At 38.7% G+C, this 71,709-nt stretch overlaps 5 protein-coding genes and 4 non-coding genes across 12 annotated transcripts in view; 8 read left to right on the forward strand and 1 right to left on the reverse strand.

The window, feature by feature from the left end:
• The first annotated feature begins 5,579 nt into the window (after positions 1-5,579).
• march9 (membrane-associated ring finger (C3HC4) 9) lies at positions 5,580-21,845 on the forward strand. Its single transcript, XM_038721551.1, has 4 exons — positions 5,580-7,416; positions 18,038-18,193; positions 19,681-19,873; positions 20,509-21,845. The coding sequence occupies exons 1-4, from the start codon at positions 7,084-7,086 to the stop codon at positions 20,838-20,840; spliced, it is 1,014 nt and encodes a 337-aa protein (XP_038577479.1). The 5' UTR covers positions 5,580-7,083; the 3' UTR covers positions 20,841-21,845.
• Positions 21,846-24,236: 2,391 nt separating this feature from the next.
• LOC119906010 (natural resistance-associated macrophage protein 2-like) lies at positions 24,237-49,122 on the forward strand. The gene is made up of 16 exons (XM_038723474.1): positions 24,237-24,565; positions 25,740-25,829; positions 26,646-26,794; positions 27,484-27,606; positions 30,311-30,430; positions 32,505-32,611; positions 34,280-34,350; positions 34,462-34,529; positions 37,402-37,557; positions 37,648-37,806; positions 37,907-37,993; positions 39,035-39,154; positions 39,401-39,550; positions 47,460-47,533; positions 47,631-47,784; positions 48,277-49,122. The coding sequence occupies exons 1-16, from the start codon at positions 24,544-24,546 to the stop codon at positions 48,382-48,384; spliced, it is 1,758 nt and encodes a 585-aa protein (XP_038579402.1). The 5' UTR covers positions 24,237-24,543; the 3' UTR covers positions 48,385-49,122.
• On the forward strand, positions 41,458-41,530 carry trnak-cuu. The gene has a single exon. It is a non-coding gene; the product is annotated as a tRNA-Lys (tRNA).
• Positions 42,512-42,584, forward strand: trnak-cuu. The gene has a single exon. It is a non-coding gene; the product is annotated as a tRNA-Lys (tRNA).
• Positions 43,809-43,881, forward strand: trnak-cuu. Its single transcript has one exon. It is a non-coding gene; the product is annotated as a tRNA-Lys (tRNA).
• On the forward strand, positions 44,860-44,932 carry trnak-cuu. Its single transcript has one exon. It is a non-coding gene; the product is annotated as a tRNA-Lys (tRNA).
• Positions 49,123-53,279: 4,157 nt separating the features above from the next.
• ctdsp2 (CTD (carboxy-terminal domain, RNA polymerase II, polypeptide A) small phosphatase 2) lies at positions 53,280-62,849 on the forward strand. Its single transcript, XM_038721846.1, has 7 exons — positions 53,280-53,943; positions 56,555-56,718; positions 58,015-58,116; positions 58,544-58,600; positions 59,233-59,325; positions 60,047-60,232; positions 61,032-62,849. The coding sequence occupies exons 1-7, from the start codon at positions 53,883-53,885 to the stop codon at positions 61,155-61,157; spliced, it is 789 nt and encodes a 262-aa protein (XP_038577774.1). The 5' UTR covers positions 53,280-53,882; the 3' UTR covers positions 61,158-62,849.
• A 1,078-nt stretch (positions 62,850-63,927) lies between these two features.
• tegt (testis enhanced gene transcript (BAX inhibitor 1)) lies at positions 63,928-70,724 on the forward strand. Its single transcript, XM_038721847.1, has 10 exons — positions 63,928-64,082; positions 65,162-65,271; positions 65,362-65,470; positions 66,755-66,875; positions 66,987-67,035; positions 67,244-67,341; positions 67,506-67,585; positions 67,682-67,782; positions 68,074-68,149; positions 69,780-70,724. Exons 2-10 carry the CDS (start codon positions 65,216-65,218, stop codon positions 69,801-69,803), a joined length of 714 nt encoding a protein of 237 aa, XP_038577775.1. The 5' UTR covers positions 63,928-64,082; positions 65,162-65,215; the 3' UTR covers positions 69,804-70,724.
• A 781-nt stretch (positions 70,725-71,505) lies between these two features.
• The window catches only part of nckap5l (NCK-associated protein 5-like), a 31,435-nt gene continuing 31,231 nt past the window's right edge, over positions 71,506-71,709 (reverse strand). For all 4 annotated transcript variants that reach the window (XM_038721844.1, XM_038721842.1, XM_038721845.1 and 1 more), the window contains exon 13: positions 71,506-71,709. This exon is cut by the window's right edge and continues 1,093 nt beyond it. The gene's annotated coding sequence lies outside the window, so the exon portion shown is untranslated.

Raw genomic sequence — 71,709 nt, forward strand, 5'->3', positions numbered from 1 at the left:
CCTATCCTGTCAGCGTGCTCTCCTGAGGGCCCAATGCCAGTCCCCACCCTGTGATGCATGTCCATATGCTGGGTGTATTCGCACAAACAGGGATGGCCATCTGTCCTCTTACAGATATAGCATGGACTCTGCAAGCGCATGAAAGCAGGATTTTAAAACATTTGGTCCATTATATCACAGCGCTATGATGAGTGGGTTTTACAAGGGCTTGTCCTATAGGCAGAACTAATTATGTATAGCTTCTCAGCATGGGGGCCGGATAAGGCAGTATTCAGATCAGCAGGGACCAATAAATAGTTTCTTTAAATAGCCCTATTATAAGTAAGGGAAGAAGGATCTAGATCATTCTGATACTTTATGGTAAAAATACACAGATACACTGTAAGTAAAAGTAATTCAAAAGCTACCTAGGTAGTTTACATTACATACCTCGCAGCTGTATTGGAATATTTATTTTGCTTTTTCAAAATTGAACATGGAATAGTAAAAAACAAAATAAAAATTATTAAAATAAACAATATAAACCATAAGGAAATCATAGTGGTACAATAACTAGGAGTGCAGTCAATCGCATTCAGAGGAATGTTTTTCAATTAAAGTTACCACATCCTGTTATTTACTGTAGTGGTGTTGAAATATTTTATGTATAAAGCTGTTTAATTCGATTACAAATGTCTAAAATTCCTCTACAATTACAAGTATGTCACTATGGATTATCAAGTTTCACAAATGAACTCAAGTACATATTTAGCAACATTGTGTGGATGATTACTGCATTTTTAACATTCACAATACTGTATATATAATGTAGTTTTATTTTGAAGCAATCATCTGGATGCGGAGAAACTACTTAGGAGTTCAGAGACATTATACAGTAGTGGAAAAAGTACTCAGGCGCTTTGCTTAATTAAAAGTATCAGGATGTTAACAGTCTCCACTACAAGTAAGTCAAATTCTACTTATGTAAAAGTACATAGGTATTATCAGTAAAACGTACTAAGTAAAATAATCCAATGTTCCCTGTGCCTGTATGTTAATATATATGACATTATTAGATTGTTAACACTGATGAATCAATGTGTTACTAGCATTTGTAGCTGCTTGAGACGGAGTTGTTGTTAAATGCTTTATATACAGTTATATACAGCTAGTTCAGTTCAGTGGTTCCTAACATAGGGGTCAGACCCCTCCAAAGGGTCTCAAGATCTCTGCTAAACTGAAATTTTCAGGTTCCTTTAATTTGTTCCACTTGATGGAAATGGTATGATATGGATGGACATTTATTACGGCAACTCACACCCTAGGATCCATTATCCAATATATTTGAAATCTTGATCAACCAATTATCCGGTGACAATTGTATAACTATAATAATTATACTAGGTTGACTGTTTATGTTGTTTGCATCATGCCTTTGTTAATTTTGACTCTGATGAAGAGACAGTAGTATTAATGTGCTTCAGTCCCTGTTTCTCCCATCATTTATAGCTACTTTAATAATGCATTGTATTTTATAAACCCTTTACACACATTTTTATTAGGTAAAATCTTAATCTCAAAGGTACAAAAAATATGATCATCATATATTTAATATAATTATTAAATATGAGGATCATATTTTTTGTATGTCAAATCAAAACAAATAGTAATAATAGCTGTCAGATAAATTTAGTAGTCCAGTATTTCCCTGTGAACTGTAGCAGCATTTAAGTATAAAGTAACATACACTATAGAAGTACCTTGAAATTGTAGCCACTTAAGTAGGATATACTTGTACTTAAATGTGTTTTCCACCGTTGGACATTCCCATTTGTGCCAATCATCTGTTCCCACATGGAAACTGGTAATGTGTTTTTTATTTCACAATAGCTGCATCCTACATCAACAACGGGAGTTTCCTCTAAAAGACAACAAGATTGAGCAGGATTGCTGAGGACTGACCCGTGTGGTTTTAATGGGTCTGTAGCTGGATCTAGATTCTTCTCACAGCTCTGCGAGGACAAACAGGAAGGCAAATCATTCTCATCAGCGAGGGGAGACAAACAGGTCAATATAGCCTATCAATAATGAAACAGAGCAGGGATGCATGTTAGTCCACAGATGGAAAAGCAGAACAGGTGATGCAGGGAGTTAATCATGGCATTCAAGTCTTAAAGTGGTATTTCATAATTTTTTCCACTACATCCACATGAGATTTTCATGTTTGTCTATCATTTCAATATTGTAAAACCTGGGCCCTATTTTCACATATTTTGGTGTCAGAATGACTAGTATGTACAAACATTTTTGGAATCACTGACAGGTTCAGACTATGACACAAGGTGTCTGACAACATCGTGGAAAGGAACCCAACGAGTGACTCCCCGTAACATCCTTTGTTTTTTAAGAGAAACACAAGTCTCGCTCAAGGACAATTTTTGCCCTGAAATCTCGTGAGAAGCGAGATGTTGCGTGAAACGTGGAAACAAGGGAGAGGAACAGCTAGCAAGACCTTATTTCATAACGTTACTCCAACACAACAAACTCCTCTCTCCAACTCTGACTCACGTTTTCACCATTGTCTTCCTCCTATTCAAAAGAATGGAGTTAGAACATGACGGGTGGTGTGTGATAAGGGTTATTTGAGCTCATCTGACAGTGTTGCGCAGGTAGTTGATGAGGAAAATTAAGAAAATGCTTTTAAAAGCAATTAGAAGAAATGGAGTAAGAAAAGGGAACAGCGAGGGAAAGGATGAGGTGAGAAATTCAGGTTTACAGTACATTAAACAGAAATGTGTCTTCATATAATAAATTTGTCCTTTTGATACCGACATCATTACAGACTTTTTTTTTTAAATGATCACCTCATTAGCATTTACCACCAACCCTCCCCCCACACACACACAGAATCATCATAAAATAACCCTCCCACACAGTGTACCATCATGTAGGCTAATCATACATTACGTACACTTGCAGAACAGATTATTCAGAAGGTGTGTTTTAATGCTAATGTTGTGTTGGTCAAATTATGTGTGTTAGTCTTAAAAGATAAACAAATTTAGTTACAGTTTAATGTCTTTAATTGCCACCGCTTTGCATATGTGAGCAGAATAAGCTTGTTGCCTTGCTGTCTATAAACAATTAGGCCCCCTGCTTAGTCATCACAAACAATGGAGCAGAGCCCATACATACAGCACAGTATAGTGTATGTGCATATATTGCATATACATGGCATTGCATCTCAAGTCAAGATTTATGGTTAAAATAGTGGATGAAAAATCAATGAAGATCAATGTGATTTTGTGGGAAGTGTTGCTATGGAGGAGAATGCAGTGTGTGAGAAACAGAAAGAAAGAGAGGCCATAGGGCAGCGTATTCTCTCTAAACTGCAGATTAAAGTGACCTCTGGACCTGTGCTTCTGACGTCTCCCTAATTACCCGTCTTGATAAAGGGCTCTGAGACACTTTCCTTCTCTGCTGTTTACAGCTTCGTTTACTGACACGGTGATGCTTGTGGAGTGCATGCTGAACTTTTGTGCACTGTGCTGATGGATTTTGGACAGGAAAAGTATCCGTCTCTGCACAGCTTGAGTAATGGCCGGAAGACGAGGCATGACCCGCCCTCGCCCTTTGCAATAATATAATGTAAAAAAGTGCACTTACAGCAGACATTTTAGAGCAACCGTCATGGGATTTATTGCAGAACTGTTGCACGTACCGCTTGAATGTACCCCTCAGTGTCTATATTTTATTATACTGTATTACAACAAAAAAACTTAAAGCATCAAAGGTAAAAGTACTAGTACTGTACACAAATGGCTCATGTGAGTGTTATATTATTATATATTAAATTGTTGAATTATCAATAATGATGTGTTAATGTGTAAATAGCATTTTACTGTTGTGTTGGTCGACTTGGAGCTGATTTTAACTACTTCATACACTTGGATTGTTAAACCTGTCACAATGAGTTGTATTTTATAATCTGATAGCATGTTTGGAACAGTACACAGTAACTACTCCTGCTAATTAATGTAATCAAGTAATCAAAGTCAAAAGTACAGTATTTTTCTCTGAAATGTAGGCTATCGCACATTTAAAATGTGTCAATCTTACTGTGTGGAACTCATATAGGATAATTTTCATGTCAGGTAACACGAGGCCAGGCATTGATATGGGACTAAATCTGAGCTGGTGGCCTGCTGTGACTTTAATAATGACATTGATGAAACAACTGTGCTGAAGGTCCAAAAGTAACAAAATCTGCCTAATAGCAACTCTAAAGCTCACTAATTAATACATTATTATACATAATACATATAAGTAAGTGTCCGTACTGTTTCCCTCCCATAAAACCACAACTTGTCGTTTTTAATTTTGTTTTTTGTACAGATTAAACAACAAGATATAACATGTTAATTAATGAGCTTTACAGGTGCTGGAAGGTGGATTTTGTTATCTTTAGAGCCAGTCTAGCTGTTTTCCCTTCCAGTCTTTTGCTAAGCTAACCCTCTCCTGGCTGTTTATATTTACCTTAGCCTACGGATATGGAGAGTGGTATCGATCTAACTATTATCTAACTCTCAGCAAGAATAGAAACACCTGTCGGTATAAAGCATTACAAGTCAACAGCACCACAAACTGCATCCTCAAAAATCATCATTGCCTACAGTTGAATGAACAAGCTTAATAACCTTTATGAAATGAGGATTTATTGCAGGACGTTTGTCCACTGCATTAGTTTCAACCAGGTGTACCCAAGTGGCAACCTCTGGGTCTGAAAAGCCTTAAACCTGAATTATTTGTAATGGGGTGACTCCACTGGTTGCAAAAAGAAGTCTGTTTGCATTAAAGACAAAATTACCCTACTTCTCACTTGATTTATTACCCCAGTCAACACTTTCCTAACAAGTTTATGGTCTCAGCCATTAGTTTCAAACTGGATTATGGTGACAACATTGATATATGTCTGTATTTATTTATTTATTTATTTTTTTATTTTTTTTTATTTAACTTTTGCTAATCTACGAGTCTCGCAATTGCCCCATTGGGATAATAAGTGTTTTGAAATTTATAATTTGAAATTGAAACCTTCTTCAGCACAGCATTATGTAAATTTTGTAAATGAATGTGCTTTAGGGCGTGTCTACCTTGTGATTGACAACAACAGCGACCTGTCAAGTAGGATGGAGGTGAATCTTAGGCTGTGAACTCTGTACATTTAATGAGCTGTAAACTTGTTTTTGAGTATTTTTCTTCTAAGAACTTTGACTCTTTCACAGCCTGTTTTCAGTTCATGAAAGTTAAGTGTAAAAATTTAGTCGCCTAAAAATGTCTTGATCGTTTGGTTAAAAGACACCTTAAGGAGTCAGCTGTTAATTCTGGGGGGGAAGTAAATTTTTTTAATATCACAGTTAAGGTGAATTATGGATGCACCATGATAACTTAGCTCTACCCGGTCACTTCTGGTTCCAAAATGCAAATCTCAAGGCTTCAAAACAAGTCCACAAACCAATGCGTGACTGGCAACTGGATGTTTTGTGTTTTTACATTGTTGTACCACCACTGCTTGGAGCCACGAACTGATAGGCTACCTGTCTCTCTCTCTCTCTCTCTCTCACACACACACACACACACACATTAACAGAGAGGTCCAGTTCGTACTTCGCGGGCTCCCAGTTCATGTGGCCGCAGCGCGCACGTCAGCAGCAGGGAGATCAGCACCTGGACAGCGGCGGCTGGTCAATAATAAAGCAGCCAGAGCTCCTTCCCTGCCCAGCTGCTGGGAGCACGGGGAGAGGCACATCACCCATCGGAGACGGATGGATGAGTAAAGAAATATAGCGACTTGTTTACAGGATGACTGTCAGGTATTTTTTTCTTCTTCTCCCCTTCCGGAAGTAGCTGCTGCGTTGGTTCAATCTCCAAGCCGACCATTTCGAGGAGGAAAATCAGCGCCAGCAGTATCATCACCACCATCTATGATCCAATAATCAATGCCATTACTGCTGTGAAATTGCTCTCGGATGCGAAGACATCTCCATGCGTCTTCCCCCCCTTTCCGCCCCTCTTTAATTAGATAAATCAGAGGGTGCCTTTTGTATCATTCTGCCTCTCTTTGACATTTCAACGCGCCGTATTTTTGGCTTGCAAATGAAATGCTGATGGACATCGAGCGAAGATGGGAAAACATGGGGCTTTCGGGTGTTTTTGTGCTATGTTTCCAGCTAGGCGTCCTCAGTAAAAAATGCAAATGAAAAGGATTGTGTTTTTGATCTCGACGTGGATTGTCGGGCTGAATGGCACGGATTCTTCGTGGATCAACCAGAGGCTTTACAAAAAGGAGATGAAATAGAGAGAGAGAGAGAGAAGACGGGGAAAATGGACCATGATCTGACGCTTGGGATGCTACAGTGAGGGACAATGAAAAAAACAACAGACATATTATAATCACATCCGAATCAAACTTCCATTTCATCTTCCGCATCCTTTTTTCTTTTTGGATTATGATTCTTGACAAGAGTCCCAGATGTGACTGTATGGGTGGCATGTCGTTGTATTTTACATCCCATCTTCTATTTCCTGGCTCTGTGTTGCTCTCTCTTCCACTCGTCCACTCTCTCGCAGTCTTCTGCTTTGGGTAGCAAAAACATGTAGGCTATTTTTTGCTGCAAGCCCAGTGCATCTAAAAAAAAAAAAGGTGTCTTTGAGAGGAACGGTGAAGAAAAATGGACTGGAATAAAAAAAAAAAAACCCGTACAAGTTGTAATGTTTTCTGGGGTGCGATGGAAGATGCATATAGACAGCGTTTGTTGAGTTGTTTTGAGTAATGAATATTGAAAGAGTGTGTCGGCCGGCTGAAAGGGAAAATCTTTCATCCGCATTGGCTTAGACACACATGCCATCAGTGGGGCGAGAGCCTTTATTTCTCTGGATCTCCAATTAATAGGTGTTACTGAAAATGCTACAATAAAGATGAACATATCAGGTGTATGAATAATAATAACAATAATAATATTAATAATAATAGAGGGAGAGGAGAAAGGACAAAAACACTTAATTTATTTATTCCAGTCTGGCGGGTTCTGTATGTAGCCAAACATGTTCAAGTATCGGATCCGCATGTTTTTTAACGAACTGAAAGTCCTGGTGTTTATGCGATCCGATTCGAGACAGTCCGGCTCAGACACAGATAGACGGTCCACCACCATGCGAGGTCTGGGGATGGGCGGCTGCGGTTGGCCGCCTTTCGTCGACTGCCATTCCCGGGATGACGAGGAGGAGTACTACGGCAGCGACCCGCGGCCCCGGAGCCTGGCGTTTGAGGACAAGGAGCCCAAGCTGCAAGTGGGCCTGGACGCCGTGTCTCTGGCCAGCACCGCCAGCAGCCTGCGGACCCCCCAGTGCCGGATCTGTTTCCAAGGCCCAGAGCAGGTAGACATGCAGCAGTGATGCCACGTCCTGTGTGGATGGCAGACAGACAGACAGCCTGTTTGTTTCACATTTGTGTGCTTTTAAATGTGCTGCACATGCAGAGCCTTTTCTGCATGCATGAATTGTTCCAGGTCAGCTGAATTTTTATGTTATTTTTATTTTGAGGCAATCACACTGGGTTCACGTGTTGTAATCTGCCATTTTGATTTTTTTTTTTGTTATACAGCAAATCACAAAGAGCCTCTGATTCATTGGAGCTACTACAACCATCCTGTCCTACATCTCTCACTCTCTTTCTTTCTTTCTTTCTTTCTTTCTTTCTCCCACCCACCTACCCCTCAACTGCCTCCTTTGAAACAAGGATGAAACCTAGATTGTAATTATTTATAGTCAAATCAGTTTTATTTATGTAGACCAATATCACAAATCTGCCTCATAGGGCTTTACAGTGAGCTCAGTGTAGGACCCTTTATCCCTACACCCACAATTTAGAGGCAAATATTAGTCCCTTTTTGTTCTGAAAAGATGACTGCTTAGTAATCTGGTTATTTAAATAACACTGTTTTCATAGCTAAGCTAATCAGTGGTGGAGAGACAGCAGTTCCCACACATCTGAAATACGGCCAGCATAGCAACAAAGAAAGTTAGCCAATTAGGTCTGCAGGATGACAAATAGAGTGAGAGGGACTGAATATGCATGAGTCACAATCATTTTGTAAATGTAAATCAATTTGTCCCCCGTCTGATGTGTCACAGAACAGGATGATCATCTATTGATCTTGTGATGATCAGTGTTCCTGGCCAGACAATGGTGTCGACTGTGATGATAAATGACAAGTTAAATGAATTTGTCACCCTTATATTTTTTTGTTAATGTTGTTCTATTTCTATTCTTTTGTTCTCTCTCGGGTGCTTGGTTCTTCCGGAGCCCAAACAAAACAATAAGTGGTGCATCTCTTTGGTCTGTGGCCAAATGTTGATATCACCAGATGTGCAGAAACGTGTGCCGCTGGCTCAGCAGGTAGTCCTGAAGCTTGAGATAATTAGAAACACTGTAAATCCTGTAGGAGCACAGATGGATATTACCATTTAGTCACTTCCCTAAGATAGGCGTATAGTGTTATTACAGCCCATGTGCTAATTTATCTCATCTGCCGTGGAGTTTCTATTGTGAGACATAGTAATACTGGAGAGCCACCGGATAGAGTATAAATCAGTTAAGGTTTGTTTTGGATACAAAGTCATTTGATGTTACAGACAGGGATCGACCCCAGGTTGCTGTCTTGCCCACTCAAACATCTTCCTGTAATAAAAGGTTGATGTTTTGGGCTCTCCGGTAAGGTGACTCATCGTGCAACATGGCTCTGAGCTGACTCTTTCAGCTACAGACAAAGAGCAAGCAAACAAAGCACTAAGGGAGAACCCTGAGACTACACTACTACATCAGCTCCTCACTCTGATATTAGTTTATTTTTTGCCTCCACAGCACTTAATCTTTGAGTGTGTGCAAAGGTAAAAAAGTGAGTGCCTTATGCCTCCCTGGGTGTTTGCCATTTTATTGTTATTTCATTATTTAAGCAGGTCACAACAGGGGCTGGGATCATGTAGCTGTCAGCGGGCCAATTACCTACAGACATAATCATCTTGCTCTGTGGGCTGCATTGAGTATGAATCCTTATTAACTGTCTGTCAAAGGCGTCAGTGTGTGCCATGGTACAGTAGCCGGGCCACTGATTCCACTTAACACTGTCTGGATTCACAGAAGCCGCGCCAGAGCCTGCTGGAGGGGCCGGCAGTGTTAGGTTTGAGGCGTTGGGGTTGGTGGAGGTGGTGGTGATCACCCCTGCCTGCCCTTTTCACTTGTAGTGCCCAGCAGCGTGTTTCCACAGTGACACGCAGTCTGGAGCTCAGGGGGCACTTTCACGCTGAAATTTTTTTTGTCTAAAGGTTACAGCTGAGGAGGAACACCATTTTCTTAGTCATAGAAGTGACACACCGAATTAACACCTTCATGCTCTGTGAAGTGGCCTTGAGGGACAAACCCACGCCAGATCATATGGGCAGGGAGAGTGTGTGTGTGTGTGTGTTTGTGTGTGGTGTGCAGCATTTATTTTGTTTTTAGCATTTATGTTTGTTAGAACAGCTCCGACTTGTCGTTAAAGTATACATATATTTTTCTTATCGTCAACAAATCCTATGAAAACACCAAAAGCAACAAATTGATCCTACTAACAAGTATTGTATTCAAAATCTGATATATCTTACTCCTCTGTGTCATAGAGCTCTGTTGTTTTCAAAAAACAACACGTTCTCATACCTAAACAACAAAATGGGTTGATTATCAAGAGTCCCAAAACGAGATATAAGACCGTTTTCCAAAATGTCATAGATGTCTGTTGGAAGGTACAATGACCTGAACGATTGTTCCTCAAAAAAACATGTAAGAGCCTTGGCAAGTACCAGTCCGGCAACAGGCGTACAGGACCTTACGTAAGTCACATGATGTTTAACATGTGGTAAACATTGGTTGGGTTTAGGAAAAGATCATGTTTTGGGGTTAAAATAAGTAGTCTACATTATGTAAGTCATGTGAATTTAACTTAAAATATGTCAACTACTACATGGACTTTGTCGCTCTTTATACTAAGTCACCTGTCTGCCACTAGAGGTCGCGGCCTAATAAAAAACGTAACCGTTAACATAAACTATATAAATTATAAATGACTAGGTTTAGAAAAACATTATGCTTTGGGTTAAAGTTAAAGTTCTTTGTTAAGATTAGGGAGCCTTTGTTGACTGTCAGTAGGAAACAGGAAATGAACAGCGATCTCCTGTCTGGTGTTTTGTTAACCCATATATCCGCCCCCCACTTCCTCCCTCTGTTGACTTTATCGCTTTTTTAAAAACATCCCCTAACTTCCCCCTTTGCTCCCGTCTCAATCACTACAACCCCTGGAGGGCTTTTTTTTTTTTAAGTCTTTTTTGGGCATTGGACAGTCTTACATGCTTATTTTGACTCAATTCCTCGCACACTGTTAATACTGTTACTGTAAATACCAACTAAAGCACCACATGTATATTAATCAGCTGAAAATAGTCCATAAAATAAGCAATTTCCTCCCTTTTGAGTAACATCTGCTGAAAACTGCAGTGCCCAGCTGTTTAAGAAAAATATTTAGCCTTTTTTAAAAATTCTATTTTTTAAAAATTTAAATAAAAAAAATGTATATGTGAGTGTTTTTAAAATATTCTCTCTCTAATCTCTTCAGTTGGTCTTTTCATAGGACTTGTTGACAATAGCAAAAAATATAGAAAAACTCCATCCTTATCCTTTAAAAATTAGTAAAAGTGTAATGTTGGTTTACAGTTGACTTCTCTGTTTGCTCAAACACAGTATCTCTACATGTTCTAGTTTTGTTTGAGCATGAGTACATCCTGCTAGTCCAGATGTGACCTTCTATTTCTTTTTCTGTGCGTTGCCTTCAGGTACAGGGACTGGGAAAGACACATTACACACACACACAAACAAAAATAACAACAAATATGTTTTACTCTTATTTTTGTTTAGTTAATTGTAGTTGGATTTGATCTCTTTCAGTAAGGTAGATTTCCTAGCTTTTAATTTGCCTCGAGGTTATTACTATAAAACTTTATCTTATTTAAAAAAACAAAACTTATTAACTCATTATTACTGTCTGTAATAAGAATACAACTCTGATTATTTCTAATGTTTTTATTTTATGGCTTTTTGCATCGAGAATATCGACTTCATTTATAAAACATTCGCTACAGCTCAAAAGCAGTAAAACTCAAAAGAAGGCTAATTTCCTGTAGGTTGCTTTTGAGACACAAAGTTTTAACTTAAAAGCAATGATATGTTCTGTTATTAGTGAACTTCTGCGCATCAAAAACATCTTTCATACCTTCAGTTTGGTTTTCCCAAAACTAAATTCCCTCATGTACGTTTTGTGATTGTGAGCAAGATGATCAATATTGTTAACATCAAACAACGCTCCCTCAGAGTTTGAATCTTGAGCCTTACTTCGGGATAAAATCAGCAGACACTTTGAAGACTTGTGAATGCAAACCACATAAGTTTTTATGTGTCTAAAATAAGGTCTCTTATTCATCATTAATGGAGCAGCTCTAGAAAGTGCTCCTCTGGATTTTTATCTTATAGATGAGACATAAATTTAGAGATTAAGATATATAGTTTATCACACGTATCACATTTTCAGCTTAAACAGTTTCTGTTTGAGGTCTTTGTTTTTATTTTGTTCTACTTGATTATGACATTGACATTCTCAGACAAGCCTGAATATTTTCCTTGTACACACACTTCTCAGCCTGACATTTTAGAAATATTTGCTTTCATATGGTTTTTATTTAGTTTCTCATATACTTCTGACCTTCCGTGTGTTATCTTTATAATGTCAGCAGGCAAGTTATTTTAAAGTTTATGAGTGGCATGTGGCTCATCAGCCAAATCCAATCTTTTATGCGGCGGGACACTTGAAGTCTTTTATTATAAGTGGGAAGGTCAAACGAGCCAGATGGGGGAACGACAGAGTGCAGACAGACAGAAAAAAACGTCTGAAGCATTGTTTGTGTCAACGCGGTTCTCCGGTGCATAAAACCTACGTCAATTAAACTGGTAATTTTCTGGCAAAACATATTCTGATTCAGATCTTTGAGTCACAGTTTGTGAATGAAAGATTTTAATGAGTACTGGTGTTATTTAATTTAGAAATGTGCACATAAAACCAAGCAAAGAGACATCAGTTGATTTGAATCTTATTTTTAAATAAAAAACTTAATTTAATTTGAAACTTAATTTTCTAGTCACTACAAAAGTCAACAAATGCGAACTTAACTCTGAATTCACTTTTTTTGAGTTGCTAGTTACTTTACAGTTTTAGATTATTAATACTCTATATAAATTAACTAATAAAAGATAATGTATTATTATGGATTAAGCTACCCAGCGGTATATGGGGTAGTGATGGTGCAGTGGACAAGACACATGCCTTTGGTGTGAGAGACCAGGGTTTGATTTCCAATATGACACATCCACCAATGTGTCCCTGAGCAAGACTAATTGCTAGAGGTTTAAGACCTCTAGCACATACAGCAATTGTATGTCGCTTTGGATAAAAGTGTCAGCTAAATATGTAAATGTAAATATTAGGTAGTTAAAATTAGCTCTACCTTTAACAGCTGCAACATTTAAGTGATGAACACATGAATGCCTCAGTAATCCTAATCCAGTGATAATATACATTATTCTGAAATTAGCACTTTTGGTTTTACTTTATTTAAATTCAAATACTTACGCAGTTTTACTAAAGTAAAATTTGAATGCAGGACTTTTACATGTAATACTACAGTATTCCTACACTGTTGTATTCCTACTTTTTTTTACTAGTACTACCACCTTTGCTACTACCACTATAACTATTGTTAAGCAGTGTTGGACAGTAACATGTGTAGCGCATTATAATGTGATCACTTCTTTCAGTAACAGTAGTGTAAGGATTCTCAATTTGATATAATTACATAATTGTTACTTATCCCAGTAACGCTCCTATACTTGTCTGGTCTGTGCATTCAGTGCAGCAACTGGTCCAGGATGTGCTAGCTCAGCGCAGGGGTGTCTTTAAGTCCTATTGTTTAAATATCATGAGCAGCTGAGTTTGGAAAAACGTCCATATCAGCCAACAAACTGGCTGCAAATGCACCACCTCTGGCAGTTACATCAAAATAAAGTCCAATATTAACACTGACACAATCTAATCAGCTAAGTCAAAATGAGCTAAACACTTCGCTTGTATGAAATAGGGGTTTTTAGTTGCTATTTAAATGAATAGTTAGGTATTTTGGGTTGGTTTATTTTTCTCATTGGCTTGTATGTCAAGAGTTAGATGAGAAGATTTTTACCACTTAAATGTTTCCATGTCAAAATATGAAGCTGCAGCCAGCAGATGGTTAGCTTAGCATAAAGTTTGGAAACAGGGAAAAACAATATAAATCATTACATTTTTTATTTTTATTTAGTTAATTGCAGTTATATTTTATTAATTTGACTTGATTTTGTTAGGTACACTAAAAAACAACTTGGAGACATTTTTAAAATCTAAAATGAAGTGCTACTCTTTTCAGGGCTGGTTTGAGATTTTGGGAAATACACTTATCCGCTTTCTTGTCAAGAGTTTGATGAGAAGTTTAATACCTTTTTTTTTTTTTTTTTTACCACCAGCACCTCTAGAACTCTCTAATCCACATGTGATGTCTTGTTTGTTTGTTGGTTTTGTGTGTTTGTGTGACTATTTCTTGGCGGTGAACAGTGACTTCCTGGAGTTTTGTCAACAGGATATACATTAACATGTAAATTTGTGATTTTTTAGAGATGCTGGTAGGTCCTTTTGGACAGAGCCAGGCAGGCTAGCTGCTTCTCCACGCTTTCAGTCTTGATGCTAAGCTAAGCTAACTCTGACCTGGCTCCAGCTTCATAGTTAATGGACAGACATAAGAATAGTATCAATCTTCTAATCTAACATTCAGCAGAAAAACAAATAAACTATAATCTATTTACATTTACATTTTCATGAGGAAATTTGGCCCACATTTTATATTTTAGTCATGTTTACAAACAGTTCATGCTTTTTAAAATCACAACCTTTGAATGTAACACCACTGAAGTGAACTCTCCCACCTTCCCTGATAGTCAATATGTATGTTTTGTGTCTTCCGGATCTGTTTGGGTTAGCTGAGAGATGTAAGTTTGTTATGAGGGTGGCTGAGTTCACTTGTCGTCGGGCTTCAGCAGCTCATTTCTCCTTCACCTGCCTGCCCTTGAAGCCCCACCGCTACCCGCAGAGTGCTAACATGCCCCTTCGCCAAATGGGCACCGCATCAAGCTGTGCCCATTCATTGATTTACTAATGATTCATGCTGATATTCTTCCCCAATACTGTTGTTTTTTGAGCTTTCATTCAGTTGTTATACATGGATTTAGAGGACATGCAGGATTTGAAGTTTTTATTTTTGCTGAGTAAAATGAGAACTATGCAGAAGTCTGATGCAAAACTAGGCATCAAATTATAAGCCTTCTAAAAATGGAAGTTTGACGTTGAATGGTGATGACATCTTGAATGTGGTCATCCTTAATGTAGCAAATATGCCAACAGGCTTCAGGTGCTTGTGTGGCGCTGAAGAGACAATGGTCACACTATGAAAATTATTAGGAGGGGAAGGGGTGATCAGAAAATGTTATTATCGCTGAAAGGAGACTAGAGTCTCATATTTTGTATTCTTATCCAGTATTTATGTTTTATTTTAGCCATCCCCAGTGAGATTTATCACATTAAAAAGAGATCAAAATAGTTACATCAATAAAATGCCTTTCATTTTTTTGCCTCCAAAACAAATCAACAATAGAAACTAATACGACCGATACGGCCATTTTTTAAACACAATACCTGTGGATTTTATTTTTATTAGTGACTGATCTTATCTCTTGTAGAACTGCAATTAAAATAAAAATTGTCACATAAAGTGTATAAAGCAGGTTCAGCACCACACGTTGCTACATGTTCTGCTAATCAAGTGAGAGATGAAGCACGTTGACAGTTATTCCAACGTTTTTCAGGTCACAGGCGATTTAAAGTCACAAAATTAATTCAACTGTAACCACAGCTCTTGGTTCAAACATTGAGAGTGGCTGGAACATGGTTTGGTTATGTTCTATTAAGATATTTCATTTTTAAGTCAGGGTACATCATTTGAAACTATTTACACCTTTCGTTTTAGTTTTTAATGGTTAAAGGAATAATACAACTTTTTGGGAAATACGCTTATTTGCTTTCTGGCGGAGAATTAGATGAGAATATTCATACCACTCTAATGTTTGTCAGTTTTATACGGTGGCTCCCAGGGCTCAGTGAGGAATATTTTTTTGAGGACTATGAATTTCGAATAATAACGAAATGCCGTTTCATGCGGTCCAATGTGCTAAAAACAGTCACAATAGCCTATTCAATTTACAAGACACAAAACAAAAAATAGACATGCTGGCCAGCCAAAAGAAAGAATGGCATTTATTGTTTACTGCAGCAGTCATTAAACCAAAGTTACTTTGAATCATTTGTGATTTTTAATGCATCTTCAGTAGGTTATTTTATGAGCTTTTCACTATTAGTCAGGCCCGCACAAATAAGAGGTAATTTACAGTATGACACTAGACGAGACAGCTGATCTGTATACTGTCAGGGGAGTGAGAATGGCATGCAGGGCTGGAGCATTTTAATAGTGCAACCCCAAATCTGAAGTATGTTCACCTGTATAGCCTATATCTAACCTATTTAAATAATAGCAGCATCAGAAGTAGGCTACTTAACATTAGCAGAGCCCTGATGGCTACAAGCTTCTGAAATATAATCCAGTAACGGGAGCAGCCTAATAACAGTCGGCTATGTAAACAGTGTGGAAGTGCCGTAGCAGCATGAACATTTAGCCTATAGGCTAGTGAGTGGACAGGATTGCATAATGTGAGATATGTAGCCTCCATATGAAGTCTGACATGTAGGAAACAGTGTCCATCCACTTTGACTGTTTAAGCACCAAGCATCACCGATGTAAACACAGAATCTGCTTCCTCTCGGCGGAGCCTTGCGCTCTGACAGAACACAGTGTGCCCGCTGCAGGCTCCAGGACATTGATGGGGCAGGTCTGTGTAAAGATGTCAGATGTAAAGATGTAGGCTAACAGATGAAGACAGGTTTTGAGAGGGAACGCAAAACATATTGCGAGGGAATGCAAAAGTATTGCGAGGGAATGCAAAACATATTGCGAGGGAATGCAAAAGTATTGCGAGGGAACGCAAAACATATTGCGAGGGAATGCAAAAGTATTGCAAGGGAACGCAAAACATATTGCGAGGGAATGCAAAAGTATTGCAAGGGAACGCAAAACATATTGCGAGGGAATGCAAAACATATTGCGAGGGAATGCAAAAGTATTGCGAGGGAATGCAAAACATATTGCGAGGGAATGCAAAAGTATTGCGAGGGAATGCAAAACATATTGCGAAGGAATGCAAAAGTATTGCGAGGGAACGCAAAACATATTGCGAGGGAATGCAAAAGTATTGCGAGGGAACGCAAAACATATTGCGAGGGAACGCAAAAGTATTGCGAGGTATTGCAAAGTAGTCCTCAAAAAAATATTCCTCACTGAGCCCTGGGAGCCACCGTAGTTTTATATGAAGCTACAGCCAGAAGCCAGTTAGCTTAGCTTAGCATAAAGAGAAGACTGGAAACAGCTAGCATGCTAGTGCTGGGGTATTTCTTTGCGAGTTATAAGGTGTTAATTAGTTAGCTTTAAGTAATTTTAACCCCTATTTGCAAGTCATCAAGCTCGCCGACCATTGGGCTGTGTAGTTAGGCAAATCTACGATTAATTTGCGCCAATCGTTCTGTGTGAACTAGACTACTCAACAACGCACACATCAAAAAGACACACAGACAAGTTGCTGACGCATCGCAGATACCAGACAGACATCTAGCATAGGGTGACCAGACTTCCCCGGTTTTGGTGGGCCTATAACATGACTTACTAGTGAGTTATGTGTAAAATAAAGACATGATCTCTTTTGCAGTTATCCATATGACTAGGCCTACATTATTTACCTTGCTGTGCACCAACCAATCCAGTCCTTTTTACCTGTTGACACCTTTAAATTGCCAATACAACTCATGTAATGTAGTATTCTACTTCCCAGAAAGTGATTGCAGCCTCTACTTATTGACTGAAAGGTTATTTCTGCCTTGAAATGAGTTGATTATATTCGAGTTATTTTTGACAGATTATTAAACCGAAATAGTCCCCTTTTTATTTCAAATATAATAACATTATAGTTTGACTGACCACCAAACCAAAAATGTCAGTGGTTTTCATTTCAGAAATCTGGTCACATTAATCTAGCATGCTAAATATCTGGAGCTGTTGGCCGAATTCAAGACTCCCGCTACAAGACAGCAAGTCGTGTAGTCTGAACAGCAATCTGCCAATGAGAAAAGTCTGCAGTAGGCATTAGAGGATTTTATAACGTTTCCCCCTATTTCCAGTCTTTGTGCTAAGCTAAGCTAACCGGCTGCTGTTTATAGCTTTATTTAACAAAATAATTTGAGATAGGTACCAATCTTCTCGTCTAACTTTTCACCAGAAAGCAAATAAGTCTATCTCCCAAAATATTGAACTTTTCTACCAATTAAATACTGTTATATTATTTGTTTTTGTTTTTTTTCTAAGTCAAGGGGAGGTTCCAGATAAAATATTAACAATGCTAAGGATTGTTAAAAAGTCACACATAAGGTTCAGCCATCCTCCGTGCACCAATAATTTTTATACAATCCCTTACTACAAACACAATCTCTTGACAATGTAGCTATATAAAGCAGAATCACTATTAAATTCTCTGTTTCTATTCTTAACAGCAGGTTTCTAAATAAAGATTCATATATGTCACAACCAAAAATTATATCGGATGAAACTATTTAGGCTAAATAATATTTGTTTTCCATTGTATTCATCCTGCTGTGTTTTTCCTTTGTCTGTCCTACAGGGTGAGCTGTTGAGCCCCTGCCGCTGTGACGGCTCGGTCCGCTGCACCCATCAGCCCTGCCTCATCCGCTGGATCAGCGAGAGAGGCTCCTGGAGCTGCGAACTCTGCTACTTCAAGTACCAGGTCCTGGCCATCAGCACCAAGAACCCTCTGCAGGTAACATAAAGCGAATCAGTTACAAGTTTTAACAAAAAAATGTGGTGTAAAACAAGGCATCACTCTCCCTTTTTGAATTGCAGAACTTGAACTGAAAAGCCACTCCAGCACTGATTCTGTGCCCGTTCAGATTAATCTGACTCAAGCTGCACATGGGATTCAGCATGGCTCAGTTCAATTTGGTTTGGCTCAGCCTCCTCATCAATTTCCTTACAAAACACATCCAACACTCTTTTTTGACTGGGATTGAGGGTATTGGATTAGCATCTTGTGAACAAGATGGAGAAAGTATAGAGAATATGTAAACCCCTTCTTGACATGCAGGTAAACACAAACTCTGTCATGCTCTGTCAGGTGGAATCGTTTAATCTTGCGGAGTGAATGAGGCAGGGAAATCTTACTGTGAGGAGAAACAAAATGTTGCTGCTGAGAGAAATAATAATAACGTATACATAACATACAAACGCTGTTGCATCAGACCCATCACTGTTTGCTAGAACAAATCTTGGGCCGTTGCTGTGGTGTGAGGACTGTTTGCCATATTGTGCTGACACATTTTCCCTCTGCGTCACTGTCCTTCTGCCCTCCTTCTCAGAGGCAGCCAATGGCTCAAAAACCTACTGAGAAGATGCCATATATGTGTGTGTATGTCTGACATATTTGTTAACGTAGCCTATGTATACATCATGTGCTCATATATGTAGATTTCTCTCTCCCATGAGATACAATATGGTGGGGAAAGATCCATTTACTTAAGGACTATACTTATTTATAATTTTGAGGTATTTTGAGGTCCCTTTTATGTTTCTTTATACTTCTGCTCCACAACATTTTAGACAGAAATGTTGTACTTCTTCTTTCCTCTCCCATTGGGAACCACTGGACCAAACTACCTGTTTGTAAAGTAGTTAAAACTAGTGCTACCCAATTAGCTCCAATTATTAATATTTTCAGTGATTCACAGGCATAGATACTTTCAATGAAAAGCCACAAAAACAAGTTGGGGTAAAATCACTTTACATGTAAATAGACTGCATTAAACTTTTATTTTTTACATTCTTCTGCATTAAAGATTAATATATTTGTATAGGAGCCTGTTTCATTTTTCTTGTATTTGGGGTTCCTTACAGTTTTGTACTTTTTTAAATTGGCAAACTGATGAATCAGATTTATAGATGAGTTTGTAATGAAAAATGCATGTGGGGTAGGGACAGTTGAACATTTTCTAAACAAAGACTATGAATATAAAAAAGTTGATTCACCAAAATTAACCTGGATTTTCAGTTACATTTCTTCATTTATATATAGCCAATTCATTTCAACAGAGGTTATCTCATTGCACTTTTCATATAGTGCTGGTCTGGACGTAATCTTTTGGTAAGGATTTTAAATGCAACAGCGTATGTTTACATTTTTGGTGCTTTTACTTCACTACAAGATCTGAGTACTTCTTCCGCCACTGATTTAGATGTTTTTCTCCTTCCCAGTGGCAGGCCATCTCTCTGACGGTGATTGAGAAGGTGCAAATAGCGGCCATTATTCTGGGTTCCCTTTTCCTCATTGCCAGCATCTCCTGGCTCATCTGGTCCTCCCTCAGCCCCTCGGCCAAGTGGCAACGTCAGGACCTGCTCTTCCAAATCTGCTACGGCATGTACGGCTTCATGGATATCGTCTGCATAGGTAAAGGACAAAGTGGACACCAAAATCTGAAAACATTAAATCACACAGCAGTATTATAAATAGCTTTAGCAGCAGTCATTGACAAGTTGTATAGGAATATCACCTGAAAAGATAGATGTAGGAGAAGGTTTAGGTGACAGCGTGAAGAGATGAATTATGCAATAAGAAGAGTAGCAAAGAAATCAGGGTGTGCTCTGCAACAACACAAAATATATTAATAAACATAAGTTCCATTATGCAAGGACAAACTAATATGGTGATAAAAAAAACAAACAAGCATTTCACATTCTGTTGGTTGTTAAGGTCATCCAAAAAAACACAGAAACTAAACTAAATAAGCAGATGGTGGATAGGTGGTACGCTAAAAGCAAAGCAAATTTTGATGATGTCGCAGAGAACAGGATATTTTCTTCTTGTGGTAATTGTGAGTTGCCCGCGTAAGACAACACAGAGAACAGATGGCATCAGATATCTGCACTGTGATTATTGCCAACTGTCTATTCTCATCCACAGGCAAGATGGAAAGTTCCTACCTATGATGCTGACTGCAGCTTGCAAGGCCTTTTAGCATAATATTTGATGTAAAGCATGCACTGTCCTTCACCCTGCTGCTTCTTCTTCTTCTTTCCGCCCAGGCCTCATCATCCATGAGGGATCGTCAGTGTATCGAATCTTCAAACGATGGCAGGCTGTCAATCAGCAGTGGAAAGTACTAAACTATGAGAAATCAAAAGACTTGGGCGACCCGTTGAGTTCGAGCAGCAAGACGGGGGCTCGTGGCTCTCGTGGTAACCCGCACGGTCTGGCCAGCGGCAGTGGTGGGCGACAGAGCAGGAGGTTAAGAACTATTCTGAACCACCACTGTGGATACACCATCTTGCACATCCTGAGCCAACTAAGGCCCAACGACCCGCGGATCAGCGCCGCCGCCAACCGGGAGGTGGTGATGAGGGTCACCACTGTATGAGTCGGACCAGGCATGTGTGATGGGATAGACCTTATCTTTGTGTCCAGATGTAAATGAGAGGACGGACTTATGGACCTAATAGTAAACACTAAAAACTCATGTAGGCAACAGGAGCCCTGCGAGGAGCTGGGTGAAGCCCTACAGACAGCACACACTTGAGGATTTCTCCTCTTGTTTCGTACAACAAAAGGAAAACAGATGCTCCTTTTCAATAATTAAAGAAGTGATGAAAACAGGGATGAAAAAGCAAAGACATCAAACATGACATGTGAGGCGGGAGGGGTGGGGTGGGGGTATAAACAGGCTTTATAACCTAATCCAAGACGATGAGACGTTTTTTCCAGTTCAATATCAGGATGTATCAGGAGACATTTTTTCTTTGATTTGATCCTCTTGGTTTGATTTATATCTATTCTTTCTTTTTTTTTTACTCACTTTGATTTTGTACGGACATATGATTTTAGAGGAAATCATGTAACTCCATACATGCCAGGCCTTTCCAGACAACAATGTATAATGATCTTAAAAATTTCTACAAGCTAACCGATGCTGGTAAATAGACCGAAAACTGAAACAAACAAACCAACATGAGGGAAACACAAAGGTGACAACGGAACAATAAGTCATTACAAGTAAAAGAAAAAAAATAAGAAAAAAAGAAAAAGACTAAAGAAACAATAAGATTTAAGTGACACTTAACCTTTCTGCAATAAAGAGACATATGTACATTTCACAGGGAATTTTGCATGGGTATATAATTTTATTCTTCATCACATAAGCACATGACAAATTTGCTCTTTTTCGAATGGTGCTTGCCAAAATAAACACTTTAAAAACATCTGATTTCATTGCACCAACGTTTTGTCAACATGACAAATGGCAGTGTGTTACAGCTATTTCAGCTAAAATACAGATTGTTGCTGCTGTGTGCTGATTCAGATTTGATAATAAGTTAACTATTGGATTAAAAACTGGGATCAGATGATCTCTTACTATTCAGTCTCACTCAGTCTCTTCTTCTTTTCCCCACCTGTAGCTTAAAGCATGCACGGCCTCATTGAGTATGTTGTTTGTTTTCTGGTGTGAGGTGATGTTGTTTTAGGGAAATACAATGGGACATCCTTTATTCTCAAATAGTTTTTAAACCAGAATGGAATCAATAGCAATCAGATTCCTGTTAGCAATAATTTGAGTCCTGTCTAAGCAAAAAACTTGCTTTGAATTGCTGTTTATCTATGTTTTTAAACTGAATATTTTGACAGTTCAGTCAGACAAAGCAAGATATTTGTAGAGGTCATTTGGACTCTGGGAAACTGTGATGGACATTTTTCACTTTTTTCTGACATTTCATAGACTTAACGAAAAAATCAATTTATTGGGAAAATATTTGGCAGATTAACAAGTATTGAAACTAGATCAGAGCCATATTGATACAGATATCACTAAGTAAAAATCTGCTTTAAAATATCTACAGAATATCCAGTATAAATTGTAAAGTAATAAAAAAAACAACCAAATCTGTTAATTACTATAATAAGATCACTACACATGTATTATTGAGCACCACTGATACACAAGTATATAATATTAATTTTACAAACATACATCAAGAACACTATAATGACACTTGTGGACATTTATTAGCCTCAGTGATCATAATAATGCTATACAAGCTCTATGATGACACACAAAAATCCACAAAACAATATTACAGTAATTCATTCATTAAACCTTTATTTATATTTATAAACAAGAACAGTTCACTCTCTTTTGCATAACGTTACATGCTAGCAGCTCTGTGAGGTGAGGTGGTAATAAAGCACAGCAGTGCTTTGAGCTAAATGCTAATGCTAGCATGCTCACAGGGACAAAGCTTACATGCTAGCAGGTGCAATGTTTACCATGTTCACCATCTTAGTGTTAAACACAAAGTACAGCTGAGGCCGATGGGAATTCTCATTCGTTTTTAAAGGTATTCAGAAGCATGAAAGTTTCAATGCTCCAACACACTATTGATGGCAGTCAATTCAGTAGATTTCACTCAAAACCACAAATGTCAACCTCATTGTGGCACTAGTAAAAACTGTCATTCACGTCAGATTTATTCAGCTGGTATTATGAATGCTTGTGCAAAATTATGTGCCAATCCATCAAGTAGATGTTGACGTATTGCAGGGGGTAAGTACAACCTTTGACCTGCTGGTGACGCTACAGGAAAAGTCAGGTGATCATCAAAGCCACTTGTGCTCATCTTCTGGGCACCATGAATGTCTGTAACAAGTTCACGCCAATCCATCCAATAGCTGTTTATATATTAGTCGGGGCCAAAATTGTGGAAGGAGAGACAGACTGGCATGTGTCTGCTGACTGACAGTGAGGGCCAACCTACACTCCTGAATCACTGTGATGACAGCAGGCCCGTTTCTTTGGACAAGCATAGGTGTAATATAAAACAATAAATGACGGCTGAATTCCATTTAGCTGCTTCAGATTCAGGGTCCTGGTATTATGCATGCTGACTCACTGTCATGGCTGACTGGGACACTTGAAGAGAAAGGAGCTATTGTTAAAGTTTTTAGCAACACCTGTGATTTTCCTACTATGAATGTGTGCTGTGAAAAAGGCACATAAATTCAGGTCAGGTCAGAGTTAGAGGAGGATGACTGAACTCAAGTTGTCAAAAAACAGGCAGCCTGCAAGGATCTGTCACTGTGACAAAACTGGTAAAACTCTGCATTTGGTTTGTGGTGCTGTTGCTGCTCCTGGGTCGAAATCAGACAGTATTTGTCGCCACCCAGTGGCTGCTGCTGCTCTGGTCGCCCACTCCTGCAGCTGGATGGACCATCTTCATAAAATGTCTGGTATATTATTGAATCTTTCTTTGCATATTTATTATTATTTCTAATTTTGGACCTTATACTGTATATATACTAGTAACACACAGTAGGGACAACAAGGCTTGAACAAAGATAGATAAGCATAAGCATTTAAGTATTGTGGACATACAAGTAGGTAAAAAAATAGGAGTAGGCCTATATATAATTATATATATTTTTAAAACAACAATGACCAACAATATACAATGTCTATATACAAGTCAAGTGTTTCTGTAAATTGTAAACAATTTAAATATACAGGCTATTTGGCCAGCAAAGCTGATTATGTTATAATCTGAGACTTTTATTGTGAAAGTATTAGAATGTATTAGAATGTATTTAGAGTTTATTATATTATTATTATTTAATGTGACGCTATGAGACATGTTTATGAGTGTTTGACTTGAGAGTAGTTTTATAAAAATAACAATCTGTCTTATTTTATTTTGATAGTCTGTAGCTCTTGAGTTTCGTTTCCTCCGGGTCCGTCCAGGATCAGGCATAAACCGGGTCACGTGATAGAAACAAAATGAACAACGGGTTTATGTGTTAAACATTGCAGGTGTATGTGACTTTGCCCTCGGGTATTCCCCACCTCCTCCACCTCCTCCTCTTCTTCCGCCACCTCCTTCCTTACCTGCCCGCTGCAGAGGGACGATGTCCAACCTGCCGGATGATCCTGCTCTCTATAAACTTCGCCGGAAACACCCAAGAAGTGAGGGGAATAAAAAGTGAATCACAATACCGGAATGTGGCACAAAAAAGTGTGCTGCTTGTTTCGTCTGATGTTTTAGACGTTTTTATAAAGTTTACCACCATAGAAGAAGATGTTTTCCTTCCTGCGCTCAGGTGAGTTCTGCGACTGCAAGTGATGCAATCTGACTGTTTATCTTAATTTCTTTATAGTCAGATGTTGCGTGAGATATTTCATATCACCCCTGATTATATATATATTTTTATTTTAACATTTTAGGCAGTGGTTGTAAGTAACTCCATAGATTTACTTAAATACTGTACTTAAGTGCAATTTGTCTTGACTATTTTCATTTTCTGCTACTTTACTTTTGCTCCAATACATGTATTTAATAAATGTAGTTACTTTGCAGATTAAGATTAATAATACAAAATATAATCAACAAATAAATGATAATGTATAAATATGGATAATGTTAAAACTTTATTAATCCCTTGTTGATATACAAGCTACCAGCAAACATCAGCTCCACCTTTACCCTTTGCAACATTAAAGTGATGAACACATTACTGCATCAAAAATTATGATTTTGTAATGTACTATATGTTATTCTGCGGAATAAGTAGGCTACTTTTACTTAAGTAACAATTTTGAATGCAGGACTTGATTTTAAAAAGGGTTTATAGTGTAACAAAATTTGTGTTGATCTTATCATGCTTAATAGCAGATATCATTTCCTGTGGTATATTATCCCCATAAAGTTCTCACAGGAACCTGTGGTGCAATGTACATTTATTGAAGTACCGTACAGTAGTACAGTATTTTGATTTATTGTTAATAATATTGAGGTTTGAACTGTTGTTTGGACAAAACTAGCATTGTGCATATGTCACTTTGGGCTCTGGGTAATTGTGACGGTGTTTATCACTATTTTCTGAATTTTTACAAACCAAACAATCAGCCAATCAAAGGAGAAAATCAGAAAAGGAGTTGCATTTAAAAACTAGCTCAACCTCAACAACTGCAACTGTAAAATCCTGCTTTTACATGAATACATGAGTAATAATAATCTAGTGATCCCAGGGGACATTTTACAGTGCATGACTTCATGAGTTTACAGTGTGTTTTTTGTACTTTTACCTAAGTGAAGGATCTGGATACCTCCCCCACCACTCACAGGAACCTTCAGTGGGGACTCAGCAGCGAACGAGAAGCTAACCTGATGATTATGTGTGCAGTTCTTCTTCTATGTTTAGAAGGATTTAGTTTTGTTTTCACTGGGATCATGTAAGTGACGCAATCCCTCTATAATTACCTGTTTGCTTGCAGCCAGAGACCCCCCTCCTGAGAACATCCACATCTCCTCCCTGCCTCCCAGTATTCCCACAGATCGAGAGCCCGAACAAACTGGAGGACAAGGTAAGCACGTTTTTGTTTTGTACACAGGTACGACGAATTCCCTCTACGTTGGGAGACTTGGCTCCTCTGACAGTGAAGCAGCATGCTCTTCTTTTTCCATTAAAACAGAGCAAACTTGACATTAATTAAATCATGAATATTTGTCGGTCCAGACTGAAATACCTCAACAAATATCAGGTGGATTGCCATGAAAATTTGCAAAGATATTCGCAGGGGGACTAGAGGGTAAACGCTGATGACTTAAGTGATCCCCTGATGTTTCCTCAAGCACCACCAGCAAATTGTTCACTTGACATCTACTAGATGGATAAGCATAACATTTTATACAGAAATTCATAGTTCCCAAAATATTTTGACAACAATCAGAGCAAATTGCTGTAATTTTTAAAAACGGTTTGTCACCATCATCAGGTGAAAATTTTAATTTGCTGAATATTTTAGTATATGGCAAATACTTTACCTACAAAATAAACATCTATCTATCTGTCTATCTATCTATCTATCTATCTATCTATCTATCTATCTATCTATCTATCTATCTGTCTATCTGTCTATCTGTCTATCTATCTATCTATCTATCTATCTATCTATCTGTCTATCTATCTATCTATCTATCTGTACATCCATCTACTTACCTACCTACAATAATGACTTTGCTCTGCTAATGAACAGTAACTTCTGCTTTACAATACAGTTGCCATCATCAGATGTAAACCTGGAAGCAAAGTGTGTGTGTTCCCCAGATTCCTTTACTCTGGAGTTTTGTGTGTCTACTGCAGTGTATATTTGTTGCTATTTACAACATGTTTTGAGCAGGTGACATGGTGGAAGAGAAAGCAGTGATCAAGACCACACACACGCACAGAGTCTCCGCACCGTCGGTCTTCCTCCAGAAACAAGATAATGAACCTGTTTCTAGTACTTACTTTGATCAGAGGGTCCCTGTTCCTGAGGAAAACAGTGAGGTAATCCATGAGTCCATGAGAATATATGGATTACTAAAAGTGAAGATAAACCATGAGATGATATAAATGTACATACAGTTTTTATACTATGATGACTGTTGACAGGAGACGTTTTACATTTACTAATGAACTATATATCTGTTTTGTTTGATTTATACAAAAATGACAGTGATGTTTTTACACTTTCTGTACTGATCAAACAAACAACTCACACCTATTAATTTAGTGAGCTTAAGACGTGCTGGTAGGAAAATCTTGTTACCTTTGGACAAAGCCAGGCTAGCTGTTTCCCCCCGTTTCCAGTCTTTATGCTAAGCTAAGCTAAGAGGCTGCTGGCTGTACACTTATATTTACCATGCAGACATGAGAGAGGTATTAAACGTGTTCTCTACATTTCCCTAAATGTCAAACCATGCATTTAATCAGCTGGATTAGGCAAAAACAGACATTCCAGTCTGCTTATTTAAAAAAAATTCTCAATTGATTTAGAAAATGTGCTTTAATAATATATATCGATATCATGATATGAAACACATATACACAGTGAGAGTTTATCACCCACCCTTAATTGAGATTTATGCTTATTTCCATCAGTTGTTTGGTTTTTCTTGAATTAATAATCAGTATCAGCATGTAGTACATTATGTTGACATTATTAGTGTAACAGCTTGTATTTGTCTCTCCTGTAGACGGGGATTAGTCTCCGTAAACTATGGGCCTTCACCGGGCCGGGGTTTCTGATGAGCATAGCCTACCTGGACCCAGGTAACATCGAGTCTGACCTGCAGTCTGGTGCTAAAGCTGGCTTCAAGGTAGGACTGCAAGTAACTGCTATTTTCAATACTTATTAATGTTTGGGCTACAAGATGTCAGAGGTGACGGCTTCAAATTGCTGTTTTGTCTGATCAACAGTCTAAAAAAAAGAGATTTAAGCGAGACAAAGAAAAGCAGGAAATCCTCACAACTAAGTAGTAATGAATTAATGAATTATTACAATAGTTGAAAAATGTAACACTTAATTGTCATCTCTTCACCATCAGCTGTGCAGCATCTCTCTCACTCTGCTGTTTGTATTCACCATGAAGTTATACAAAACAAATTGGCTGGACATTAGAGACTCTCACTATAGTGTATGTCAAAGTTTAACAAAGGTGAACTTTACTCTCCAATAACTGGAAACACAGTCTTGAAATTGTTAGTTGCAAAGGCTTCAAATAAATAGAATGAGAGGTTGAGTGAATATCATGCTGTGATATTGAGAGTGACTGAGCACTGAGCCTGAAGCTTGACTTTCAATCCAATGTTGTGTAATTCTTTTCTAGTTTTTTTTGGATCACATCCTGCTGCCATTCAGAGTGATACTTCTGCAAAATATCAACTTATTTGTTTTTTAAAAAAAATACCAGATATTTAAAATGTCCCGGTATTGTTAGGGTGAAAACATTAAAATCATATATACTAACGAGAAAAGTTATGGATGTAATGATTGAATTGAAACATTTATGGTTGATTTCATTCAGCTAAAGCAGTCAAGTTTTCAAATATGGTAAAAAAAAGACAAGACAACATCTAGTCTTCTTCCAAGTTATCAATATTGTATTGATGTATCATCCAGCTCAGCAAACAAACAGAGAAACACACGTGGGTGAAAGCATAACCCTGCTGGCAGCAAGAATAAAACTACACTTCTTTTATCATTTTCCACAAATAAACGGTGCTGCAAAAGTGGAAGTAGAAGGTGAGATGGTGAGGCATCAGTAAAGGGCCTAAAATATGTTGAGTTTGTGAAATGATGGTCACAAAACAATCTCAATGAAATTGTAAATCACCCTCTGTAAAGCTGTAAAAAAAAAAAAAAAAAAAAAAGCTAAGAGCTGGAAATTCAAGTTGGAGAATGTGTAGAAAAGATTTAATTTGTAAAGAATTATGTCAATGGTGAGGTTACACAAAGGACTCCACACTAGCATTTCCGGGTAGTTTTTGTAGAGACCTCTGTTCACAGAGAAACACCTGGACAGCACACAGATCTCTTCTTTCCCACCTTCTTTTTAGTTGGCAAACAAGAAAACTGCATTGCAGCCAACATGAGACGAGGAGCTGGGCAGACAGCTTGGCTGGCCAAATAATTATTGCATGGTTAATGAGCCATATGATCAGCTTTATGAATATTTAAAATGATCAATCACAGAGAAGTTCAGCCTGTTCACTTTCTTACTACTCTCTGTGGTCACTGTCACTGTGTTGTAGTGCAGCCAAATTCACAACACAGTTGCGAAATCCAAGTAAAGGAAAACACCTTTATACACAGAGATGTAGGTAGGTAGGTAGGTTTATTGTCACAATATAACAATTTTTAGAGTGAAATTGTAACTCCTGCTACATCGCAGACAATATACATTAATAAGGAATGAATTATAAAAAATGGTAAACCGAAATAAACTATCATCACTGGAGCGGTGCTGAGGGTGAATTAGAGTTTAAGAGTCTGATAGCTTGGGAGAAAAAGCTGCTCTGCAGTCTGGTGGTGCAGCAGCTGAAACTTCTGAAACTCTTCCCAGAAGGCAGCAGGGTGAACAGGATGTGGCTGGGGTGGGTACTGTCCTTTAGTATCCTTTGGGTTCTGCGTAGGCACCTCCCCTCACTGATATCACTGATGCTGGGGAGATGGCAAAAGCAGGACTCAGAGGCAGAGCAGTTAAAAGGAATCAATCGTTTACTTGGTAAGAAGATTACCAAAAGGTAATCAGTCAGCGAGGGCAAACAAAGCAGGCACGGAGGGTAATGGCTAACAAAGGGTAATGTAGGAATAGGGGTTAAGGTGACTGGAATGGCGAGAACACACAGAGGGCAACTACAGGTGGAGAATGGCAGGTATCTGAAATGACTGGAAAAACAGGAAAATGACTAAACAGAGGGAGGTACTGTGAAACTCTTTTGTGTATTCAGTTATATTTACATTTAAAACAAGAGAGAAAAGGTTTGAGGCGAGAGAAAGTCCTTCTTAACTTTATTGCCACACAGACGCCAACCGTCACTGAGCAACATACGGCAAGCTCAGTTTTCCCACTCGCAGTGAAACACAAGGCTGCCGTTTTAAGATGTATACACAGTTGTAGTCTGGACAGGGGGCTGAAAAGTAGAGAGAAAAGATGTGTTTACCGGCTTAGTGTGAATGTACTGCCGGAGATAAAGGAAGTGCTTTAGTATATATCTGAGTTCAAATTCAAACCAGAAAACTGCATGAGATTTTGAAAGTAAAGTATTTTTGAAAGCACTCAGTCAGAGTAACCTCACCACTGATGGGATTGGTGCAAACATTTTATTTATACATTCTCAAATTTTACTACAAATCTTTTCAGACTTGTGTTTTTCCTCTAAACCATATTTTTTTCACACACTACGACACTTTGGATTTACTTGCAAACACCACTTCATAATCTCAAAAACGTGTCGCCCTTTACTGGAGCTCATAAGATGGTTGATTAACAGATGATGCCTCTGTTCTCATCCTGCCAGCTCCTCTGGGTGCTGCTGGGAGCCACGATCATCGGTCTGCTGCTGCAGCGGCTGGCGGCTCGGCTGGGCGTCGTTACAGGGATGCACCTGGCTGAAGTGTGCCACCGCCAGTACCACACTGTGAGACAACGGCAATCTCAGCAGTAGATTACTTCCCTTTTGCGTGAAATATCTACACACAACGTGTTCACTGTTTTCTTCTGTGATTGGTCCTCGCTTCCCAAATGCACTGTGCCAATAAGGATGTCTCAGCAGCAGTGGGTAGATGATCTGAATGAGAGGCTGTAAACAGAAGTGGTTCTGGATGACTGTCTCGTTGCATAACCAACATTGAGCTCTGTTGTTACAGGAGCTGTAATCCTGGGATTATATGATCAAAAAATGTAATTGTGAGCTTAGGATAGTTATCAAAACTGTGAGAAAATGGGGAATCTGTTTAAATTTAGAGTGACTTAGTGGATTATTATAGCTTGTGTAAAAATGTCTCTGCTTCTCTAATACCCGGAGAAGAACAACCTGTTAACCACATGGCTGAAAATCATGTGACTGGCGAATGTGTATTTTTTTAATATCACTACTGACACTTCAGACCTATGGGCATGTATCCTCAAACAGTCATTGTGGATACAGTTGGTGAGGATTGCAATGGAAACCCAGTATTCATGTTAAGGATTTTTTGACCTATTATTAGACCCTGCAAAAGCCATTCTCTAAACCTGACCTACCTTTCGCTGCCTCTCTCCTCCTAGTCCTGAGTCCTTCTCTCACCAAAGCAAAGAATAGACACTCAGCATGACCGGAACTGATATCTACATTATGCCTGCTCAGGTTGAATTACAGGGGCTGGCCCAACTGGCCTGATAAGCGGCTTCACATGAATACCATGAATGCCTCAGTTGTCCAACCACCATCACTGACTACATATCTTTTTCCACTAGTCTTAAAAATAAAATAAAAGACCATAGTATCAAAATGAATTTGTGTGTGAGTGTAAGAGTGCAGTCGGTCTACAAGGCACCCGCTCAATAACTTGAGCCCACGACACCAAATGAACACCTAAAATCAGTGAGATTGAATCACTACTGAATATTAAGTGTTGAAAGTTACATTAAATACCACTAAAATGTTGTACTATCCAATGAAGGTGGTTTAAATTCCCCTCTTTGAAATTTTAACTTGTACCATTTCAGTTTTTCAGGTTAACAAAATTCCATTCGAAGACAATTTAAGCGTGTTTCTGTCTTGGATCACGTGACTGTCAAAGTGTAATCTGATAGGACAGATCAGTTTTATTCAGGTTCGATTGATTATGTTTGGGAGCCAAGATGTTCGTGTGAATTTTGGTGTCTGGTTTTAACCGATCCAAATTCAGCATCTTGAATTTGAAAATGACAATTTGAATGTGAGCAGCTTGAATATTGTTTTTTTGTATATTGAACCCAATAGTCCAATAAAATAACCCAATAAAATAAAAAGTATAATCAAAGTGTGTAAATTGTACTAGGGCTGCAGTTATTTATTATTCATTGTCAAAAAATAATGATAAATATCCATTGCAGTTTCCCGGAGTTGACTCTTCAAATCACATTTTTCTGTTCAAATCACCCAACAAAATTCAGTTTCAGATACAAAACTGAGAGAAGCAGAAAATTCGCCGCTTGGAAAAGCTAGGGGCCATTAATTTTCTGTTGATCAACTAATCAACTAATCATCTCAGCCCCAAATTTGAAATGACCTTCTGGAAATTTAAAAGATGCAAATTCAAACCACATAGCTTTATATTCAGTGTTATTTCCAAGTATAACAATTATAGGTGTTCATTTGATAATACAATTCTAATTATTATGAATTATTACATAATAGAAGATCACATTGTTTTTCTGCTTTTAATATATTTGTAGTGTTTTTTACATTTGCATTTACATTTACATTTTCTTATAAGATTAAAATTCATATTGGCTTTCTAGCTTTTTGCAGGTATTTGTTTGAAATTTACATCTATTTTAATTGCCATCTTAACAGTTCTACCACACCACTGAGCAGTCACATGCATACGCCTCTTACATGACACGTCCTTCTTTTTACTTATATCTGAAAGTCATCTAAAACATAATTAGATATTTCCTCTGTTGGTAGTTGCATTTTGCTTTCATAACATAACATCACATGACGCTGACATGTGTCGTCTGTCCAGGTGCCTCGTATTATCCTGTGGTTAATGGTGGAGCTGGCGATCATCGGCTCTGACATGCAGGAGGTCATCGGCTGTGCCATCGCTTTCAACCTTCTCTCCTCTGACAGGTGGTGTGAACAGACACAACGTCCATTTAATAGCCGCTTGGCAGTGGTGGAGGAAGTATTCAGATCCTAAACTGAAGTAAAAGTACTAATACCACACTGAAAAAATATTATGTTAAGTATAGGTCCTGCATTGATTAAGTTACTTTAGTAAAAGTATGTAAGTATAATCAGGGAAATGTTCTTAACATATTGAAAGTAAAATAATATGCAGAAAAATGTATCCTGTGACTGTTACACTATTATATCTCTTTTTAGCTCATGCATTAATGTAAAAGCAGGATTTTACTGTAGTTAGTTGAGCTCAACCGTTTGGATATTTCTCCTAATTTAATAATTCAAAATATAAATATTTTTTCAATTTAAATGATTGTTTGGTTTGTACGAAGTTCTAAGAATAGTGATAAATGCCTTTACAATTGACCCTTCGCTAACCCACGCCCTGAACACGCGGCTGGCCAATCACAGCACTTTCATGGCCGCGCTCCATTGACTCTAATGGAAAAAGAGTCGTTTTCTAGCTTTCTTTTACCGTATTTTTACAAGATATGCCGTTCCTGGGTCACTTATAATAATTAATTTATTCTCTTTCCAAAACCTAAAACAAATCCAGAAAACTGTTGGCTGTAGATTGTTCGTAATGTAATGTTAGTTAGCTTACGCTAGCAAACTTTCTACTGAATGTAGTGTTATAAAGCCCTACTGTTCTGTTTTTTAATGATTGTAATGGTGAATAGATACCTACCCAGCAGTACAGGAACAGTGTTGATCCTTAATATCGTTGTCCTTTGTCTCATAGTTAATACGGTGGTTCACTTTTACTGTTTGATCTGTAGGCTTTAACTTCTGTCTTTACATTTTTCATGTCCGTCTGACAGCCTGAATACAAACTTCAAATGCACAATGCAACCGCAAAACTGTCTGCTTCTTTCTGAGATCGTTTTTTTTCCAAAAATTAGACAATATTTCTCTGGAGAGTGTAGTAATAGACAGTGGCAGCGCGAAGGATCAATTACCCAGGGCCCTGAGTGACACCTTCACAATGCTTATTTTTGTCCAAAAACAGTCCAAAGTCCAAATCTCAACATTATTAACAATACATAAAAATAATCAAAAGGAAAAGCAGCCAATCACATTTTAGAAGCTGGACCCATGAAATATTTTTAAATGGAAAATGATGTAAACTATCAACGAATGGTTGCCAATTAATTGTCTGTCAGTTGACAAATTAATTAATCGACTGTTTGAGCTGTACTTCCATATGTAGCTCCACATGTTTTTAATGTTCATATCTTCATTTGTAAAGTAAAAAGTAACTAAAGCTGTCAGATAAATGTAGTGAAGTGAAAAGGACCATATTTCCCTTTGATTTGTAGTGGAGTAGATGTATAAAGGGGGGTGAAAAGAAATGTAGAAGTAAAGTACCTCAAATTTGTAATTAGGAACAGTACTTGCGTACTACTACATTACTTGCTTCATTACTTCTTCTGTGTTCATTATTTCTTCTGTGTGTTTGTGTGTGTGTGTGTGTGTGTGTGTGTGTGTGTGTGTGTGTGTGTGTGTGTGTGTGTGTGTGTGTGTGTGTGTGTGTGTGTGTGTGTGTGTGTGTGTGTGTGTGTGTGTGTGTGTGTGTGTGTGTGTGTGTGTGTGTGTGTATGTGGTCACCCATAGGATCCCACTGTACGGTGGTGTCCTCATTACCATCATTGATACGTTTGTCTTCCTCTTCTTAGACAAGTATGGTAGGTTGTGTCCCCTTGTGTTTTTTACATTTACGTTTTCAAATTATAGTGAAATACAATTAATACAGCAACAATCTTATCCAACAATCTTCCTAATTTCTTTCTGTGCAGGCCTGAGGAAGCTGGAAGCCTTCTTTGGTTTGCTCATTACCATCATGGCCATCACCTTTGGATATGAGGTTCAAGCATTTACATCTGAATTAATAACAATAGCATCAACAACAATAAACATGTTTTACTTGATATTTCTCCCACCCATATCTGTCAACTTGCTATAACATCTAACATAATAGTCCTAAACCAGTCACCACTATTAAATAAGAAAATGACACACAGGCTGAAATATATCTCACAGCAAGAACACCATAATATAATAAGACAGTAAAAATATAATTTTTGCACGCCCACAATGATATTATATACTTCAATAATCCCCTAAATTTGGTCACAACACAACACAGCACCGAAACTTGATCTCAGTAACACTTAGGTAAGGGTTTTGGCTCTGAGGTGCCTTTAGCGAGTTGGAAAATAGAAGTGGCACAAACAAACATTAAAAAACTATTTAAAATGAAGAAATGAAGAAAAGGGGAAAAAACAATGTTAATTATACAGCAATTTTCAAGACAAAATTACAAAGTGATTTACATGGATGAACCAGGATAACATTACATTTATTCTTTTAGCTGATGCTTTTATGCAAAGCGACTTACAATTCCTAAGTATGTTAGAGGTCTCACGCCTCTGGAGCAACTAGGGGTTAAGTGTCTTGCTCAGGGACACATCGGTGGATGTGTCACAGTGGGGAATTAAACCCGGGTGTCTCACACAGAAGGCATGTATTTTATCCACTGCTCCATCACCACCCACATTAAATTAAACCATTTCATGACTGCAATGAAGCAAATAAAATAAGACAATTAAAATAATAGAAAAACAAGACATGCTGGAAATAAATTGGTGTGCTAACATTAATAAAAGGCTTCTTTTTTTAAATAAAAAAAATACGTTTTACCTAAATTATACCTAAATTGCCATGGAAGCGTTATTCCTCCAGATTAGCCTCATCCTGGTCAGGCTAGTTTTCAGTTTTAGATCAAGAACAATTAGTGTTACACTTAATGTTCAGTCAGTGTTTTCTCCAATGTTCCTTTTTATTGCTGCACACTGAACATAAAACATATCACATTTGGACCCGGGCTGCACTTATTGCACAATTAAAATCTTAAGTCACATCCCTCTCTTTCTTATGTGTCTGTACAGTATTCTAAACTACATATGGACTTTAAAATGCACTGCAATAAAAAGTTTAAAAATAAAATAAAAAAATAAAAATGTATCCCTTGTCTGTACAGGACAATAAAGCATATCTTATTTTATCTAAATTTAGCCTAAGAGTAATAAACATTATCACCATTTATTCCCTTTTTAAATGTCAGTAACATATAATTAAAAAATAAAGAACAGACAAGTATCTTAACAACATAATACAGTTTTCTCACTCGCTTTAGTACATTTCTCAGATCAGGATGGAAATTCTCAAAACTACTTGTTCAACCTCCACCTCAATTTGTCACTTATGCACATCATAAAAGCAATTTCTCATTGTTTTGAACAAATTACAAATGCTTTGACGCATTGAAGCAAATGATTATGTACAATTGTCTGCTGTTTCCAACATTATCAGTGTATATATATATTTAGAGAGAGAGAGAGATCGTCTATAACTGTCAATCATATTTTCTATACATGTCTATTAGACTTTTTTTTGTAAACGTCTCCTTACTGTAATTGATGAAGATGATAATGAAGTGGATAATAATCTGTGAACAGGAACATCAGCCTAAGGAGTGTTACACATGCTTACATTTCTTCTGTTGTGTTATGCAGTGCTGTAAAACAGTCCTTTCTTTTTCTTTTCTGCATCACAATGACATGGTCTGTCAACAGATTACAGTATGAACAGTAAAAACGTAACTGTGAATCCTGTTGCCATGTATAACTTTATACTTTTGAAATTGATATTGAAAAAGTGCAGCCTTGTGCATTTTCAATCATTGTCATCAAAACGTTGTATAGCCATAGTTTACATCAGAAAACCCTTACAGAGTACACTGTTATCTTGATAAAACTAAACATTTTGACTATCTTGTTCATAAACAATGAGACAAGGACTTGTCATTCTGATGGCACTTGCATGTTCAGTGACATAAAGATTTGCTTTTGAGAGATAGACAAAGGATTTTGAGCAAGTTACGAGCTTTTGCAGGTAATCCACCGTGTTGTGCTGTTTGTTTGATATGTTTCGAGAAATGCACTTACTGTTTTGCAAATGTTAGGGAATGATTCGAGAAATGTACCAAAGCAAGCGAGAAAAACTATAAAAACTGAGAAAACTTTAGTTTCTTGTAAATGCTAATCATCATATTTTCTTGCTATGAAATAAATTACCTGGCAGGGGTCCTATTTGATGCTTCAGACCTATTTAATGTCATGTTGCATCTATTCATTGATTTCAAATCTCAGAATCGTGTTTACTCTCATGCATCTAGTTTGGTTCTTTGAAAGCAGTTTGAGGATTGATTTGTTAATCATGGGTGAACATTGTAAAAAAGGCAAAATGAAAGGGTTGATCAGCATTTGTGTGATAGGCTGCTTGCTGATCGTGTGATTGCATTGAGGTGTGTGTGTATCCTGTGCACTGTGTATCCAAACCTGGACTGATCCCTTCTTAGTTGATTTATTACTTTCTTATATATATATATGTAAATAACTGTTACACATAGTTCTGTTACCGATGTCAGCTGGGATTGGCTCCAGCCCCCCGCGACCCTGTACGCAGGATAAATGGTTGACGATGGATGGACGTAGTTCTGTTAATCTTTTATAACTTGCATCTGTTTATTCCACATTTATATATTTTGTCATTTATTTATGTCATCTGTATGTTTGTGTCTATTTGTCTAGCACCGTAGCAAATTCCTCGTGCGTGTAAAATACTTCTTGGCTGTAAAGCTCTTTATGACTCTGATTCTGCTTCCTCTCTGCCAGTATGTGACAGTGAGTCCAGACCAAGGCCAGCTGTTGAAGGGGATGTTTGTGCCATACTGTGAGGGCTGTGGGCCTGTTCAGCTGGCGCAGGCCGTCGGCATCGTGGGAGCCGTCATCATGCCTCACAATATTTACCTCCACTCTGCTCTTGTCAAGGTGCGACCAACTTCTCGATAGTTTAAATCTAGCTGCAGTAAACTGTATGATTTTATCAGCAAACCATTAAGTGTCTAAATGTTCTCTCAGTCTCGAGAAGTCAACCGGTCGAACAAGAAAGAAGTAAAAGAGGCCAACAAATATTTCTTCATTGAGGCGACCATGGCGCTGTTTGTCTCTTTCCTCATCAATGTGTTTGTGGTGGCTGTTTTCGGCGAGGCTTTCTATGGACGCACAAATGTAGAGGTGGTGAGTGTCTCTGCAACTGCTTTACTTATCAAACATGAGTGAAATGTGTGTTTTCTGTGGCTGCCGTGCTACAAGTCTGCATATTTTATTTTTATTCCAGTACAGCATATGCAATCAAACAGGAAGTCCTCATTCACATCTATTCCCTCTGGACAATGCAACTCTAGAGGTGGACATCTACAAAGGGGTACGTTTAAAGCTAGTACTCCATTATTACTACAGCACTGTTGAACTTGAGGTATAGGTTTAGCTTGGCAAGTTATCTTTTTAAAGGGGTACTCTAGTTATTAAGTACTGGATGTGCCAGAGACAGATTTATAAACAAAACCACAGAGACGAAGATTGTCAGGTTTTGCAAAGCATAGACACGGGAAAGCAGGGATAGGACAGATCAGTTTAAATTGTTTTAATAATTAAATCAAAAAAGGTACTCTGGCTTACTTTTCAGGGGTAGTCAATCTTGGAAAGCAGTCCAAAATAAACATAAATCAAGGGGGAATAAGGCAAAATACAAAAGCCACAAACCATTAAAAATGTAGAACAAACAGGGGAGGATGGTTACAACTGAAAAACTAAATCCAAAGAAATCCAAGTAACAGGCACAGACAGAGACACTTGACAATTAATGAATGACAAAAGACAAGGGAAAACACAGACTAAAATACAACTGAGGGCTTGGAAACAGGTGAAACAGAAGGAACACACAGACAGAAAGCAAATTAAGCAAAACACAAGAGATAGAAACATGCAGTGCAGTTTGCATTACAGGATTTCTGCCAAAATTTGTAGTATAAAGTTTAAAAATGCGCAAACATTTAATAGAATAATATTATTGTATATACTCTCTTTTTATCTGTGTTTTGGTCTCCACCAACTCCTGAGGAAAGATATCTGGCTCTCTATCTGCTAAATGCTCCACCTAGTCGCTAAATTTGTCTGTCTGCTGTTTGCTGCTGAGCAGGTGGCATACCTGCCCAAACAGTGAGCTGAAAGATGCTAAAACACTATGAAACTGAGGTGAACTACAGTGTTAGGTGATAATGTTCTGTAGGTTTTACTTTCACATTTTATCGATTATCCATTTGAGCTGCTTAAAATTCCAAATGTGCGTTTTTTTTATTTTAATGATGTATGCAGACCCGCTGCTGTTGTTTGAAGCGGTACTTGTTTTCTGGTGAATGTAATGATGTTTTGTTGAACGTCCTTTCTGTTTGCGTGTGGTTTGCAGGGAGTGGTGCTGGGCTGTTTCTTTGGCCCGGCAGCGCTGTACATCTGGGCTGTGGGGATCCTTGCAGCTGGTCAGAGCTCCACCTTGACTGGAACATACTCCGGCCAGTTTGTTATGGAGGTCAGTGGAGAATCAAGGACTTGCACAAAAACACACACACAGCACAAACAAGCAATGGAAGTGTCAAATCAGTAACTGTAACTGCTTTGCTGAATTTTTCCTTTAGTTGTGGCCTAGTTTTGGTGGCTTTGAGCTTTATTTATTTAAGCAAGGTAACTGCAAACAGCAGTGCATTTACTGAAACAGACATAAACAAGTGTAGCTTTCCTGTAAATGTCACAGACTGATGTGTTTCCCTGCCCTCAGGGATTTTTGAACCTGCGCTGGTCACGTTTCGCTCGGGTGTTGTTGACCCGCTCCCTCGCCATCACTCCCACCTTGCTGGTGGCCATCTTCCAGGACGTGCGGCACCTGACAGGCATGAACGACTTCCTCAATGTGCTGCAGAGCATGCAGGTCAGGCAGCGGTGAAAACTGTTTTATCTTTCATGTATTTCCCTTTACCTCACAGCACTTTATCTGTGAAGTGCTTTTCGATTCATTCTTATAACCTTCAATACAAGAAGGAGGACATTAATATGATTAATATGTACAAGCAAGGCAGGCTTCATTTCCAAGTAAAATAACCAAATTCTTAATCTCATAGACTAATACATTTATTATTATCATAAGCTAAAAATAAATGTAGTCATTTAGCAAAATATTTGAATATTTTGTTATTTATAACCTTAATGCCTTAAGATAGATACAGTAGATAAAGAGAGAGAGAGAGAGAGAGAGAGAGAAATTCCAGTGTTGCTGTAGCAGCAGTTACACAAAAACAAAAACATGCATGAGGTAGGTAAAAAATATAAAGAAATTAAATACAATTAGAAAATTTACAAATATATAGTATACATAAGTACAAATAAAATGACTTAAGATATCCAATTAAGTGGAGTAGAAGTATGAAGTTGCAAAAAATCTACTCCCTTACTTTCCACCAATGGCATTTTGTGTAATTTGCACATAATGTAATACTTTCCACAGTACTTATTCCATCAGCACAACAATAGAGGAGTGTCATAAACATCATTAACAGTCTGTGTCCGACTACTGCATGTAGTGGCTAGCTCAGTCGGTAGAGCATGAGGACATTGGTGTTTTAGGGTCAAGCTGATCATAAATGGATGAAAATGTCAAACTCCTCTACGGAGTACAAGCAACTATACAACTACAGCCCAACTAGCATACTAATACACACCCTGTTTGTAAATAAATTAAAACTTACATAAATTCACACCAAGCAACTTTTCCTGACTACCAACGGGCATTTAACTGCGTCCACATTGAGCAACTTCCCATTTAGTCTTTTTTGTGTCTTTTTGGTCCACCTGAGGTTGACGTACAAACGTTAACCCTAAAAAGTTGCAGAGGTTTTTGAGATACTTCACAAAAGTGTCTGCAGCTGAATTTGACTTCTGCTAAGAGGATAGCTCTGACTAAATTAATTCCAAGGGCCGCCCTCACCCACCTCAATCAGCCATCATCGAGAGTCTTTGGCGACCATTGCATGCAGTTTCTGCAGCGAGTCCAGCACAGATTGGGTTTCTTCCCAAGCATGCCATGAACATGTTGGTCACATGATGCCAGTGGCAGGGTTTGAGCCCCATGGTAGTCACCGGTGGGGTTTTTTTTTCGAGCCCCACGTTGGGCGTTGGTGTTTTAGGGTGAGGCAGATCACAAATTGGTGAAAATATCAAACATCTCAACGGTGTACAAGCAACTATAAAACTACAGCCCTACTAGACTAGTAACCCCAAACCTCTGCAAATAAATGAGGATTTACATAAATTCTCACCAAGCAACTTTTCCTAACTCCCACTGGACATTTAACTGCGTCCACACTGAGCAGCTTCCCCTGTCTTCCTGTTTTTTCTTTTTTTTTTTTTGGTCCACCTGAGGTCTACATACAAACATAAACCCTAATAAAATAGCTGAAGTCTTTGAGATACTTTCAAAATTGTCTGCAGCTGAATTTGACTTTTGATAGGAGGATAGCTCTGAGATTATTAATACTAGGACCGCCCTCACACACCTCAATCAGCCATCATCGAGAGTCTGTGGCGACCATTGCATGCAGTTTCTGCAGCGAGTCCAGCACAGATTGGGTCTGTTCCCAAGCATGCCATGAACATGTTGGTCACATGATGCCAGTGGCAGGGTTTGAGCCCCATGGTAGGCAGCGGTGTTTTGGGAGAGCCAATCAATCAAAGACATCATTGTACTGTTGCTGTAGCATAAAGAAGGCAGCCTCCACCATTCAGTGTTCTCTGTCCATGACACAGCTGGGAGAAATGTGCTCCATATAGTAGTCAGAACCGGCCCGGCTAGCTCAGTCGGTAGAGCATGAGACTCTTAATCTCAGGGTCGTGGGTTCGAGCCCCACGTTGGGCGTTGGTGTTTTAGGGTGAGGCAGATCACAAATTGGTGAAAATATCAAACATCTCAACGGTGTACAAGCAACTATAAAACTACAGCCCTACTAGACTAGTAACCCCAAACCTCTGCAAATAATTGAGCATTTACATAAATTCACACCAAGCAACTTTTCCTGACTACCAACGGGCATTTAACTGCGTCCACATTGAGCAACTTCCCGTTTAGTCTTTTTTGCGTCTTTTTGGTCCATCCGAGGTTGACGTACAAACGTGTTAACCCTAAAAAGTTGCAGAGGTTTTTGAGATACTTCACAAAAGTGTCTGCAGCTGAATTTGACTTCTGCTAAGAGGATAGCTCTGACTAAATTAATTCCAAGGGCCGCCCTCACCCACCTCAATCAGCCATCATCGAAAGTCTTTGGCGACCATTGCATGCAGTTTCTGCAGCGAGTCCAGCACAGATTGGGTTTCTTCCCAAGCATGCCATGAACATGTTGGTCACATGATGCCAGTGGCAGGGTTTGAGCCCCATGGTAGTCACCGGTGGGGGTTTTTTTCGAGCCCCGCGTTGGGCGTTGGTGTTTTAGGGTGAGGCAGATCACAAATTGGTGAAAATATCAAACATCTCAACGGTGTACAAGCAACTATAAAACTACAGCCCTACTAGACTAGTAACCCCAAACCTCTGCAAATAAATGAGGATTTACATAAATTCACACCAAGCAACTTTTCCTGACTCCCACTGGACATTTAATTGCGTCCACACTGAGCAACTTCCCCTGTCTTCCTGTTTTTTCTTTTTGTGGCTTTTGTTGGTCACATGATGCCAGTGGCAGGGTTTGAGCCCCATGGTAGGCAGCGGTGTTTTGGGAGAGCCAATCAATCAAAGACATCATTGTACTGTTGCTGTAGCATAAAGAAGGCAGCCTCCACCATTCAGTGTTCTCTGTCCATGACACAGCTGGGAGAAATGTGCTCCATATAGTAATCAGAACCGGCCCGGCTAGCTCAGTCGGTAGAGCATGAGACTCTTAATCTCAGGGTCGTGGGTTCGAGCCCCACGTTGGGCGTTGGTATTTTAGGGTGAGGCAGATCAGAAATTGGTGAAAATATCAAACTTCTCAACGGTGTATAAGCAACTATAAAACTACAGCCCTACTAGACTAGTAACCCCAAACCTCTGCAAATAAATGAGCATTTACATAAATTCACACCAAGCAACTTTTCCTGACTACCAACGGGCATTTAACTGCGTCCACATTGAGCAACTTCCCGTTTAGTCTTTTTTGCGTCTTTTTGGTCCATCCGAGGTTGACGTACAAACGTTAACCCTAAAAAGTTGCAGAGGTTTTTGAGATACTTCACAAAATTGTCCACAGCTGAATTTGACTTTTGATAGGAGGATAGTTCTGAGATTATTAATACTAGGACCGCCCTCACACACCTCAATCAGCCATCATAAGAGTCTGTGGCGACCATTGCATGTAGTTTCTGCAGCGAGTCCAGCACAGATTGGGTTTCTTCCCAAGCATGCCATGAACATGTTGGTCACATGATGCCAGTGGCAGGGTTTGAGCCCCATGGTAGTCACCGGTGGGGTTTTTTTTCGAGCCCCACGTTGGGCGTTGGTGTTTTAGGGTGAGGCAGATCACAAATTGGTGAAAATATCAAACATCTCAACGGTGTACAAGCAACTATAAAACTACAGCCCTACTAGACTAGTAACCCCAAACCTCTGCAAATAAATGAGGATTTACATAAATTCACACCAAGCAACTTTTCCTAACTCCCACTGGACATTTAATTGCGTCCACACTGAGCAGCTTCCCCTGTCTTCCTGTTTTTTCTTTTTATTTCTTTTTGGTCCACCTGAGGTCTACATACAAACATAAACCCTAATAAAATAGCTGAAGTCTTTGAGATACTTTCAAAATTGTCTGCAGCTGAATTTGACTTTTGATAGGAGGATAGCTCTGAGATTATTAATACTAGGACCGCCCTCACACACCTCAATCAGCCATCATCGAGAGTCTGTGGCGACCATTGCATGCAGTTTCTGCAGCGAGTCCAGCACAGATTGGGTCTGTTCCCAAGCATGCCATGAACATGTTGGTCACATGATGCCAGTGGCAGGGTTTGAGCCCCATGGTAGGCAGCGGTGTTTTGGGAGAGCCAATCAATCAAAGATATCATTGTACTGTTGCTGTAGCATAAAGAAGGCAGCCTCCACCATTCAGTGTTCTCTGTCCATGACACAGCTGGGAGAAATGTGCTCCATATAGTAATCAGAACCGGCCCGGCTAGCTCAGTCGGTAGAGCATGAGACTCTTAATCTCAGGGTCGTGGGTTCGAGCCCCACGTTGGGCGTTGGTATTTTAGGGTGAGGCAGATCAGAAATTGGTGAAAATATCAAACTTCTCAACGGTGTACAAGCAACTATAAAACTACAGCCTTACTAGACTAGTAACCCCAAACCTCTGCAAATAAATGAGCATTTACATAAATTCACACCAAGCAACTTTTCCTGACTACCAACGGGCATTTAACTGCGTCCACATTGAGCAACTTCCCGATTAGTCTTTTTGCGTCTTTTTGGTCCACCCGAGGTTGACGTACAAACGTTAACCCTAAAAAGTTGCAGAGGTTTTTGAGATACTTCACAAACGTGTCTGCAGCTGAATTTGACTTCTGCTAAGAGGATAGCTCTGACTAAATTAATTCCAAGGGCCGCCCTCACCCACCTCAATCAGCCATCATCGAGAGTCTTTGGCGACCATTGCATGCAGTTTCTGCAGCGAGTCCAGCACAGATTGGGTTTCTTCCCAAGCATGCCATGAACATGTTGGTCACATGATGCCAGTGGCAGGGTTTGAGCCCCATGGTAGTCACCGGTGGGGGGTTTTTTCGAGCCCCGCGTTGGGCGTTGGTGTTTTAGGGTGAGGCAGATCACAAATTGGTGAAAATATCAAACATCTCAACGGTGTACAAGCAACTATAAAACTACAGCCCTACTAGACTAGTAACCCCAAACCTCTGCAAATAAATGAGGATTTACATAAATTCACACCAAGCAACTTTTCCTAACTCCCACTGGACATTTAATTGCGTCCACACTGAGCAACTTCCCCTGTCTTCCTGTTTTTTCTTTTTGTGGCTTTTGTTGGTCACATGATGCCAGTGGCAGGGTTTGAGCCCCATGGTAGGCAGCGGTGTTTTGGGAGAGCCAATCAATCAAAGACATCGTTGTACTGTTGCTGTAGCATAAAGAAGGCAGCCTCCACCATTCAGTGTTCTCTGTCCATGACACAGCTGGGAGAAATGTGCTCCATATAGTAGTCAGAAACGGCCCGGCTAGCTCAGTCGGTAGAGAATGAGACTCTTAATCTCAGGGTCGTGGGTTCGAGCCCCACGTTGGGCGTTGGTGTTTTAGGGTGAGGCAGATCAGAAATTGGTGAAAATGTCAAGCTTCTCAACGGTGTACAAGCAACTATAAAACTACAGCCCTACTAGACTAGTAACCCCAAACCTCTGCAAGTAAATGAGCATTTACATAAATTCACACCAAGCAACTTTTCCTGACTACCAACGAGCATTTAACTGCGTCCACATTAAGCAACTTCCCCTGTCTTCCTGTTTTTTCTTTTTTTTGCTTTTTGGTCCACCTGAGGTCTACATACAAACATAAACCCTAATAAAATAGCTGAAGTCTTTGAGATACTTTCAAAATTGTCTGCAGCTGAATTTGACTTTTGATAGGAGGATAGCTCTGAGATTATTAATACTAGGACCGCCCTCACCCACCTCAATCAGCCATCATCGAGAGTCTGTGGCGACCATTGCATGTAGTTTCTGCAGCGAGTCCAGCACAGATTGGGTCTGTTCCCAAGCATGCCATGAACATGTTGGTCACATGATGCCAGTGGCAGGGTTTGAGCCCCATGGTAGTCACCGGTGGGGGTTTTTTTCGAGCCCCACGCTGGGCGTTGGTGTTTTAGGGTGAGGCAGATCACAAATTGGTGAAAATATCAAACATCTCAACGGTGTACAAGCAACTATAAAACTACAGCCCTACTAGACTAGTAACCCCAAACCTCTGCAAATAAATGAGGATTTACATAAATTCACACCAAGCAACTTTTCCTAACTCCCACTGGACATTTAACTGCGTCCACACTGAGCAGCTTCCCCTGTCTTCCTGTTTTTTCTTTTTATTTCTTTTTGGTCCACCTGAGGTCTACATACAAACATAAACCCTAATAAAATAGCTGAAGTCTTTGAGATACTTTCAAAATTGTCTGCAGCTGAATTTGACTTTTGATAGGAGGATAGCTCTGAGATTATTAATACTAGGAGACTCCTAATCTCAGGGTCGTGGGTTCGAGCCCCACGTTGGGCGTTGGTGTTTTAGGGTGAGGCAGATCAGAAATTGGTGAAAATATCAAACTTCTCAACGGTGTACAAGCAACTATAAAACTACAGCCCTACTAGACTAGTAACCCCAAACCTCTGCAACTAATTGAGGATTTACATAAATTCACACCAAGCAACTTTTCCTGACTACCAACGGGCATTTAACTGCGTCCACATTGAGCAACTTCCCGATTAGTCTTTTTTGTGTCTTTTTGGTCCACCCGAGGTTGACGTACAAACGTTAACCCTAAAAAGTTGCAGAGGTTTTTGAGATACTTCACAAACGTGTCTGCAGCTGAATTTGACTTCTGCTAAGAGGATAGCTCTGACTAAATTAATTCCAAGGGCCGCCCTCACCCACCTCAATCAGCCATCATCGAGAGTCTTTGGCGACCATTGCATGCAGTTTCTGCAGCGAGTCCAGCACAGATTGGGTTTCTTCCCAAGCATGCCATGAACATGTTGGTCACATGATGCCAGTGGCAGGGTTTGAGCCCCATGGTAGGCAGCGGTGTTTTTTTTTTTCGAGCCCCACGTTGGGCGTTGGTGTTTTAGGGTGAGGCAGATCACAAATTGGTGAAAATATCAAACATCTCAACGATGTACAAGCAACTATAAAACTACAGCCCTACTAGACTAGTAACACAAACCCTCTTTACAAATAAATGAAGAGTTACATAAATTCACACACATTTCTAAGGGCCCTCACACTAATCAGCTCTCACTGATGGGAAAATATGTACTAAAATGCATTTTAAAATAATACCAAATATCCAAATTTGTAATGTATCAAAATTAACTATGTTACTTGGTTTTTGGTAATAAAGGGCTTACATTGCATAATCTGAGCTACAACAAACACGAGTGGTGCATGGGTTGACAACCTGTTATTTAATGGTGTTGCAGCACAACACTGACAATGACAATAAGGGTTACGTGATTTACATTATAAAGTAATGTTGAAACTCTGAAACACTTTTTCATGCACAACTGACAACTGCTACTTTTAGCCTAAATTAAGTATTATTTAGGCTAAAAGTAGCAAGCTAATGTTTACTGTGAGGGCTGCTCCTCGGGTCAAATAGTTACCTGACACATTATGTAAATTAGTAAACGATTTATCCTAGGTTACTAAAACGAACACCAAACGCTTCACTGGAAGTGATAAGAATTGTAGCAATTAAAGCTAAAAATTGACGGAAATCAATGGAAACCTGCCATTTCACACCATCACTGTCTTCTTTGGGTCTGGATTTTTTTCTGATCTCAAAACATCTGTGCAAATTACTGATTTGGCACCAATCAGAGGCAGCGTTTTTGTGATGTCATCACGGAGTCTTCTCACAAACTTTTTTACTGAAGTTTTAAACTACAAAATATACAACACTAAAGTAGTTTGATACAAAATATGAATTTTTTGTATTTAAATATGTATTTTAAATAAATATAATTTTAAATCGCTGCTGATTTCTCATGATATTGGTACAAACTACATGGCAATATAACACATATTGATTATTTTCCTTCTCTCTCAGTTGCCATTTGCCCTCATTCCCATCCTCACTTTCACCAGTTTGTCATCTCTCATGAATGAGTTTGCCAATGGATTGTAAGTTTAGCTAATAACATCATAAGACAAATGGAAATCCAAATCCATTTTTTTTTTTTTTTTTAAAATTCTTATTCTCTTCTTCTTCTTCCTTCAGAGTGTGTAAGATCGGAGGAGGAGTGGTGATCTTGTTCGTGTGTGCCATCAACATGTACTTCGTCGTGGTGTATGTTACTGCACTGGACAGTGTGTGGCTGTATGTGGTGGCAGCGTTCCTCTCCATAGGATACCTCACATTTGTGGGATATTTGGTAGGTAACATCAGGTTGTAGAAGAAGCACATATTCTACTTATTCACTAATTTTGATAATTGAGGCCAAGAATGTTCTGTTTCCAGCCTCTCAAATGTCAATATTTGCTGGTTTTCTTTGCCTGCTAGAATAGTAGCTCTGAGAAATTTTATTATAATCAGCAGATTAATTGATGATGAAAACAATCTTTGGAGTGATTAATAGCGCCCTTATGTGTGTTATATCAACATATCCATTCTTTGTGTATGAGTAATTTTTTTTCTTTTTATATAATAATTCCAATCACATTTTAAATGTGTTGTTGTAGCCTCTTGGAGTGGGAGGGTTGAGGGGAAACATCTTTTGAATTTAAAGACAGTTATAAAGAAATAGAGTGACGTCACACAGCAGCATAGTTCAGTATTCGATGCTGCTCCTTATACTGACAATGTGATCTTGATGCAGCAATCAATTCATTAATTGTAAATCTGTTTATGTCTGTCTGTACTGCAGGTGTGGTTATGTCTGATAGCTCTGGGAGTGTCCTTCCTCGATCCGAGCAGTGGGAGAGAGAATGACACAACCATCCTGATCGAGCAGCAGCCAGAGTTTGACTCCTGAATGGAATCTGTGTTTCAGAGTTCATTAACATCATCAAGTGCAGCTTTTAGCAACCTGCCTGACCTTTCACACACAGTGTCCTTGAGTGCAGATTCATTTATATTAGACGTTTCAAATGAAGTTTTGTATGAATGGTGCTATAGATATTTTTATTTAGTAATCAAGAATCTGTTATTGTAATTGTCTGTATCCTTAGTACTGATTATACAAAACAAGAATAGTTTTGCCAAACTGACCGGTTTACAGGTGTGAAGTTCATTTCACAGAATGACATATAATACAAAATTCTGCTGTATCTCAAGGGGTCTGCAGGTTCTTCTTCTGCAAGATAAATTTAAGACTTTTAAGATCATGTTAATGCTGCATAGAATGCAATCTAATGGTGACTGATTGATCGGTCAGCCGATTAATTGGGCACTCAGAAAGCTTATACGTCACCCTAAATGACAGCAGATCTAATCTAAAACCATTACTGGCTAGCATTGAATATGTATTGTTATACTGTAGAGAATTATGCAGCTGAATGACACTATTGACAAATTGTACCCCACTCTCCCTTAAACACCGGCCACGTTCTGAAGGCTACAGCAGTACCCAATGTATTTTTCTATTTCATTCATTAATAATAATTAAAAAAAACCATCTAAAACAACATATTACTGGTTAACATGTATATCAGATTGTACTATGCACTATGTACTATAATGGCATTATAAATGATTTTCCTTTGTTTTGATATCAGCATTACCTCCCCTGCTCTCTAAATATTGGCATCAGGCATTGAAAAACCCATATTTGTCAACCACTACAATTTGATACCTGTTTCATGATCATACCAACCAAAATATGAAAGTATCCTGTAAAACCAGTGGAGACAACCTAGATGCAACCTATTTTTTATTATATGAATTTTTCAATACTTTCAGCAGCATATATTTGCTAATTATATAAATAATTAATTTAATGTGTCATGGGCTTGGACAACCAATTAAAAAATATATTTTTTTACATGCAGTAAGTTTTTACTAATTCAACAGTTGCCCATTGTGACACAGTAAGCATCCTAGCTGGAGTAGCTAGCTGTAGTGACAGTGTTAGCTGCAGGTCTGAGTGGTCTGACTAAAGGATTGAACAGCCCGCTGCAGCACAGTCCACTGTCACAACAATCTCACTTTTAGTTTATAAGTGTGTAACATCTCCCCACAGCCTGAAAGAGAAAATATTCAAGATAAATTGAAAGAAAGACTTTTTAAGACCTTCTTGAGGCCTTTTTTGAGGAAACTGAATTCAGTGTTTTTACAGATACCCTGCTACCCCCATGCGGTTTCTCTTTTGGCCACAGGGAGACAGTGCAGGCCAGAAAAGAGACTGCCCAGATACAGTAAACGGCTCACCAACAGAGCTGTGCAACATAACACAACAGATTAAATGCCATGGTGCATTACATCACGTTTTACGTGTTGTTATGGCTGCACAGAAACAGCATTATTGTATAAAACAAACCAAAAGAAATGCAGTGATACAATGTGACTGAAACATTTCTGTGTGTATATTCAGATATGGCTGGTGTTTGACATGTTTGTGGTGGTGGTATGTCTGAAGAGTTGCAACTATTGTGTAACTGCAAGCAAGAACTGCTTGTTTCAGTATTGCTCAAATTCCAGTCCTGAAGTGCTTCAGCCTTTGCAAGCCGAGTAAAGGCGGACGGACAGGTTTTTCTTTGCATTGTGGCGGGGAAGTTTTTTTTCTCCCTGTCATGGAGGGAGAGTTATGTAAGAGGGGAGAGTCTTCCCACCGCCCCTCTCTGTTTTTGTTTTTCTCAATGAGCCAATGTCTCCCTGCCTAGGCCTCACAGCCTGTCCAGTAGGCCCCTTTCCTGGAAACATAGCCTAGCAGAGGCCACTCAGGGGCAGGCCTGCGAGGTGGGAGGGGAGGGGAGGAGGAGGGGAGGGGAGGGGAGGGGAGAGGAGGGGGCTCTTCCAGCAAATCACATGATTGTAGACCCTACAGTCCCAGCCCTACATGAGGCTCAGATGCTGCAAGCACATTTCAACAGCTAGTTTGTCATCAACATGATTGGATGTAGCTAATGCATGGCAGAGTTGTAAGTAGGCGCCTTGGATTCCCAGGTGTGAAAAGCAGAAATAGAACCACAACGCCTGATGGATAGAATGTATGTGTGTGCTTGCGTCTGTTAGAGGTTAACGTGATTGGTTTATTTGTCATTAATGTCAACATCACCACAGATTTTTTACTATTACTATAACTTAATGAACAGTATTTGTAGAATATTTCTGAATCTTTTCTTGGGGGTGGTGGGGGGCTGACATTTGGCCTCAGTAATATGATCGGAGCTATTTTAAGGGTGTTGTATTTGTCTATTTTTCTATGTGTCAGTTGATGACATGGAACAGATTAACAGACTAACTCACTGATTTATTTTTGCAAAAGATATTCATGGAACATTTGTTATAGCAGAAAGCACCATGTAGTTTTATTACTTGCGGCTTACAGTAACTGACTGATTTAATGAGTTGTCATCATAAAAATCAATAAATGTAATATTGAATTGTAAACAAACAGCTCAACTGAACCAACACAATAAAGCACAACACTGAATTACAGGAACTGACTATTTAATCACACGTGTTATGTCTTCTTTTCATATTCTTCCTTTTTCTTTTCACTCTCTGTGATTCAACATTGACACATTTCTGGTCTCAGGTTTGAAATGTGCTGCACTCTTGATTTATTTCTTCTCTCACCACATGTTATTTTGACCTGCCTGTGCATTAGTTCTGTTGACAGATGAAAGATGGATGCAGATTTAATATGTATCTGATGTTTTGTCAGTCATATTTTTTGAACAGATTTTCCAGGGGTACAGCTGCAGCACCCTTAATACTCAGCCCAGGGCCTCAACACCGGTTGGCCCCTTTGCACTTTCTGTCTGCCTATTTGTCTTCTCAGAGGAATGCACATGCAGCATTACCATAAGAAGAGGGCACAACTCACCAGAGAGCAGGCAAAGATAATGAATTTCTACTTGATTTAGTAAACAGTGGCATCATCTGTAAACCACACGACATTTTCCAGCTGTGCGGTCCATACTTATTCTGTATATATTTTTACACAGATCTGTCAGTGCTGCCTTAAAATGTCCGACACCAGGAATGCAAACAGCGGGGCCATTCTTGTTTATGTCTTGCATTGTGGCCACTGTGGGTACTGGCTGAGCTTGTGGTGTAATGGGCCCACATGTGTTTGGAATGGAGAGACTATTTCAGTCGTGTAGTTATTCCTTTATTAACAAGTTTATTTTACTGTTTCTCTCTGTTTTTTTTCAGTTAATCAGTATTATGGACGGATGCAGTTTGTGTTCTCCACATCAGTTGTGCTGTTGATAAATTCCACTTCACAGTTTTTCACCGTGCATTACAGCAAAGGGATCACTGTGATTTCTCAGAGGTTTCTGAACTTTCGGAGGATGAGGAGGCGCTGCAGAGCCTCCATGCTGTAAATATAAATATCTGGGGACGCGCTGGTTGACCACATGATGTCAAACCCACTTGTATTTATTTGAACAAGGTAAAATAAATGTGTTTTAGTTCTGGCTGCTCAGCAAATCACTATACTCAGTGTAGTGAAAAATTATTGTAAAGTACACAGGATTTGCCTTCAGCTGAATACAACTTATTTATTTATTTTAAAAACAATAGAAACTGCAACTGTTTGTGTATTTATTTCTAATTAATCACTGGATTTAGACCTAAATAGTTACTAGTTTAAGTTATAACAGAGTTGAATAAATATTATGATACTTTTACATGATGCAACCATCATTTAATGTTTATGACCTCTAGTTTTGCAGTAAAATAACTGCATTAGAGCCTGCCTGAGTTGTTGCACACATGTTCAACACAGTGGTTAGTTTCATTTTTACTGTTGTGTCAGTAGAGGGGGAAGAAAAAGGAGAGAGAGAAAATGAAAGGAGCCTGGGTCATTGGTTTCACTCTGCCCTCTGTTACCTCCACACAGAGAGTAGCCAACTACTGAGGGACAGTTACCATGTTGTCCTGCATAGAGTTTATAAGTTTATATCTTATGGATATGTAGACTTAGGGATGCATCAGATGAAGAACAACTGGAAACATCTGGGAGTCATATGCATTATAGGTAGGCTATAGTTTAATTAGTTACAGATTAATTTTAAGTATTAGAGACACTTCTACTTCGTCAGTAATGCTGTAGGCTATATTTGATGTTTCTGACAGAATATATATTTTAACAAGCCTGTTATTTATGTTGTTTTTGCTTTCCCTACTAGATCCTTCAGATGTTATGATATCGCAAGTTTACACACAAAATCGCGAATTTTAGGCTTATAAAATATTGCCAAGCACAAACATCGCAGGTAAAGATGATTTACATTATTTTGGGCGTGGATAACTGAATTATTATGACTGAAATTTAATAGCATCACAATCTCTACCTCTTCTGATACGTTTAATGAAGTTGAACAAAAAAAACACACAAAAAATGCAGAACACAAACAAAACTTGTAAACAATAAAAATAGGCTATTAAAAAAAATAAAAGAAAACAAACGTTTTAAACTACAAAATGACGTCCTAGCTTACAATTTTAGAGAAAGGACACACGTCTGTCTTTATTTATATGCTAATTAGGTTGCATTTGTTTGTTTATTTTATAAAATAATAATGTACAAACAATGTGAGCTCATCTGAACGAGCAGCGCTGGAATGTATTCGCTGCGGAGCGTGCAGGACTGGGAGGAATGCCTTGACCACGCCCCTCCTCCCTGGCGTCCAATCAGGGAGAAGAGACGGTTTCAAGGCGCCCTCGGAGTCCCAACCGTAGAAAAACAAAGCCTCGGATAACAACAAAACTCATATTTTACATTTAACTCCACACGGGAATCTGTTCACTTGTGTCGGACCCGACTGTAGTGAACGATTCCCGGTGTTTTCCGTCGCCCTTAAAGGCATTTCTGGCGATGTTGTTTATCTGTAGTAAGGGGGGGCTTGAAACCGCCCTCCCTTGCCCCATTTCCTCGGTTGTTTTCCTTCTCTCGCCTGGATTCTCCATGTTGTTGGTGCAAGAGTGAAGACTTCGCAGCGACGGGTGAGGGGGGCTGCTCAGCGATATTACCAGTAATAGTCGCGGTAAACCCGAGACGACGGGGCTGACATTCTCAAATAGCCTGCAAAAAAACATATCCAAAGTGCCTTGCCCCCTCCCCAGGCGGACCTCCGAAAGAAGAACAAGAAGAAGAAGAAGAAGAGCGGCGGCGGTGGGGGAATAAAGAAACCCAGGAACAAGATAAATCCTACTCTCATCGGGGATTTGTAACTGAGGCGGATGACAAGAGTTACCTCGGCGAATACTTGAGTCTATTTGTCAATAAAACCCAATGAGGGATGCCCATCAGTGCTCGGGGACAGGATTTGAGGATTTTGAGGGCTCCGTGATTGTCAGATGGAAAGTTCTGTTATCACCCAAGTGCAGAAAGAAGACGTTCAAGTGTCACCGAAAACAGGTGAGATGGGCCTGTGTTTATATGCTTTTTCAGTGTTATAATATTTGCCTCCCGTGGTGCGGTATTATTTGATTATCTTCAGAAGAATGATCCGGGTGTTATTGAGAGCCTGTAGTGCGCCCATTTGACAGTTGAGCGCTGCGGACGCTGGTTGAGCGCGGTTCGAGTCGCACTACCCCCCTTTTTTTAAACGAAGCAAATCAGTAATATTTAGATCAAATCACATGAAATAAAATGTGTGTGTAAATTAAAGCGACGGAGCCTGATACACCACAATGTGCTTATTTGCTGAATATATTTTGAACGGAAGCTGCAACCTTAGTTTTTTTTTTTTTTTTCATTCCATCGATCACCTGCAGATCATAAAGCACACAACTGTTAGAATAAACATATAAGACTGAACAACATCCAGCACTCAGAGGGCGAGATTATTATGTAGCTCACCTTGCTTTAAGTTGTTATTGAATCGAATATAAGGTCAACTATAAGTTCACAGTCTCCATTACGCACCAGGTTTGCCATCTGGAGCTTGGCTATTGTTGATCCTGTTTTTTTGTCTTTTTTTTTGCCGCGTGTGCTCTTTTTGTGCAAAAATCTGTTGTCGCTTCTTAACATGTGGTGTTGTGATCATCGCTCAGTTCTTCTTCATTTAGTGCTGCTGGTTGATCGTGGCCAGACCCCCCCCCCCCTCCAAAAAAACTGCCGTGTATTTATGTCGATCAGGTTCCAGCTTGTTTGGCACCATCCCATGTCCTACTACAGTGTTCTTCCAGGTACAGCATGAGCAGCCCGTCTGTCACCACAGGCAGCACCACAGTTCAGTGTAAACCAAGCTGTTTTGCTCATTTAAAAACTATGGTGTGGTGTTTTGTTCATTTTTATTTATTTTTTATTTTGTGGGGGGGGGACTGCGCTGCTGTAGCATTAAAGGAAGGCTGCTGCACTGTTCCCACATTATTATTTCACTGCACAAACAAACAGCACAGGTTCTGTGTTGAATCATAATGCATTTATAAGCTGGTGGGTGTAAAGGAGGACCAGAGTGGCTGTTGATTAACAAGAGGGCTGTATACCAGGTGCCGCGGTGTTGACAGCGGAATGCACAAACACACCCCTCTGCACACGCCCATTGTAGCGCCGTTTCAAAGATTCCGTTGTTTGCAAGCTTCCCTTGGTCTTGAAAGAGGCTTCCCTCATTGATTCAGGCTCACTACTTGAGTGTTAATCTCGTGCATATTGCATGAGTGCAGGTACTGATGCGGTGCTTTTTGCACCGCATCAGTACCTGCAAGTGTGTCAAGTCAAGTGTGTGTACAAAATATAATTCAACATGTCCACAGTGGGGTTTTTTTTTGTTGCTTTTTGTCTTGCATGTGTAATGAAGTGGTGGATTTGTCTGTAGGACTAATCTGCTGCTGTTTTTCTATCCTTTTACATGCAGGGGAGATGTAGTGTATGTGTTATGTCATACATGAATATACTGTTGTCCTGTGGGAAATCAATTGGCTGACTTATACTGACAGGATCCTTGTTAATGGGATACAAATCAAGTGGATTGTATTGATTATTGTATCTTAATAAATTCAGGGGGGTTGGGGGGGCTAGACTAATGAAGGACATCTGAGGAATTACCAAATCACGCTCCGGTTTCCTTTGTCTCTCAAACATGGTGTTGTGTAACATGGACATTGGTGGGTCTGCATTATGTCTTCAGAGGGTCAGCGTGAACACTGTGGATTGTAAGAAACAAATGTGTAAATGTGCTAGCGTACAGTTGGCTGGCACACTTTCATGACTTTGTGTATCAACTGTTCTTATCTCTAAGAAGGACTGAGAGTGTTTACAGTCTGTAATGAAAGTGTATTGATGGTATTAATCCTGCATTGTTTGCAAGTCCTCACACGAAACACACTAGAGGGGACTTGAAGGAATGTTTTTTTTTTTTCTCCCTTTCTTTCTCCACGGCTACTCCTATGGGGCCAGGACGCTCACCGTTACAGTGGCTGATCAAAGACCTGCACAGAGCACTGAGGTGTGACTGCTTGTCCGGCTCACTGACTGCCTGGCTGTCTTGTCAGGCTGTTCTGGCTAGCTTCAGACAGCCCTGAAATGTCCTGGAGTTTAAAATGGTTGGAATGTTTTCTGTCTGTGTTTTCGGTTGAAGGTACTGCCGAAAAGTGTGGGTTTTCCCGCCCTCTGTGATTATATAACATGTACCAGCCATTTCCAGCAGCAGCAGCAGCAGCAGAGGAAGGCGCATTAAAAACAGATTTCATGTGCGGGCTGTGCCATTACTATAGACAGATGGACGGTGCCTTTTAGAAAGGAGAAGCTCATTCTTTACAAGTAGCTTATTCCTAATTATGCTGAATTTCCTTTATGGATTAATATGTGATTGATTTCAATAAACAACAACCCCCCCAGGTATTTTAATTCCTGTATTGTTTGTATCAAGATTTTTTTGTGTGTGGAATAAAAAAACATTAGATTATGTGTACCTGACGTGAATTGTGGCGTGTAATTCAAGCCCCCTACTTTATATTTCCGTGTCGACTACATGGAGTTTTGCTTGGTTTTCTCATGAAAGTCCTTCTTTCTCTGTGCGAAACAGGCCAGGTGAGCCGGTCTGCCCTGAAACAGCCTCGGAGTTGTAACATCTTCAAAGCACTCTTCTGTTGCCTCCAAGCTCAGGATGGCCCCAAACCGCCACCACCAACGCCACCACCTTCCCAGCAGGCCTTGCTGGAGTCACAGGAAAATGGGACTGTTGTCAAGGTAACACTGTTCTTCGTAATATTTCACACCACCGAAAACAATTCGAAGACCTCAGTTCAGCCCTGCCTTTATTTTTGTTTATTTATGATTTTACTTCCTTGACGCACGCACACACACACACACACACACACACACACACACACACACACACACACACACACACACACACACACACTGCTTGCCAAAAAATAGAAGGCGTTTAAAAAGTTTGGCCATCTGTAGGAATAAACTAAACACACTGTCGTAAAAATGTGCTTATTATTGTCTTCAAGCGTTATTTTATTTGTTTTACAACTGCACACTAAAACCGCTGCTGCACCTGCTCTGAACGTCTTGAAAGCTAACCGCAACTGTCTGCGGATATGGAATCACTTTGATGTTCACACTTGATCCCCCAAGGAAGATAAGAACGACAGAGAGACTATCAATCCTTCAGGCAGACGGTCGAGAGCGAGCAGAGAATGGTGTATTGTGTGCTTCGTAATTGCTGAGGTGGAGAAAAAATAAAGCCTTGAGGGCCTGCTGCACACGGATGGCCATGCTGGTGAATGCTGTCAGCCTGATTAGAGCTTCAGTAGCATGTAAGGGGCATTTTAATGAGATGCCATGTTTGTTCACATTGAGGTGTGTCCTCTAGCATCAGGAGCAAACAGGAAGCAGCATCTGTAAGGCCTGGATATTGTCTGCCAGGCTCCCACCGAAATGAAACCAAATTATACGTTTGCGTCAATAGGGTTGTGTTGCATTGGGTTTATTGTTTAGTTGATGAAAGAAGATTGTTTTTGCTCATGGATATTATGTTTCTCAATCTTAATATGCCTTCCTCGATGGATAAGCTATTTACGTTATGTAATATATTAATAATTGAAGTTAGTTTGATTGTGCTCATAAAGATCAGAGGATGAACCAAAATTAATAAAAGGAGAAAACTGGATTTCTAAAAATTAGCTCATATAAGGTAATGTGCTCTCCCTGCAGTTGAATGCCTGTAGAGATGCGTTTGGGAAGTATAATGGAAGAATAAATATGCTAATCCTAAAGATAGGCAACATAGAAGCTGTTACAGTAAATAACGAAGCCCACTCCTTCAGCCACCCACACATATATGCCCCTCTTAAGAGTCTTATCTAATTTCCCAGAGGGAAAATCAAATTGCCAAGGTCTGATTTTCATATGAATCACTGTACTATCAGGACTAATCATGTCCCGTAGCTATAAACACAGCACAGACAAGACAAATGATATAGGTGTGTGTAGGACAATACCATTAAAACAAGTTTTTGTGTGTCACCTTAGCAATATGAACCCAGTCTCCTGCCTGAGGTAGAGGCCCAGGACCAAGGGAAGATATGTGTGGTCATAGACCTGGATGAGACCCTAGTGCACAGCTCATTCAAGGTACGCCATCAGTCATTTAATCACTAAATAAGCTTCTTTATGTCAACACTAGCATTTGCCTCATTTCAGTATGTTTGGTATTGTTGTTTGACTTGTGATGTTACATCAGTTTGAGTGAAAGCTTCTTCAGATTCAATGATGTGATGTCGATACATGTGATGGCAGCTTGTAGCATTGGTGCATTGGTCTTCTTCTTCTGTGATTGTTTATTATTCCGTAGCAGGCTTTCTTCACTAAAACAGTCACATGTATTTGAGGAACATACAGTGTATTATTTTCTGTTTGTGTTGGCTTTTTTACTGTGATTTATGGCAGCAACGTGAAGTCTGTTTCTAAATGTTCAGTTATGTAACGCCATGTGAATGTACACAGCGCAGCTCATGTGAATGAGCATGCCAACCATCTCCCTCTGTGTTCTTCCCTGCAGCCTATTAGTAATGCAGACTTCATCGTGCCTGTGGAGATAGAGGGGACCACACACCAGGTAAACTACTGTGTGCTGTGTGTTTGCTGTAGAGGGGAGGGGGGGGCTGTGTGTTTGTGTATGTATGTTGATGTGTTTGCAGCGGTTGCTGAGCTGAAAAGGGATGGGTCTTGTAACTGATCAGCCAGGGTTTGCTATGACAGGCGAACGGAGCCCTCTACTGACCAGATGTTGAACAGGGAGTCGTAAGTGGAAGTGGATGCATCAGCAAGAAAATGAATCATTTCTGTTGAGTTCATCTAAAATATCATGAATAAGTGATACAGTACATATTACTGCCTCTGTGAAGATGTTAAAAAACTTGCTCAAATAGCACAGTGTACTGGACAATTTGTTCAACTTGGCTGTAGAGCTTCTCACTATTGGACATGTGGAAATGTAATTAACTGAGAAATGTGATTCCTGGGACCCCATGTGCTAGTACGCGATCCTCTGGGGGCCTCTGCCTGGTTCAAGTAATCCAGGATAGGCTGGTTAACACTGGCACGGCCTATTCTTGATTACTTGTTTCAGGAACTGGCCATTAGCAGCAATCAGATGGGAATAATAAGTTGATGGTACACATTTATTGAAGTGACAGTTACATAGTCCTGTAAGTCAGACTGTTTCCTGATGGCCTATTTGTTTCACAGGTGTATGTGCTGAAGAGGCCGTATGTGGATGAGTTCCTGCAGAGAATGGGAGAGTTGTTTGAATGTGTGCTGTTTACAGCCAGTCTCGCAAAGGTACTTTACATCAGACCCTGAAATAGATCTTCATATTATTCAGCACAAAGTATATGTTGTTTCTTGTAATGTCTGATCTATCAGATGTTGTTCTGCTTTCTCTCGCCTTTTTTAGTTCTCCTTTTACAGTGATAGCAGCTACTTGACATGGTGTTAGTCACCTTAGTAGACACCCTCCTCATGTTTAAAGCCATAATTTGTTTCCTTGCTCATTGCACCAGCTATTTGTAAGTTCAAAAACTTACAAGGGATTAGTTAGTGGTGATATACGCGTAACTAAATTTAAATGTGTTGCACCGCACACACTAGATAGTTGTTACTAAATATTTACATATATAAAGTACCAGGTGTAACTGCTAGGGAGCTATCTGAACTGACAAGTTTTAGCCTGCTAACATTTGACCTGGTTACATTCAAGATAAAGAGGACATATTGTGGGTCGACATGTCTGACTTACACTTGATAACTATCTATGTTACAGCTTGTGATGCTACAATGATTCCTTAAGTTTTATTGGTGCAGCCCAGTTTAGTAAACCCCGCGTTCGACAAGCAGTACCTTAGAACTACAGACTCAAAATTTAGGAATGGATTTACGAATGGCTAGTGTAACCTAATCCAGATGAGCAGATTTTAGATGTGTGATGCTATTTCTTAGCTATTTGCCTTACAAATCCCTGCTTTTCCCCCACCTGCTCCCCACACCCCCTCACCTCCATCAGTACGCAGACCCGGTGACGGACCTGCTGGATCAATGTGGTGTATTCCGAACCCGGTTATTCCGGGAATCTTGCGTATTCCACCAGGGCTGCTATGTCAAAGATTTGAGCCGCCTGGGCAGAGACCTCCACAAAACCCTCATCCTGGACAACTCTCCTGCCTCCTACATCTTCCACCCTAATAATGCTGTGAGTTTTGATCTGTCTCTTTGTGTTGCAAATAGCTTTGACAATTGTGATGAATAATATTGATATCCGTTGTTCAAAAGTCGTGGCACCTGCTCTTAGACCTCAAGCTTATGGAGGCCTGGGGAAAATGGTGGGAACACCGTGGGACAAGAAACTCATGCAAACGATAACTTGTTTAAACTAAAGCCTAAATCTTATTTTCCCCGAGATGCTGGAGGTCTGGCAATATGAGATTAGCTCTTACAAAATGATAAATCACACATTACTTACAGAATTTAAGTAGTTGTCAAACTACTACAATTAGTTAAATGAATTAGAATAGATTCCTAGTTTCATTATGGCTGCAACTAATGATTATTGCAATCAATGAGAAATCTGCAGGTAATTTACTTGATTTATTGTTTTATATTTGCTATGGAACAAATGATTGACAAATGCCCTGAAATTTCCCTGAGCCCAAAACCCAAAGACATTCAGTTTATTATCATATATGATGAAGAAAAGCAGCAGAACCTGTCATTTGAGAAGCTGAAAACAGAGAATTTTTGGCTGTTAGTTTCCAATTAATTTTCTCTTATTGACAAATTGTTTCAGTTATAATCCGGATTTACAGAAATGTACACTGCACATTTAGGACTGATTAAAATTTGTACACCTCTGGTTAAATATGTATTAAAACACAGCTTTGGTCCGGAACTGTATGCGCCAGGTGCAGTTTATACAATATGTGATTTTTATTTAATTTTATCCATGGTTCATAAAAGCCAGCAGTTTTTGAGTGATTGCTTGTTTTCGTCAGGTCCCTGTGGTGTCATGGTTCGACGACGTGGACGACTCTGAACTGCTCAACCTTCTGCCTGTGTTCGAAGAACTTAGTCAAGTTGATAATGTTTACACCGGGCTGGACCAGCTTCGTGGACATTAAGCTCTCAATGGACCAGCTCAGCTCCTGTTTGAACTCCAGCTTGTCTTCAACTACAATAGAACCATATATCGGGATTAGATACTAGAGTATTCAGACGCTGTTCTTCTAGCCTCTGCACAAAATCCTCAGTTTAGAAAATTGTATTATCATGGGGTTAAGGAAATTCCAAGCCTGGAAAACACAATGTGTTTGACTCAACTGAAACTATAGATTGCAATCTGAGGCCTTTCCTCTGAACCTCAGTGCTGACATTTTTGACAACCACTATGAGAACGAGCGGGAAACAATAACCAAAGCAGTCCCATCACAATCACTCCAGTTTATATGAATATTAAAGGGGTTCTTTTGCCAAAGCAGAAGGCTGCCTGCCCTGACTTGACTTTTGGACATGTTCTTTTTTTATTATTGTGCCTTTTTAAGGAACAACAAAGAAAAAAAAACTATCAGCTCTTTTTTTAAATTTTCACCAGATTTTATACATTTAATGATTTCTTTTTTATAGGTTGTTTTATAAGGAAATCTATTTTTAAACAGTGAACATGGTTCTTCTATGCAACCCAGTTCTGTAATTACATGGACAGTACCTCCTAAGTAGCCAGTCAATAATTGCATTCAGCAGATGTAAACATTACTGTAGCCTTATTTACCTGTAAATGAGCAGCAAAAAAAGTGTATTTTCCTTATACTTTTACTATAAACACAATTTCTACAAAACATACAAATATACAGTACGTCATTAGTAGTCAGATTGATATTTGATATATTGGTTATAAGTTAAGTAAACAGGGTGAAATCTTGTCTTTGACGGTTCGTTGAAAGCAGACACACTGGAATATGATGGCACATAGGACGGCCAGAAATGCCACAGTTTTCAGTCAAGGTTCAATAATTTGTTACTATGTTTTTCTTTTATTACTATATGACATACAACTTGCACTTGTTTTATATTGACAGTGCTGAAAGTAAAAACTGTGCCTTTGAAATTCGGACAGAGAATTGTGTTCTGCCTGAAAAGAGATTTGCAGGCCTACACAGTCTGATGTGTCATGCTGAGCGTGAGAAAACACTGTCAAGGGCAAGTGTAATGCCATGTGGCTGTGGTACTTGCAGTGCAACACTTGAAAATATCAAAAAAAATATTAGCATAGTGTGAGCGTTTTTTTCTATATTTATTGGCCAAAAACCTGTAATGTCCAGTATTTCTTAATGCTTAACATTTTGTATTCTAATCTACTTGCCTACTTTGAGGCTGGCCTTGTGTTTAACTGTTTTATTTGTGCCTAAATAACATACATTTTGCTGTCAAAGTTCTTGGATAATTCAAAAACTTAAGCAGTTAAATCAAATAAACCATTAACAAGTAAAGACAAGATTCAATCAAGAAAGAACACCTTTTTCTCATTTTAAATTCAGTACAACAGATATTTTGTGGGGGTATGTTTCCTGGGTAATGTGGTTTTTCTATGATGTTTAATTTCTGATGCAATTATTGCCTGCATGTTAACTTGTAAAATATGACAATGAAATTGTACCAGTTGTGATGACCAAAAGTATTTGTTTAGACAGTCACAATTTGTCTTTGTGTATCAGAATAAATCAAAAACTCATTTTGTCTACCTGATCTGACCAAAACTCTAACAGACAAGGTGCTACCAGATTTTATTTTAAAATAAAAATTGGTATTATACAATACTGTATTTGTATTTATTTTTCTCCGTGGTGACACTAAATGACACATCTCTTCTGAAAGTATGAAATTGCTTTTGCTCTATGTCCTCCGATACAACAATAAAGTATCTTTTTAAAAATCCTTAAATCTTTTTGGTTTGAAAGACATACTGCAGGATCATGTTCTACTCAAATGTCAGTACTACTTGCAAACAAACATCCAAACCTTGTTCACTCAAGATTTTATTTTAAATTTTATATTTTTAACGTGTACTGTGGTGGAATTTCTGTAAGGTATAGTTCTTGAGTACTTGCATTGTTGCTACATTTCAGAGGGACCATACCAAAGTCAGCTACAGTTACTAGTTACTTTTTAGATTTTATATAAAGATATGATACACTTAACAGTTAAAAAGTAAAGTAAGCAATTATTATTAAATATGACAAGGACTATTCCACATGTACATTTACTTTTGGATACATTTCCTTATTAATACTTTTGTACTTAATTAAAAGGCCTATAATATATTGACATTGGTCCACTTTTACTGAAGGATACTTCTTCCACCACTATCAGATACTAGTTAAACATACATTTATTTTTCATAACCAACATTATAAGTCTAAACAGAAAAATACGCTTATGTAAATTATCTTTAAATGAAAATATGGTCGCCCGTTGAAAAACGGCTGATATCAACTCCTTCGCACTCCTGAGCATTAATTTGCGTCAGCCCTGCATTTATTATTTATTTGATCAGAAACATGTGGTAGAGACATTCGAGTCTTTGTTTCATAGTGTTTATTAAACGGTATATTCGTAGCAAATATCCAACGTTAAAGCTTATAAACAAAACAAACAAACATTTATTGTTGCTTTGCTAGTAGCCGTTGGCAGCTAATGGTGCAGCTATATTTAAGAGTCGGCCATTTTAGGTGTACCGGGGACATTATTCGGTGACACCAGGAAGTGTCTTTTTAATATAAAGCTTCTATGGCGAATGACTCGTAATAATAAATTCGGTTTAACTTACAGTAATTATAAAATATCCGACTTGTTTATTTATGCCCATAACCTAGTGTATTTAAATATTTAAAAATATATATAGCGTTTATTTTCAGAATCGGGACTACAACATTTCTGGGCGTTTTCATGGTGACATCATGTGAGCTGACTGACACGTACGGTTTTGTTGAAAAAAATAAAAGTAACAGAAGAGCAGGAAGAAGAAAGGCACTAGGAGCAGAGAGAAAGAGGTATGTACTTTATGTTAGCATAGTGTGCTTATGTCCTCGGTGTGCGGTGTCAATGTTTGCTGTAATATTACCAGCTTAATCTACGGAAGAATGAACGAGTCGTCGAATTGTGTTAACAGACGAGCAAGCGTTAGCTAGGCAAGCTGCTCATTTTAACGCCCGTATTAACTCACTGGTTAGCAACGTTGGCTATTAATATGATAGTCTCATGCGTCAAAACACAAATATTGGCCGCCTGACAATTGCTGGACTGCCGTGCCCTAGTTTAAACAACATATTTATTCACGAGTTAACCTAAGTGTTTTTGTTGCCAGCTAATGTTAGCTTAACAACTGCTATATCACGAATTGATAGCTTGTTATCAGAAAGCTTGTTAAGCGTAATTATGGTAACGTTACTGAACGCTTGACATTTAACCTAGCTGGTTAACCTGTTGTGTAATTAAATGATGCAAGACCTCCTCTAACTAAAGTACGCACCTCTGATGTGCAACACGCGTGTGTATCGCTGGTGAAAGCAGTATTCAGATTATGTACTCAGCGCTAGCCTAAGTTAAAGTAACTAGCGATACCACATTACCTTTTTTTTTACTCTATTCAAAAATGTACTTAAGTTAAAAGTACAGAAATGTTAGCAGCAAAATAAAATAAAAGTAATCATTATGTAGAATGGTCCCTGACAGTGTTATATTATTAGATTATTGAACCATTTATATTGATGTTATACTGATGCTATAACAGCAGTTTATCATATTTTATAAACTAATCTTGTGTGTTGTATATAAAATCTTAAAAGTAGTTATAGCTGTTAAATAAATGTAGTCTATTAAAAAGGTACACTAGTTCCCTCTGTAATGTAGAGTATATGTATAAAGTTGCATACAATACAAATAAAAGTAAAGTATTTAAGTTGAGTAATGTTACTTTGGTAAATTTAGCTGCTTTCCATTACTGATTAACAAGTGATTGTACCCTTGCTTATCTGTGAATGCTGCATGCCCACAGTTGTGGTTGTAAAATAATTTACATTTTGACTGTAAAAGTGGAGTTTAAGTGTAATCATGTGCTGTTTCTGTTCAGAGGAGACATCGTCTGTTCAAGAATCACCTTCAGATCTCTATTCCTAGTTCAATCATGAACGTGTTTGACCGCAACATCAACTTTGATGCTCTCCTCAAGTTTTCCCAAATGTACGTAAGCATGCAGTGGATTGGTATGTCAGTCTTGTACTTCAAGTTTCCATCACCCAGCACTGTAATGTTTTTTTTTTTTTTTTGCAGATCTCATTCCACACAGGTGCACTTGAAGAATGTGTACTCAAGCTTGGCAGTTTGTATGTTTGTGGCTGCAACTGGCTCCTACGTCCATGTCGTCACCCGCCTCTTTCAGGTAATAATAATGATAATGCACCGTATTTGTATAGCGCCTTTCTAGCCTTTGCGACCACTCAAAGCGCTTTTACGCCACGTTGCATTCACCATTCACACACTGGTGGAACAGCCAGCCACCAGAGGCAATTCAGAGCTCAGTATCTTGCCCAAAGACACTTCGACATGCAGCCTGGAGGAGCCGGGGATTGAACCACCGATTTTTTGATTAACAGGCAACCCGCTCTACCCCCTGAGCCACAGCCACCCCAGTTTAAAAGTTGATCCTTTACAACAATGCAAATTGTGCCCTTAAACAAAGTGCTGACAGGAATACTTTATCCTACCTAATCTAGCCTTATTTTTAAGTTTAGTAATCTGGTGGTTGCAGATAAATGTGTTTTAACAATAAAACAATTACACAATACTGAGCAATTTAAAGCTTGTATTAATCCATGTCCAGTGTATCCCAGTGCAACTTCATGTTTCATTTGATTAGTAGATGACCCAAACAATTGACACACCAATTTAATGAGTGCCATTTGCTGTGAAATATAGCAGCCATTCTTTCCTGAAGATTAATGATTTATTTCAGCATTTATTAGTTTTATGATTTTAGCAGAGGTGGCCTTTATGTTTGATGAGATGGACCTGCATCCACTTTAAAACACAGCGGGAAAACCTGAAGTCACTGTCTTTTGTGAAGTTTAAGTTCTGTGGTAATTTACAGTGAGCATTGTCACCACTCGGCCACTGAGCACAGACTTTGTTGCTAATCTACCTCTGTCCGTGTTTCATGTGACAACAGACTGCATGTGTAGGATATTCTGCAGCCTAATACTTGAACGTTGCTACCAGGATTTCCCTTTGTAATTTTGGGATTACCAGTTTTAGAAGATACTGAATGTATTATAGATAAATACATATACAGATAAACACAATACAATACGCAATACAATGACAATACAATACGCAATACAATGACTGCACTAAATTTGCTCCTTTGTCTGCTACACCAGTGCCAGTACGTTCTCTGGTATATCAGGGCACTGTGGGCGCATTTAAAATGTATCACAGGTCTTTGATTTGAGTCAGAATCACCATAAGATAAGACAAAACTTGTTGGATGTTTTCTGTCTTATCTTAACATCTTATGGTGATCCTGTTGCTACAGGGATATTCAACCTACTGTATTGAGAAATTTACAGATATTGGGATGTTGCTGTTTTCAACACCCTAAATTAGTGGTAAATATCAAAGTGACAATTTTCCTGCCCTATCGTCACCCCCGTGCCCTTGTTCTCAGGGCGGCATACTGTCTGTGCTCGGCTCCCTGGGGATGATGTTTTGGCTCGCCATGACACCACACAACCCAGAGACAGAGAAGAAGAGACTGGCTATCCTCGCAGGATTTGCCTTCCTCACAGGTAAAGTGTTGACTTTATGGACATGCTACAATTAAAAGTGTTGCTTTGCATGTGATCAGAATTGACTTTGTTAAGTTAAGCCCATGTTTGCATTCCTCTCTTCCTCTCCAGGTGTCGGCCTTGGCCCCACACTGGACTTTGTCATCGCCGTCAATCCGAGGTATGTGAAAGGTTACTCAGTGTTTAACATCTGTGCATAAGCAGCTAGCTGAATAGAAGTTAAACATTAAAACCACGAAACATTGATTTTAAAACGGCAATGAGAGAGAGTATTATGTAATCATTGGTTGCTGTTTGTCTGTACACATCTAATTAAAATTATGTATTTATTGAAAACTTATTGTTTGCTCTGGTTTGTTTCTCATCAGCATCATTGTGACGGCTTTCATGGGAACCTCTGCAATTTTCATTTGCTTCACTCTCAGCGCTGTCTATGCCAAACGCAGGAGCTATCTGTTCCTTGGAGGTAAAGGCAGTTTATTAACGTTGTGACGCTGTATACTTCTTTTCTCAACCATTTATCATACAACACAAACACACTTAAAACTTTATATAACATACACCTTCTGGCCATCAAACAGTCCACTTGTGTAATTAACCCATACATGCTGCTTCCCTCATTCTTCTCAGGCACGCTGATGTCCGGCCTTACCCTCCTTTTCCTGATGTCTGTGATGAACATGTTCTTTGGATCTGTGATGATGTTTAAGGTAGCTGAACCAACCATATCTCAGTGAACGTTTGATCAGCTGTGTGCATTAATGTGCTCTAAATGTGTGTATCTTCCTCTTTATCTTTTCTAACAGGCACACATGTACCTCGGGCTGCTCATCATGTGCGGCTTTGTCCTGTTTGACACTCAGCTCATCATTGAGAAGGCAGAGAATGGAGACAAGGACTATGTCTGGTGAGTCAAAACTCCATACGAGCCTTTTATCTGTCGGCTTCTCAAAACCAAATACCATGCAAATACATCATCCCACAGGGAGGTGAACAGCTTAGCATCTGTTCCTGATAATGAGAGAGATAAAGAGTGGCTCGAATAAATTTCACTTTCAATTTCACAGAGGTTCAGTCAGTACATGGTAAATGCATACATTTTACAGCTGAATTATTGAATGAACTGAATTTATTTTAGACATGTTTTTCTTCTCAAAAGCATATGTAAGATTCTGAAACAAACGTTTGTTTTTTGAAGGCACTGTGTGGACTTGTTTCTTGATTTCATCACCATCTTCAGGAAACTGATGGTCATCCTTGCCATGAATGATAAGGTACGGAGTTTATTGCCTTATCCTTTTTAAAAAAAAAAAAAACGTTAATGCATAAGTCTGGTCGTGTTCTATATTTTTCTTGTCAACAAACCCAATGAAAAGACAAAAACATACAAGAAATTTATCCTACCAACAAGTATTTTGTGCATCGAAAGCCTGGTATATCATATTCCTTATTCTAATGGAACTGTTAACCTCTGTTTGTGATCTGATTTAAAAACACATCAGTTAGTAACGCTGTTACACTGGGCGACATGTTCCTTCGTTATGATGAACATCAACATTGTAGTTTATTTTGATTCGATCCCACATACACCCATCCTGCTGCCGGAGATACTCACCAATACACCAAACACACAACTGAAAATAGTTCCAAACAAATGCATTATTTACTCCTGTTTAGTGAAAAAACTAAACTAAAAACTACGTTGTCCAGATGTTTTAGGATATTTCTTTTTTTAAAATTAAACTATATTTGTGACCTTTTTTTAAAGACTTATCTCTTCAGTAGGAATCAGTGGGCTTTAAGCTGAGTGCCATGGATGGGGTAGGGAAGTCAGAAAGTATTGAGAGACGGACTAACACATTGTTGGTTTTGTTGTTTTAATGGGATTTGTTGACAATAACAAAGTATAGGATATTGCAGCCTCAACTGTTTAATGTTTCTACAAGAAAGGCTGGTTAAAATAAATTGTCTTCAATGCATTTTACTGTTTTTAACAATTCTGTAGAATAAAATCCTGGTTTAATTAATAATAAATGGGTGGCTCACCCAAATCACAGCAAAAACAACATGTTTTCTCATTCAGCTCTAGTAGAATCCAGCCATGCAGATACTTTTGGTTTTGTTTGCTTAGGTTTTGAGATATCTGAGACTTCTGCCACCGCCCCAGTGCAATGGTGGAAAGGGGAATTTAGGTTGTGGTGCACAAAACAATGAAAAAGCAAATGACATTTGAATAACCCAACAGCAACATATGCAGAAACTTGTTCTAATTACTGTGGATAATAATAATAATAATAATAATAATAATCAACAGACATCTGAATAATTACATTTGACCAAAGCAATGGTTCCTTGTGAAGCAAAAAGTATTTTGTGATGGAAAGTAACCAACTACATTTAAGTGCTGTGCCTATGTACAATTTTGCTGTACTATCCTCCTCATGTTGCAGTTATATTTGAGTTGTTAACAGTTCCACCAAAGAGACAATTCCCCTCTAAACCTCTCACATGGTTTTATTTAATAACCTTTGAGCCCCAAAACACATAAAAATATCAGATATTTCACAAAAACAGTAATTATTAGAGAAAAAATGGAAGATTTAATAGATGACCCTCAGAACAGTAAAACGCTGCTTACACATTGATGCTTCAGTATTGACAATCGAGTGTCACATAATATCAGTCAGACAAAGCACTTTTACTTTTTGAAGTACATTTTACTGATAGTACTTGAGCACTTTTGCTTCAGTAAGATTTTGAATGCAGGACTTTTTACTTTCACCTTAACTTTACTTTTACTTTAACTATCAGCACATACTGTTTAACCGTATGTGTCTGCATGGCTTGATACCACTACATTGAATTCTTTGTCTTATAATTGTGATTATTTGTCCCTTTTTTCAGGACAAGAAGAAGGAAAAGAAGTAAAGAAAGTTTGAGTGTCTGGAAATGGAAAAAAAACAACAATCTGTCAGACAAGGCACAATTTGCAACGCATTTGGTGCTTTTCACTTTCTGTCTTCATTTATCGAATTAACTCCTCTGTGGTCTTATATTACTGAACACTTCTTTGATTTATTTTTTAAAACTTACAACAAGGGTTGAATGTAAGTTCATAGTAAACTAATGCTAGTCCCATCATGGCTGTGGTTGGAGAATAGACTAATGCTGCAGTGAACATGCTTGGCCTGTAGAGGGGAGCGTTGCCCTATGGAGACTCCCAGAAGCTGAGCAACACTTAATGAGGATTTTCATTCATATTTCATTACTGTTATTTAGTGCCATAAATTAATGACATGATAGGCTCCTTTTTTGTTTTTTTTAGTGGGTCAGGTGAGCTTCTGAGTTGATCAGTGTTTTATTTAAAATTATGTAATTTCAGACGTTGATTTGCTTATTTATAGTTTTCCCTTGGTTCTCTTTAGTGGAGTGTCACAACATATGGTGTCCCATGATTTTGACTGATTTTTGATTTGATTTTGTTTTGTGACCAACATTTTGAGTAAGAATGGTGAAGCCTGGTAATACTAACCATGGAAGCCTGTCTGGAGCTATACAAACTGATTCAGACGGACTCGGTGGTCAGGATTTTGGACTTTTGGCTGTCTTGACTGATTGGCTGGAGTCTGAGCCATCTGTCCACATTTTCAACTCAGACAGGCAAATTATTCAGACCTCTCCCAGTGTAAATTTCCTCTTAATATCTGTTGTCTAGAAATTAGTTTACCAAATGATATGATGTTAACCTTACGATTTTTCGAAAGTGTATACTGTGAAGAATTTATTTTATTCATGTAAAATTGAAACTAATAATTTGATACATTTGCTCAAATAAATGTGTTGAACATATTGAAATAAGGTGATCTTGCCTGCCTTCACTGTTGAAAATGCTAGTAAAAATAGTTAATACCTGCAAAAATACTCAATTACAAGTAATACTTCTATATTTAAAATGTTTAGACCTGAAAATATTGATTGATCATTTTTATAGCAAAGATGCCAAATGTTCCAGCTTCTCAAATGTGTGGATTTAATGTGGTTTATTGTCATTCTCAACATTTAAATTTTTGGACTTTTGGTCCAACAAGACAATTTGAGGATGTCGTGTTGAGCACTAAGAATTTGTATTATTTTGACATTTCATAGATGAAGTGGTTAACAAACAATCATAAGATGAATTGACGATGAAAATACTGACTTAAGTGAAAGTACTTTTAGTTTATCATTAGCAAATTGTACTAGGAGTATTAAAAGTATTGGCCCCTTGAGAGTGTAATATTATATTTATTGATACATTACAAAGTTAATTTGACCTTTTTACCAATTATTTGGTTGTTTAATCTAACAATGACACATTTTGTATGTAAAATCTTGTTACTTTTACTTAAGAGGATTTTTACTAGTAAGTATTACTACTTTTACACAAGTGAAAGATCTGAATACTTCGACCACTGAATATTTCCCTCTGAAATGTCGACCACAAGTATTAAAAGGGAATTTTACACATTAAAGTGTGTTTACCGGTCTTGGAGAGTACTACTACATTTGAAGACAGTTTGGTAAGTGCTCTTCCTACCTACTGTATGACTAATTGATTCTACTGGCCAAAATAACTATTACCACAAAGAACTAAATCAAAACATTTTAATTAGAAAGTTGAAAAACGGCAGTAGGTACATAGGACCTCTATTGGCTAGGGAATGAACAGCAACAGATGTCGAAATACAAGATATGAACATAATCTACTAAGCGAGGAGACTGCAATTTTCACAGAAAGATTACAAAAAAAAAAAATGATGACTGCAAACATTTAAAAATAAATAAATAATAGAAA

This window comes from Micropterus salmoides, unplaced genomic scaffold, assembly GCF_014851395.1.
Source record: "Micropterus salmoides isolate LMB-PRFRI ecotype aquatic unplaced genomic scaffold, ASM1485139v1 Ms_hic_scaffold_16, whole genome shotgun sequence".
NCBI lineage: Eukaryota > Metazoa > Chordata > Actinopteri > Centrarchiformes > Centrarchidae > Micropterus > Micropterus salmoides.

Excerpts from the sequence above, each read along its gene's own strand:
- march9 (XM_038721551.1), top strand. The coding sequence starts at position 7,084 with ATGTTCAAGTATCGGATCCGCATGTTTTTTAACGAACTGAAAGTCCTG. Across the intron at positions 7,417-18,037 it reads GTTTCCAAGGCCCAGAGCAG|GGTGAGCTGTTGAGCCCCTG; the intron begins GTAGACATGCAG and ends TCTGTCCTACAG. Across the intron at positions 19,874-20,508 it reads CATGGATATCGTCTGCATAG|GCCTCATCATCCATGAGGGA; the intron begins GTAAAGGACAAA and ends CTTTCCGCCCAG.
- LOC119906010 (XM_038723474.1), top strand. The coding sequence starts at position 24,544 with ATGTTTTCCTTCCTGCGCTCAG. Across the intron at positions 24,566-25,739 it reads GTTTTCCTTCCTGCGCTCAG|CCAGAGACCCCCCTCCTGAG; the intron begins GTGAGTTCTGCG and ends GTTTGCTTGCAG. Across the intron at positions 27,607-30,310 it reads GTGCTAAAGCTGGCTTCAAG|CTCCTCTGGGTGCTGCTGGG; the intron begins GTAGGACTGCAA and ends TCATCCTGCCAG.
- ctdsp2 (XM_038721846.1), top strand. The coding sequence starts at position 53,883 with ATGGAAAGTTCTGTTATCACCCAAGTGCAGAAAGAAGACGTTCAAGTG. Across the intron at positions 58,117-58,543 it reads TAGTGCACAGCTCATTCAAG|CCTATTAGTAATGCAGACTT; the intron begins GTACGCCATCAG and ends TCTTCCCTGCAG. Across the intron at positions 58,601-59,232 it reads TAGAGGGGACCACACACCAG|GTGTATGTGCTGAAGAGGCC; the intron begins GTAAACTACTGT and ends TTTGTTTCACAG.
- tegt (XM_038721847.1), top strand. The coding sequence starts at position 65,216 with ATGAACGTGTTTGACCGCAACATCAACTTTGATGCTCTCCTCAAGTTT. Across the intron at positions 65,272-65,361 it reads CTCCTCAAGTTTTCCCAAAT|ATCTCATTCCACACAGGTGC; the intron begins GTACGTAAGCAT and ends TTTTTTTTGCAG. Across the intron at positions 68,150-69,779 it reads TCCTTGCCATGAATGATAAG|GACAAGAAGAAGGAAAAGAA; the intron begins GTACGGAGTTTA and ends CCCTTTTTTCAG.